The sequence below is a fragment of the Oncorhynchus gorbuscha genome, linkage group LG01 (assembly GCF_021184085.1).
Source record: "Oncorhynchus gorbuscha isolate QuinsamMale2020 ecotype Even-year linkage group LG01, OgorEven_v1.0, whole genome shotgun sequence".
Lineage (NCBI taxonomy): Eukaryota > Metazoa > Chordata > Actinopteri > Salmoniformes > Salmonidae > Oncorhynchus > Oncorhynchus gorbuscha.
The window spans coordinates 78,822,484-78,878,852 of NC_060173.1; the positions used below are offsets into that span (position 1 = coordinate 78,822,484).

Below are 56,369 nucleotides of genomic sequence, written 5' to 3' on the forward strand. Positions count from 1 at the left end.
CCTTTGGTGCTATAATAGCCTCCACTCTTCTGGGAAGGCTTTCCACTAGATGTTGGTACATTGCTGTGGGCACTTGCTTAAATTCAGTCACAAAAGCATTAGTGAGGTTGGGCACTGATGTTGGGGGATTAGGCCTGGCCCGCAGTCGGCGTTCCAATTCATCCCAAAGGTGTTCAATGGGGTTGAGGTTGGTGCTCTGTGCAGGCCAGTCAAGTTCTTCCTTGACAAACCATTTCTATATGGACTTCGCTTTGTGCACGGGGGCATTGTCATGCTGAAACAGGGAAGGTCCTTCTCCAAACTGTTGGAAGCACAGCATCTCAGTGTATGCTGTAGAGTTAAGATTTCCCTTCACTGGAACTAAGAAAAACAGCTCCAAACCATTATTCCTCCATCAAACTTTACACTTGGCACTGCATTGGGGCAGGCAAAGCGTTTTCCTGGCATCCACCAAACCAAGATTAGACCGAGGATGGACTATTTTTACGGGCTACAGGTTTCAGCAACCGGCAGTCCAGTTCTGTGAGCTTGTATGATCTACCACTTCGCGGCTGAGCCGTTGTTGCTCCTAGACATATCCACTTCACAAAAGCAGCACTTACAGTTGACCAGGGCAGGAATTTGACAAACTGACTTGTTGGAAAGGTGACATCCTATGACGGTGCCACATTGTAAGACCCTGAGCTCTTGAGTAAAGCCATTCTACTGCCAATGTTTGCTATGGAGATTGCATGGCTGTGTGCTCGATTTTATACACTTGTCAGCAACGGGTGTGGCTGATATAGCCGAATCAACAAATGTTTTGAAGGGGTGTCCACATACTTTTGTATATATAGTGTTTGCATTGTGTTGACTATTAAAGTGTCCATTTGTTGAACTTAGCAGTCTGCCATCTCTTGAATGCAAAAACCATTAGACCTAGTAAAGCACAAAATACACCCACAACAGAATCTGGTGTGAGAATGTGTTTATTTTATGTTGCTTTTACAATATGTACCAAGAATAGAATAATAAGATCTAGCTCTTTGTATTAGAACAAGTGGAGGGAATTAAACTAGTGTTTTTACATCCAAAATATAAATGAATCATTCTTGAATTTAAAATGTACATTGAAAACAATGCTTGGGTATGGACAAGCTCAACATGCACCCAACAGACACAGCCAACCATTCAATGGATTTATTGTCACAGGCACACACACTTCCATGGACCCCACACCCTGTCAGAAAGCAGTGCATGCAGTGTACAATAATATTGCATGTCTTGGTACCATCTCAGCAACACGTAAACCTATTCGGTACAATAAGACCACAGAGTAGTACATCCTCCATTCTCGAAACAGGCACAGATGGGGAGGGGATCAGCAGCATTGTTCGTTGTCATTACTTGATTCCTTTCATTTAGCAAAACAATTCTCTCATCCTAGTGGCTATTCTACTTAGTAGAAAAAGTATATATAAAATTATGAACCTTAATTATTAAAAAAAAAAGTTATGCAGTTAATAAAATAACGTATACGCTTTGAAGCTTAAAAGACAATATAGTGCTTTTATCTCAATAACTGTACAAAGTTCCTGCAAGAAAAGATCTGTACATGGTTACAGGAAAGTTATGCTAGCAAAAATACAATCTAAAAAAACCACAAAGCCGTACTAAATTCATTCCAATTGTTGTATGGGTAGATGTGCACAAATGCTGCAACTACATATTTGGAAACATTTAAAAATGGATAAAAGTACTTTATAGCTTTATAGTGGTAAAAAAAAAACCTGTTGGGTTTTGTTCTTGGTCATATCCCCACCAACACTTGTCAATATTACAGTATCACTTTCAGAAATCTCCGTTTCCCCCTAATCTATCACAACGATGACGTGATACAGATACTGCTGGAAACAGGACCGGCAGTGTGTTTGATTTGATTAAAAAGCAGAACCGGCTTGTGTGTTCTTGTGAATAACCCAATGACAAATAGGGCTATTTTCAGATGATTCTTCCAATTGGCACATTAAATCAACACTGTTATGCTAGCATTAATCATTACTGGCCATTATAGTCTCAGTACTGTGTGTGACTGTGCTTGTGCTCTCTTAGTAACTACTGTGAAGTGGATGGCACTTACGTAGGCCTATAGGTGAAACAGAACAGATACAGGGGGTTGTTGAATGTCCAGCCTCGCCCGAGGGACATTGGGTTATGTTACAACAGAGAGTGGGGGTCACCTCTAGGGCAGCTCAGCAGACAGAGTCAGTGTTGGGAGGCAGCCTCCCACTGCGTCGTGCCTCCTTCTCCCTTTTCTCCCTCTGTTTCTCCAGTTTCTCCTGGGCCTTCCTCATGTCCTTCAGCTTCTTCTTGATGGTGGCCCGGTCACTCTGGCTGGACACACCCAGGGCCTGAGGGGACAAACATCACAGGTCACATTCTAGAACACTACTTTCTGAAATGCATATAAACATCAGACAATTTCCTCTAGTTTCTTATGTGTAATTGTCCTTATGCACCGTGTTAGTGTAAATCATTGTGCAATTCACCCTGCTTATGTTTGGCCATTAGGTGGCAGTCAAAGATTAGAAACCTGACTGATATCGAGATGATGCAAGATGCAAGACTTCGCTATCGCACAGTATCTGCGCATGTGCAGCGGTTCCCACGCCGTCCACAGTGTGGTAGCCAGGGCACTAAAACACTGGAGAAGTGAAGCCTCGCGCTTCTACGCTCTTAGTTGTCGCAGAAATTGACCCACTATGCTTTGTACATCTTTGTCCTATCGCTGAGTCTACCTTTACATTTTCTTTGGCCTTGTTGCTTGTGATGCCCTCTCACCTTCAACTTGTCACTGTCCAGGTGCATGAGCTGATGTCCATCCACACCTTTGGCAGTGAACTCAGGCGTGTATTGGTCCATGTTCATGCCCATCAACCAGTGACAGATTTGCTGATTGGTCCACTCGGAGACGGGGCGGTTCTGCCATTGGTACTCCTTCCCCGTGGGCACTGGCTCGTCATCCAGGGTCTACGGAACACCAAGAAACACATGCCATCCCAAGAAAACAAACAAAAAAAACAGTAGCAATAATGTATTAAATAGCGAATCAATGTCAGTTACATGACAATACGTAAGCACAATATCAAAATATCATGGGACGGTGCAAAGTGACAAATCCCATACATTTGTTTTTTTAAAGAAGCTGTGTGTGCACTGGTCAATTCAGTTTGTCACAGCGCTGTTAAGTGGAAGCAGCCACGACATGCAGACGGAGCATGTTTGTTTTGTTCTACCTGGCTTGTTTGAGTATAGTAGGCAGGGCTTTGGTCTTAACGTTTATCTGAGTATAAATAAAAATCACTTATCGACTGAAACACCTACAAGATAAGCCGTACAGCCACAAAACACAGCCATACTGTACACACAATCCGAACACCATATACACAAAACACAGCAATACACACAATCCCAACACCATTTACACAAAACACAGCCATACACACAATCCGAACACCATATACACAAAACACAGCCATACTGTACACACAATCCGAACACCATATACACAAAACACAGCAATACACACAATCCGAACACCATTTACACAAAACACAGCCATACACACAATCTGAACACCATATACACAAAACACAGCCATACATACAATCTGAACACCATATACACAAAACACAGCCATACTGTACACACAATCCGAACACCATATACACAAAACACAGCCATACACACAATCCGAACACCATATACACAAAACACAGCCATACACACAATCTGAACACCATATACACAAAACACAGCCATACTGTACACACAATCCGAACACCGTATACACAAAACACAGCCATACACACAATCCGAACACCATATACACAAAACACAGCCATACACACAATCCGAACACCATATACACAAAACACAGCCATACACACAATCCGAACACCATATACACAAAACACAGCCATACACACAATCCGAACACCATTTACACAAAACACAGCCATACACACAATCCGAACACCATATACACAAAACACAGCCATACACACAATCCGAATACCATATACACAAAACACAGCCATACACACAATCCGAACACCATATACACAAAACACAGCCATACACACAATCCGAACACCATATACACAAAACACAGCCATACACACAATCCGAACACCATATACACAAAACACAGCCATACACACAATCCGAACACCATATACACAAAACACAGCCATACACACAATCTGAACACCATATACACAAAACACAGCCATACACACAATCTGAACACCATATACACAAAACACAGCCATACACACAATCCGAACACCATATACACAAAACACAGCCATACACACAATCTGAACACCATATACACAAAACACAGCCATACACACAATCCGAACACCATATACACTAAACACAGCCATACACACAATCCGAACACCATATACACAAAACACAGCCATACACACAATCTGAACACCATATACACTAAACACAGCCATACACACAATCCGAACACCATATACAAAGGGATGTTCCTTTCCACTAGACAGACACAGGAGCAGCACAGATCATTCTACGGTCTAACCAAGGAGCCTCTTCTGCTAGTTTGGCAAGCTGACTTGCACATCAAGGTCCCGAAGCTAAAGACAGAAACGTGTTTTAACACCACACAGACAACTTCATCACACACATGCAACTTCACTCTCCGGCGGCCATTCACAATTCCATCATCACAGCCACACGGGGGCAAAGAGCATGCAGAGACATCTGAGCAGCACCATCCCACACGGGCTTTTGTGGACGTGGAACAAAGAGAGAGAGAGAGAGAGAGAGAGAGCACTCACCTCACTGGACGAGAAGACTAAAGTATGTGAGCGCCCAGGCAGATTGGGCTCTGCAACTAAGCCTGCGATGTCTGAACTGGGGCTGCCAGGGTTTGAATCGTCTATGACTGACAAACTCTGGAACAAGTGGAAACAAGGTGGAACGCATTAACTAGACAAACACATGGGTGGGTAAACAACAGGTCTTTACTCTGGGGAGTAAAAGCTCTAGGGAGGAAGGGGATCCACAGTAGTACCGGTAAAACATGGAACCTTAGGTTGAGAACTAGAACAGTGCATTTTCTGAAGAGAAAGTGGCGCGCTTGCAAGCTTGTGAAGGATCGATTGATTCCTAAGACAAACAAACTACTTCTACTACGACACTTAATTCTAATCATCAAATCGTGTGTGTGATACGAGTGTGAAAGGTTAGATTTAGAATGCTCGACACACTACCACAAACCCAAGTCCACTACGATGACACAAATCAATTTGGGGGTATAATTAGTATGATCTAGATGCGAAATTAACAATCACAACACTAGATGAAGGGTTAGTTCTAGTCTACCAGCTCCTCTAAGATTTGGGGGGGGGGATAAAAAGGAAATCATACTGTACCAAATCTAACGAGCGACTGAACAAAGAGGACCAGGAGAGATTTGTCTGTTTTGAAAGAAGGACTGTTTGTGAGCGAGCGTTTCAGGTCGTTCTCCCTACTTTACACTGTGGATCACACTGCTCTGGCTGGCACAGGACCATGGGGCACAGACTCCGAGAAGTAGAATCCCAGCCAGCAGAACCAGGGGAGACCCTGTGTGTGGCCAACACTCCCCACACACTGCCCACTATCTCCCCATAGCCCTGGTGCTGTTGGCCTCCATCTACACCCCAGGCAGCCTGGTTGTGAATTAGTCAGGCCTGTTGTGAGTAGATGCATTTAAAAATGGGGATAATTCTGTGGTTACTAAGCCATTGAAATGCCAGTGAATCCTACTCCTCTCTCTCTCTCTCTGATTAATAACGAATCAGTGTCTCAAAAAGCACCCTATATAGGGCACTACTTTTGAACTGCAATGTCATCATCCCTCGCTGGGAAACAGGACGCCGGCCGGCCAGCCGCTGCACATCTCTTGACTGGATTCTCTATTTATTTCCATGCAGAGCAGAAACCTTGAACTGTGGACTACTGATCAAAGAATCACTGACTTATTACTGGCATGAATTGGTCCAGAAATGGGGGTCAGTTCAGTGACACAGTGAAGGCATTTCATTTCACTTTGTAGTAGCCAGAGCCATTTATTTCGAGAGTTAGGCCAACTTTTAGAATTTTGAATACTCAGTTGCATAGCATTGTTTAATCATCCCCCATGCAATGTTAATGACTGGCTAACATGGATGCCAATAGAATGTGGAGGTGTCATGCAAATGCATCATAACGCAGAAACCCTTACTGGCCCAACTCTTTAAATACATGGCTTTAGTAGTAGCTAATGAAATGTCATTTTGAGTCCCGGCTGGATTTGGCATACTAATTAAAAATGGCTTCATACAATCTCTCCTCAATGCAAATGTCTTCTGCTTCTGTTTGTTACTGGCGATCCTGAAATTACTAAACATCTGTGTCTAGATTACGAGGGCTTTTTCTTTCCGTCTTTTGCACGGGGTCAGCTGAAGGGCGCGTGCGCGTGCTTACCTTGTTTTTGCGGTCCTGGCTCTGCTCGCTGCTGGTCTCAGTGGCTGCGTATGGTAGGCTGCTGCTGGAGGACGAAGGATCCTTGTCCCTGTCTCGGTCTCTGTCCCCAAACCAGGAGAAGGGCATACAGGTGGGTATTGAGGTCATGGACTCAGAGGGGGACAGGTTCCCTCCAGGTTCCTCCAGGAGCTCGGCAGAACCCCTGGGCATTAGGAAAATTAAGAAAAATAAGCTTAAGTTTCCAAATGACATATTGTCTCTTCAATAGCAGAGCTGTGAGTGTACGGTGATGACATAGCCAGGATGTGGTGACACGGTAGGCATAGTGACATGACATACCTGCTGTCCAGAGATGCTCGCATCGCCTCCTTGTCATGTTTCTTCCCTTTTCCACCAGACTTCCGAAGGCCACTGTTGGTTTTCAAAAGCATTAGATAACACATGACTGACAAATTGAAAACAAAATTATTCTCTCAGGCACTTACCCAAAAATCGTCTTTTTGGGTTTTCCTGCTGAAGAACTCTCATTTGTCTCATCTGTAACAGAGTCACATTTTCAAAATAACATAATTACATCAACTGCTGCAAGCAGAGAGCCAGTAAGAGACACATCAATATGGTGACAGTCAGTGGCGATAGTAGCAACATCTTGTTTTGTAAATGTACAGCTTGAGGAGAATGCTGTGGTCAGCAGACTGATCTCTGGATATGGGACAGTACCTTTGAGCCCCCTGGACTCCCGTTTCTTCACATTGCGCTGGAGCCCTGAGGGGGAGTGTGGCGAGAGTAAAGCGGTATCTTTAGGCGGCGACAGAGAAGGACTGCTCCCACTCTCGGCGCTGTTTCTCTGAGACGGGGGCAGGGAGGAGCTGCTGGAGAGCTCCAGCTTGCTCCTGGGTCTCTCCCCAGCCTCGGGGATCTCGTCCTTCTGGCCGTTCCCAGGGTAACAGATGGGCACCGGCAGGGACAGGCTCTCCTGGATGGACCTCCTCCTCCTGACATAGTCCTCCTCTGCATCCTCCTCCTCTTCCTTGTTCTCCTGGAGGGAAAGACACCGTCAGCAGTGTTGACTAAAGAGACAAAACAGTGTCTCCATGACAGGACTGACCCATGTGAGCTTTGGTATTGAACACGCAGTCAACAGAAGGAGATGAGGAAGGATGTGTCTTTGAATTAGCTGGTACTATTCACACTGATATTACTTCCCAAAATGAACGAGAGAACAGTCTGAGCTGACCTGCGACTGGCAAGGGGACGCGCCAAGGCTCTCCTTCAGTTTGTTGCGAGACGGACGATTCCTCCTTGGGGCCAGTAAGCCCTTGGCCTTGTGTGCACTGGTGTCCAAGCGGTCAGTCTCAGGGACCAGCTCGCTCCAGTCTGTATCTGTGGGGGAGGGACAAAAACACAGCTCGGTACAGTAGACAGTAAGGCCTGGGAATTGTCAGGGACCTTATGATACGATATTGCCTTACTGCTGATACGATTCAATACGATTTGATGTGCCAACCATATTGCTGACTATGAGTCTGCTGCAGAGAGACAAGAGCAGGAGAAGACAAGTTTCGATCAGTCGGGGAAATAAAAGTGGTGAAAACATGTTGGCTCACGATCCCAAAATAATACTGCGATAATACTGCGATAATACTGCGATAATACTGCGATAATACTGCGATAAGTGACTGTATCACCTTTTTTCTCGATCACTACTACATGAGGTACACACGCTGCTTCTCTATTCCCTATTTAGTGAGCTACTTCTGGTCAGGGCCCACTGGTTCACTGAGTGTACAAAACATTAGGAACACATCTAATATTGAGTTGTACCCCCTTTTGCCCTCAGAACTGCCTCAATTCGTCGTTGCATGGACTCCACAAGGTGTCGAAAGCCGTTCCACAGGGATGCTGGCCTATGCTGACTCCAATGCTTCCCACAGTTGGTGTCAAGTTGGTGACATCAACAAGGGATCGTAGCTTTCACCTGAATTTCCCCTGGTCATCCTGTCGTGTTCCTAATGTTTTGTGCACTCAGTGTATAGTTAAAAATGGTGTCATTTGAGACATATCCACACACTCACCCTCCTTTAGTGGTAAATGGAGGATGGCTCCTAGACTCCTACTTACCTAACAGTAGAGAGTCCACAGACTGTGTGTTGGTGGCGGGGCCTTCACTCCCCTGGCTGCTCCATCGTCTTTCCTCTGCAAAGTCCTGACCTGACTGGGTCTCCACGCGGTCAGCAGATGGGCCGCTGCCCTCCAGGACCGCTATCTGAGGAGAGAACCACAGAACGGACCATCAACCCTCTCTCCTTTCCACGAGGTCTGAACCCTCTCTTCTTCTCCACGAGGTCTGAACCCTCTCTCCTTCTCCACTAGGTCTGAACCCTCTCTCCTTCTCCACGAGGTCTGAACCCTCTCTCCTTCTCCACTAGGTCTAAAACATCGGTCCTTCTCCACTAGGTCTGAACCCTCTCTCCTTCTCCACGAGATCTGAACCCTCTCTCCTTCTCCACGAGGTCTGAACCCTCTCTCCTTCTCCACGAGGTCTGAACCCTCGGTCCTTCTCCACTAGGTCTGAACCCTCTCTCCTTCTCCACTAGGTCTGAACCCTCTCTCCTTCTCCACGAGGTCTGAACCCTCGGTCCTTCTCCACTAGGTCTGAACCCTCTCTCCTTCTCCACGAGGTCTGAACCCTCGGTCCTTATCAACGAGGTCTGAACCCTCTCTCCTTCTCCACTAGGTCTGAACCCTCTCTCCTCCACTAGGTCTGAACCCTCTTTCCGTCTCCACTAGGTCTGAACCCTCTCTCCTTCTCCACTAGGTCTGAACCCTCGGTCCTTCTCCACTAGGTCTGAACCCTCTCTCCTTCTCCACGAGGTCTGAACCCTCGGTCCTTCTCCACTAGGTCTGAACCCTCTCTCCTTCTCCACTAGGTCTGAACCCTCTCTCCTTCTCCACGAGGTCTGAACCCTCTCTCCTTCTCCACGAGGTCTGAACCCTCGGTCCTTCTCCACGAGGTCTGAACCCTCTCTCCTTCTCCACTAGGTCTGAACCCTCTCTCCTTCTCCACTAGGTCTGAACCCTCTCTCCTTCTCCACGAGGTCTGAACCGTCTCTCCTTCTCCACGAGGTCTGAACCCTCGGTCCTTCTCCACGAGGTCTGAATCCTCTCTCCTTCTCCACGAGGTCTGAACCCTCTCTCCTTCTCCACGAGGGCTGAACCCTCTCTCCTTCTTCACTAGGTCTGAACCCCCTCTCCTTCTCCACGAGGTCTGAATCCTCTCTCCTTCTCCACGAGGTCTGAACCCTCTCTCCTTCTCCACGAGGTCTGAACCCTCTCTCCTTCTTCACTAGGTCTGAACCCTCTCTCCTTCTCCACGAGGTCTGAACCCTCTCTCCTCCACGAGGTCTGAACCCTCGGTCCTTATCCACGAGGTCTGAACCCTCTCTCCTTCTCCACTAGGTCTGAACCCTCTCTCCTTCTCCACGAGGTCTGAACCCTCTCTCCTTCTCCACTAGGTCTGAACCCTCTCTCCTTCTCCACGAGGTCTAAACCCTCTCTCCTTCTCCATGAGGTCTGAACCCTCTCCTTCTCCACTAGGTCTGAACCCTCTCTCCTTCTCCGCGAGGTCTGAACCCTCTCTCCTTCTCCACTAGGTCTGAACCCTCTCTCCTTCTCCACGAGGTCTGAACCCTCTCTCCTTCTCCACGAGGTCTGAACCCTCTCTCCTTCTCCACGAGGTCTGAACCCTCTCTCCTTCTCCACTAGGTCTGAACCCTCTCTCCTTCTCCACAAGGTCTGAACCCTCTCTCCTTCTCCACTAGGTCTGAACCCTCTCTCCTTCTCCACCAGGTCTGAACCCTCTCTCCTTCTCCACGAGGTCTGAACCCTCGGTCCTTCTCCACTAGGTCTGAACCCTCTCTCCTTCTCCACGAGGTCTGAACCCTCTATCCTTCTCCACTAGGTCTGAACCCTCTCTCCTTCTCCACTAGGTCTGAACCCTCTCCTTCTCCACGAGGTCTGAACCCTCTCTCCTTCTCCACTAGGTCTGAACCCTCTCTCCTTCTCCACTAGGTCTGAACCCTCTCCTTCTCCACTAGGTCTGAACCCTCTCTCCTTCTCCACTAGGTCTGAACCCTCTCTCCTTCTCCACTAGGTCTGAACCCTCTCTCCTTCTCCACTAGGTCTGAACCCTCTCTCCTTCTCCACGAGGTCTGAACCCTCTCTCCTTCTCCACGAGGTCTGAACCCTCTCTCCATCTCCACTAGGTCTGAACCCTCTCTCCTTCTCCACTAGGTCTGAACCCTCTCCTTCTCCACTAGGTCTGAACCCTCGGTCCTTCTCCACGAGGTCTGAACCCTCGGTCCTTCTCCACGAGGTCTGAACCCTCTCTCCTTCTCCACTAGGTCTGAACCCTCTCTCCTTCTCCACTAGGTCTGAACCCTCTCCTTCTCCACGAGGTCTGAATCCTCTCTCCTTCTCCACGAGGTCTGAACCCTCTCCTTCTCCACGAGGTCTGAACCCTCTCTCCTTCTCCACTAGGTCTGAACCCTCTCCTTCTCCACTAGGTCTGAACCCTCTCTCCTTCTCCACTAGGTCTGAACCCTCTCTCCTTCTCCACTAGGTCTGAACCCTCGGTCCTTCTCCACGAGGTCTGAACTCTCTCTCCTTCTCCACGAGGTCTGAACCCTCTCTCCTTCTCCACTAGGTCTGAACCCTCGGTCCTTCTCCACGAGGTCTGAACCCTCGGTCCTTCTCCATGAGGTCTGAACCCTCTCTCCTTCTCCACTAGGTCTGAACCCTCTCCGTCTCCACTACATCTGTTAGAATATTCCAGTCTCTTTCTCATAATTTGTAAATGAGAACTTGTTCTTAACTAGCCTACCTGGCTAAATAAAGGTGAAATAAATAATAATATGTTCCTCTCACCCGGTCCTGCAGGCTTTCAAGCTGCTCCTTGTACCATCTATCCTTCTCATCTAGAACTTTCTTCAGCTCCTCCTCCTTCTTCACAAAGTCAATCTCCCTGGAAAGGAATCAGACCATTAGACTTCAAAATCATTCCACTGACGTGTGGACATACAGTGCATTCGATTGAACCCAATCGAAACATCTCTGGAGAGACCTGAAAATAGCTGTGCAGCAACGCTCTCCATCCAACCTGACAGAGCTTGAGAGGATCTGCAGAGAAGGATGGGAGAAACTCTCCAAATACAGGTGCGCCAAGCTTGTAGCATCATACCCAAGAAGACTCAAGTCTGTAATCCCTGCCAAAGGTGCTTCAACAAAGTATTGAGTAAAGGGTCTGAATACTTATGCACATGTGATATCTTATTTTATGCAAAAATGTCTACAAACCTGTTTTTGCTTTGTCATTATGGGTTTTGTGTGTAGATTGATGAGGGGGAAAAAACGATTTAATCCATTTGAGAATCAGGCTGTAACGTGACAAAATGTGGAAAAAGTCAAGGGATCTGAATACTTTCCAAATGCACTGTACTGTACTTTTTACACAACATGACTCAGCATAGAGGAAGAATGCCTTCAGCTTGTTCAGAATGAGGGAAGCACAGGTCAACACAAGTCGAGACTTCGAAATAATGCACTTCGAAATAACTTGACCCCAAGTGAACTCAACTCACTTCTGCTGGTAGTCTTTGAGAAGTTTCTTGGCCTTGTTGTATTTCTTGTCCAGCGTCTCATACTGGCTCTGGCTCTCAGACAGGTGCTCGTTGACAGTTTTACACAGAGCCTGGGCTTCTAGCCAGTACCCTTCCAGAGTCAACATTTTCTCATTGCTGCTCTCAATCTTCTGCTCCAACTCAGCCACTCTCGTCTCCCTGGATGCTTTGTCCTCCTCGGACGCCCTTAACTGTAGAGGAAGAGTGAAATGTATTTTTTTTAGTACCTAAATCTAAGGGCTTCTCATCTACTAGTACAATCGACGTATTCAAAAAATCATTACGGTCAGTCAGATGAGACAGACAAGACGACAATTACGGGTTGGTCACCGGCCGGGGCGACAGATTGCGCTCCATGCATTGACCCATATGTACTCATGTTTATGAAACAGTAGCTTGCCCTTCAGATGTACATACCTTTTCCTTCAGTTGGCTTATTGCCGCTGTTCCTAAGCTGTGTTTCAGTTGGAGCTTGGGTAAAGAGAGAAACCATTTCAGTAACAAAAACAAGCACACTTCACACAAGCATTTACACATCCGTCATAATATAAAGCGGTGGTAATTCAGGTGAAATACCTCCTGGAATTTGAAGCCCATCTGCGTGGAGTCCATGTTGAAGGGCATGAACATGGCCTCTGTCTCCGGTGGGTCAAACACCTCCACCGTCCTTCCGCCAGAGAAACTAGACCTTAGCATATCTTCCTCCTCGCCGTCTTCCTCCTCGTAGTGCTCCTCCTGAAACATAACCAACCACAACCACATCACACGGCCAGTCGCCTAGCCACGCCCACGTGGCGCCCTGCGGGGAGGTATGGGTAATCACTACATCATATCCCGGTGTTACCGTGACAGCCTGCAGGAGAAGCCAAGCGGGAGCCCTGTGTCAGAAGGAAACTCATCTCTGCGTCAACATGTTCCATCACACAACCAACCCCAAACATGAGGCAACACAGGGAAAAACACTGCATAAATCCCCACAAAGCTCATTGACTTGCATACCTACACAGAAATAATTAAATATCTGCCCATTTTGTCACCCACCACCAACCACACAGCTCCTTGTACACGAGTAGCCCAGTATTGAAGTAGATGCACGCGTATGAAATATGTTCCAAAACGGGACATGTTTTATCACCTTTTAAGAGATTCAATAGACTTAAGCTTTTTCTTGCTTTTCCAGGAGCCCTACCTCTCTGTGCTCAATTCCTCTATAAATAAAGGCTTGTGGTTGCTTGTACTTTTGAAAAGCAAACATTGCACAATTCCACCAGGCTCCTGCAGCCAGACCCCCCCCCCCCACCCCACACATCCCCAGGGTGACAACACACCATGCTTATTCACTGCTACCTTCCCTGCTGGAGTGGCGACTGGACTGGGCTAACCACAGGGCCAGGGTTGGGTGAGGCCGCCCAGGTGACTCACCTCCTCGGTGGACTGTTCGTAGGGGTCGTCCCGGTGCTGCTGCTCCTGCTGGCTCTTCTCCTGCTCCAGAGTCTCGCTGATCAGACGCGCCACCTCGCTCTGTGTCCCCGGCTTCTCCCGGCCAATCAGAAAGCTGTTTGTGTGAGAGCGTGGTGGGTCAGCGTGAAGAGGGGTAGTACCAGCAGATGCCTGGCTGGTCGATGACATTCCCTTTGCTCTAAGCCTTGGCATACCAGTTTAGTTCCAATCATAATAGCTGACTCATGCTGATAAGAGTCTGTGTAAATGTCAGGCAAAATGGATTAAACCTGTTTATTGAACTTTTCCTAGAGTGTGAGCGTGTCGTTTTCCTACGGTGAATCATTCACCTGCGCCCTATGTGGGCCTGTTCTCTTTGCGTAGGCTTGAGGCACACTTGGTATACAATAATAAAAACAAACACATTTACTCTTTCAATATCTCTCAAGGATATTTATTTTCCTCCAGTCATACCCGAACAACTTTAAAACGATAGCTATGAGGTCATTCACTGGTAGGCTACCGGACGGCCACACGTTTAATCTCAGAACACAAGGGGGGGGGGGGGGGGTACTACTGAAGCTGGACTGAGCTCACCTGACCGTTCCTTTCGTGTTCTTCAGGACTGTAGCAGCAAACAGCTGAGTCACTCCCACCAGACTGATCCTGTCCACCTCCACTATCTGGTCATTCACCTGGATCCTAGGGGAAAGGACAACAGGTCATCGTAAGGCAACGCGTAGATGTCAGAAAGAGGGGGTGTAATCGACAAGGGGTGCCCTGGAACCACGTCGTAGTAATAAAGCCTTTCCTTTTACTTTTTTCAGCGAACAAATTCTTCCAGCTGGCAGCGCAACATAAGGCCAGATTCCCTGGGAAGCGTAAGGAGCTATTTTCTTTCGCTGCCTTACAGGGTTATAAATACAGCCAGTTGCTTAGAAATGGTGTCTGAAGACCATTGGGGAAATGAAGCATTTGTACCCTTTCACATCCCCACAGTGTTGTGGACCGTCGAGATGGCTCTGTAATGCATCCAGAGACAGTTCCAGGTGTCTACGGTACCACGCATTTGAACTGCCAAGGTTAAAACACGGTGCAAATGTGAATGCTTCTGTTAAGCACGGTCGAGTGCAACGCATTCCCCCAGGGGGTGGGGCATCACCTGCCATCCCGTTCAGCCGCTCCCCGCTCTGTTATGGTCTTCACAAAGATTCCCAGTTTCTCCAGGCCCTGGTCAGCTCCCACTCCCATCCCTATGATACTGATGCCCAGGCCGTTATCTCCTGTGGGACAAGACAAGGATGGGGAGTTAGAATGGATGGGTGGGACTGCATTCTCTGGACAGCTGTGATGAGGATGCTGCTCTTTGCCAGGGCGGCCTTGTAAAAAATAATATCTCAAATGGTACTCAGAGACACTTGGGTTAATAAAGGAAAGATGAAATGCAGAGAACACGGACCCTTTTCAATTTCCACGGGGAACACGTCCATCTTCTCCACCCTCTTCTCCAGCTCGTACTCAGCCGACGCCGCCACGGGGTCCACCTCATCGTTGCGCCGGTCATATTCCTCGTTAGAATAGGTGCTGAACACCTGCAGTGTGGAAGCAAGCACAAGAGGTCTTACAACTAGGCTCACCACAGTGTCCCCACACAACAAGCAATGGACTTAAAAAGGTTAACTCTCAACCCAAATTTCAGCCTTTGCCCGACCCCTTTAAAAAATAAAAATAAATGCATTCAGGTGAGAGTTGGTCTTAAATATTCATTTTGGCGGTGGGCAAACATAGTTGTACCTGATCCCAATACTTTCTCACTCCGATAATACAATTATGTGCATCACGAACAAATATGGCTCGGCTCTGGACAGCTAGTTAGCTCACAGCGGTAAAGCGCAGAGTTCCTGACATCTATTGCCGCTTGCGGTGTAAGTTTGAATCCTCCATTGGATGCCAAATAAATCTGAAATGTGGACTCATATTTACTGCAGTATTGTGGTGGGAAGAAAAGTGCAATCGTCACCTTGAATATTAAGATTAGTGGCTCAATTCGATCCAACCCTCATTGCAGTATTTACGCAGTAGCTCTTTTTCCCCGATGGGAAAAACGGTACCCAAGACCACAGAATGGTCTTGGGTACTGTATAAAACCCTAGAACTACTACCAGGACGACCCCTCTCACAGGTATGCTTTCGCTTTTCAGAATTAGAAGTGTGTGGGCATGGGATGAATATTGTATATAAAGGATAAAAACAATTATTTAAAAAATCATCTGCCACATGTGGGATTAGAACTTACAACCATTGAACTATTTTGCAAAAAAATCATATATATATATTAGCTGAAATATCACATTTACATAAGTATTCAGACCCTTTACTCTGTACTTTGTTGAAGCACCTTTGGCAGAGGTTACAGCCTCAAGTCTTCTTGGGCATGACACTACAAGCTTGGCACACCTGTATTTGGGGAGTTCCTCCCATTCATCTCTGCTCTCTCAAGCTCTGTCAGGTTGGATGGGGAGCGTCGCTGCACAGCAATTTTCAGGTTTCTCTGAAGATGTTCGATCGGGTTCAAGCCCGAGCTCTGGCTAGACCACTCAAGGACATTCAGAGACTTGTCCCACTCCTGCGTTGTCTTGGCTGTGTGCTTAGGGTGGTTGTCCTGCTGGAAGGTGAACCTTCTCCCCAGTCGGAGGTCCTGAGCACTCTGGAGAAGGTTTACATCAAGGATATCTGTACTTTGCTCCGTTCATCTTTGTCTCGATCCTGACTAGTCTCCCAGTTCCTGTCGCTTAAAAACACCCCCACAGCATGATGCTGCTACCACCATGAAGCACCGTAGGGACGGTGGAAGGTTTCATCCAGATGTGACACTTGGCATTCAGGACAAATAGTTCAATCTTGGTTTCATCAGACGAGAGAATATTGTTTCTCATGGTCTGAGAGAGTCTTTAGGTGACTTTTGGCAAACTCCAAGCGGGCTGTCATTTTACTGTGGAGTGGCTTCCGTCTGGCCACTCTACCATAAGTCCTGATTGGTGGAGTGCTGCAGAGATGGTTGTCCTTCTGAATGGTTCTCCCATCTCCACAGAGGAACTCTGGAGCTCTGTCAGAGTGACCATCGGGTTCTTGGTCACCTCCCTGACAAAGGCCTTTCTCCCCGATTGCTCAGTTTGGCCGGGTGGCCAGCTCTAGGAAGAGTCTTGGTGGTTCCAAACTTCCATTTAAGAATGATGGAGGCCAATTCCTTCAACCTCATTGTTTGTTTTTTTGCTCTGACATGCACTGTCAAGTGTGGGATGTTATATAGACAGGTGTGTGCCTTTCCAAATCATGTCCAATCAACTGAATTTACCACAGCTGGACTCCAATCAAGTTATAAAAACAGTTCACGGATGATCAATGGAAACAGGATGCACCGGATCTCAGTGACGATTCTCATAGCAAAGGGTCTGAATACTTATGTAAATAAGGTATGTCCATTTTAGAATACGGCTGTAAAGTAACAAAATGTGGAAAAGGGAAAAGGTCAGAATACTTTCCCAGAATGCACTGTAAGAAATGGTAAGCAAAAACATTTCAATGTGCCCTACTGCCTTTTGAATTGTGTGTAACGTCAGTTGTCTAGTCAAGGAAGTGTCATGCTAAATATATTGGCACACTTTTATAGTAAGCTTTGAGGTGGTACCACCCAGCACATCTAGAAGAGTGTATTTCATGTCGAACCCCTCCCTTGAGATGACGTAGGTGCCTCTACATCACAATTTCAATGGTAGAATTGAACCGCTAGGGGCAAAATAGGCTAGATTTACTACTAAAAGTATATGACTTCTGCAACAAACTTAAAATGAAGACCAGAATTGGCGTTTCATTCTAACTAAGCCAAAAACATTTGGTTTTCAATTATGTTTTATTTACTTCATGAAAGTTTCTCTGTAATAAGGGCCAGACACATTTTCTGTCTGTCTGTACTCATAAAACGAGTGATATTCTCTAAAATAGGCCTGTTCTGCTTAAAACTATTGTATTTATCAGTCTCTACTGTGGTTATGAGTTTCAATAAATATGAAGCAGACTAGGCCTTGAGGTCTGAAACTCTAACCCTTCTTCATTAGTTATCAATAAAAACAAAACAGTGCTCCCAGTACCATCAACAGTTGTTCACCCTTTGTATTACCAGTGAAAGAAGCCTCTGTCTCTGTTATTTTTCAGACAGTGAGGTAGCTCAGTGTCTCACCAGTTTACAGCAAACAGACGCGCTGAGGCATACAAATGCCCGTATGCACAAAGACGCACTGTTCCAGGGATTTCATTAAGGTTTAAAGAACCTATGATTTGGGCAGACATAACAGTCTCAGTTCACCGACGATGTGGCCGATTTCTTGTTAGGACCCTAGTTGCACACACAGTATGGCAGGCAAAGAACGCCCCGCGAGAAAGTAGGCCACAGCTGGGAGGAAAAGAGGAATAGATGTGGCAAAGAGCAATGCTCTGTGGAAACAGGTGGTAATCCTCAGTACTAAAATGAAGAGATAACATGAACAGCGGACAGAAAGCCTGTATTCAGTCCCCAATCTTCTGCTCTCTGCCAGGTTTCATTGCAGGTTGGCCATTTCTATGATTAAATCAAACATAGCATACTATGGTATAAATACTAAAGTATTTACTGTAGAGTTTTTGTAGACTTTACTGTAGTATTTACAGTTAACCATAGTGTAGTAAACTATTGTAAAGTGGCTGCTCCACTGGATGTCATAAGGTGAACGCACCAATTTGTAAGTCGCTCTGGATAAGAGCATCTGCTAAATGACTTAAATGTAAATGTATATATATATATACACACTATAGTAATCAGTGTAGTGTTTTTGCAGATTGTAGTATACTGCAGTGTTTCTGCAGATATTACTGTAGTATTTACTATAGTTTTTTTGTTGCATTATCTTTGACATAGAAGTGAAACCTCCCGGAGAAACACTAAAATAGCAAAGTTTCCATAAACTGTAGGTCGGTAGGTAGGTAGGTAGGACTGGGGTCTGAACAGATAGAGCAGAGATTCTGCTCTATAACCTGTACTGAACAAAATATGGTCTATACTTGGCATGTAGGTTTCTTACTTATGGCACAAATGGGATATGGGGAGGGAAATGGGCAGGGTATATGCAAATTAAATACTCTAGTATTTACTATAGTTTTAAAAAAGTGTCATGTTTTGCAGACCTTCCCGTAGTATTTGCTAGTGTTTTTTCCCAGACGGATAATACTGTACAACATTCTATAGTAAGTACTACACATGATCGATGGATACTAGAGTGTGTAGTATAGTATTCTACAGTATACTACAGTTTACTGCAGAATTATAGTATATAGTATGTACTGGAATATTCTATATTAAAATGTAAGTATTTTGGGAATCTGGGTTTGGCGGATGTCAGGAAACCCCTACCTGCCCAAATGCATAGTGCCAACTGTAAAGTTTGGTGGAGGAGGGTCTGGGGCTGCCTTTCATGGTTCGGGCTAGGCCCCTTAGTTCCAGTGAAGGGATATTTAATGGTACAGCATACAATTACCTTTCAGACGATTCTGTACTTCCAACATTGTGGCAACAGTTTGGGGAAGGTCTTTTCCTGTTTCAGCATGACAATGCCCCCGTGCACAAAGCGAGGTCCATACAGAAATGGTTTGTGAGATCAGTGTGGAAGAACTTGACTGGCCTGCACAGAGTCCTGACCTCAACCCTATCAAACACACCTTTGGGATGAATTGGAACGCCGACTGCGAGCCAGGCCAAAATCGCCCAAAATCAGTGCGTGACCTCACTAATGCTCGTGGCTGAATGGAAGCAAGTCCCCACAGCATTGTTCCAGAAGAATAGTGGCGGTTATAGCAGCAAAAAGGGGGGACCAACTCCATATTAATGCCCATGATTTTGTAATGAGATGTTCGATGAGCAGGTGTCCACATACTTTTGGTCATGTAGTGTATGTATCCGACCCATCTAAAGCAAGGCCTTTATGGCATGTCGTCTCCTCCTCAGTCACAATGTGATATCCAGCCAGAGAGACAGAGCCAGAGCAAGCAGTGCAGCCAGATGGGAATTCATAGCTGCTTTTTACAGATGAGCACAGGTCTGCTCTGGGACATCACCAGTAACACAGTAAGCTCTACTGATCACAGGGATGGAGCTCTTCGGGCTTTGATTTTGTTTCAGGCATCCTGTGTCAAGAACTCCAGGAAACTGCAGATTTGTTTGGGTTTAAAAAGAAAAAGGAATGCTGACGAGTCTACAACTGTCAAAGCCAAAGGAATGAACTCAGTCTAGTGTGGATTCTGTTCTCCCTCATTTCTAAGGCATGGGGTCAGCTTCAAGTGTGACCTCACTGAAACAGTGCTCTCCATACATGGACAGAGCAGTTGTTACCTCATGCATCCACAGTGTCTGGACCCTACACAATGACCTCACCATGTTATTACAACTCAATGAAGGGCTCAGAAAAGAGGGGCCCACTGTTCCAGTCAGAGCACTTTAAATCGAGTAGAGAATACCAGAGACAAACAAAAACGGGCTCAGTTATTCTCCAGAAGACAGACGTAAAGCCTGGCATCAACTGACCGTCCATGGTTCGGGAATTAGACGTCTAACTGGGAGAGACTTATCCTCTCTCTCTGTCTCTCCATGGCGGTTCATGGCCGTTGTGATCTCTCGAGTGCTCCCCAGATGTTGCGAGCGGTGCGGACGTATGGTCCGGGAGATTAAAGCACGCCGTCCTCACAGAGCAACAGGAGGTTGCCGTCCGCTCGGGGCTGGCAGAGTGCGAGTGAGAGCAAGGCTATAGGATTAGAACCGGGTTTCGTTTGGAAGCTTGGCTGGAGTTGTAGTGAGAAGGCTGCACGGTGTAATCCAGTACACATTTCCACAGCCCCGAGGTCCGGATCCCAGGAGCGTGTCTGGACTTGAGGATCCAGGCAGGCCAGGCGGTCGGTCGTCTCCGACACCCGCCGGTCTCTGTGTAGACTACTATGGGTTTCTCACGTGAACATTCCTAGTGTAAACAGATTGGAAACCAAAAAGGGTGTGTACACACTACTGCAATTTTGTGGTGAATGGAAGAATGCCATATATGAAGCCTCATCCCTCTCCTAGAAGCCCAGCTCTATTCTCCTCGCCATCTTATCAGAGGTAGAGCTAGCTTTCGACCGTGTCTCTGGGTATAATTTAGTTTTAGCTGAACACCATCCTCTCCTCCTCAAAGGCAAGGCCATCTCATGAAGGATTCGGATGAGAGTGCCAAATAATACAGGGCGTACAAATGTTCTCTGGTATTTCAAATGAAAACAGTTCAGTCAAAGCACATCAGTCCTTGGTTTATCTGACACACACACACACACACATTTAAAAAAAGGTTGAGAACAGTGTGCTCTACAAACGTCCGTATTTACATGAACAACCAGGCAGATCAGTTTGGGGATTTAATAGCCAGTTCAAATCCAAACAAATCAATAAAAACGAAAGCAGACAGAAAATGTCATTAAAAGATGAAAAAGGCTTGGTTTTGGGGGTTTACAGTAATTAGGTGGAGAAAACGTAATAGAAAATGTAACTGTGGAGCGGAGGGAACTCACTGATGATTCCCAGGCTTCAGTTGGACTCTGCAGCACTGAAGTGGTTTTGCTTGGCTTCTTCCCTGGCACTTTTTCTGTACCGACTTTCCTGTTGCCATGGAATACTTCCAGCTATTCGGAACAACGTTCCTTTCTCTTGCGGCTGAAACCTAATCACTCAAGCACTGTCTTGTGTGGTAGACACAAGAAAAAGACTCAGAAATCAAATCTCTTTATTAGCCCCGAAGAAAAAAAAAACCCACACAGCTTGCTGTTGTTATCACCGATCTCCAGTTACCATGTAAAACCCCCAGTTACCTTTATCTCTGTGTGCAGGCCTGGTGGTTGGGCAGGTACGGGTCACCATTCTGGAAGCCCAACTTTCAGTGAACATCACTGAGCCTACACCGACCAGGACAAGCAGATTCAAAATCAATTGGTCAAGCTCACTGCATTTCCTTTGACTACTTGGCTGAAAGCTTGGCAATTAATGTAGCATTAGTTTTTTGTTGTTGTGCCTCTAAATCTTTAATGGGGTGGCAGAAGCTGCGAAGTGGCTGTGAAGTGGCTTGGTAAGCCATAGTGCCATCTGCTTCATATGTTCTCTTTCTCCACGTCTTGTGAAAGCCCGTCTCTCAGCACGCCTGGCTTGATTAATGCACGTCATCCACCTTCAACCAGCATAGAGGGCTGCTGTAGACACACACACACACACACACACACAAAACTTTCCCCTCTCCCGTTATCCCCCCCCCCCCAAAAAAAATACCACTGTGGGAAATGAGTCAGCAGCTGAGAGAGAAACTAACCAGAGAATGCAGCACCCCACCAGGGTACCAAAAGCGAGCACAGAGCACTGGATCGGGAGGAGCACATTACGTAAGCAGCTACAAATGAAAACATGCTGTGGGAACGGGAAAGGGGTCTGGTGCGGATCATACAATTAGGAAAGAAAGCATGCCACCAAGTTATTCAGTCCTGAATAAACCGAACACAGAATCGGCCCAATATTTCCTGCTAGCATGCTCTACAAAAAAACATAGGACCAGATAAACATATACATTGGTTGGATAACAAAAACTATGTCACGGTAGGCCTACTTTTGAACTCTATCTTTGAAGAAATAAACAATGAATGAATCACTCTGGAAAAGAAAGATACTGACTGGCTGTTTAGTTGGGACAAAGAGGCCATACCCTAACCCTGTTTTTGGTGATTTGGAGTCTGAGAAAAATAGAATGCAGCGTAATTCCAGTTTGGAATCAGATATGTGACTCGCCCGTCACTACTTCACAGGAGCACAATTTTTATTTTATTTTATCAAACTGCATTTTTTTGTTGCCAGAAATGCCTTCTGGAACATGTGAACTTTCATGTGCCTTATTAACAAATTTGTACAAATAACAAATAAGATTGTTAAAATTGTTAAAATGACTAGCTAAAAAGGACAGCAACCTTCCCGCTAGACATGATTGGCTGAGATAATGCCAAGAGATGAGTTTGGATTGGTCTACCTTCTGACACGCATTACATCTTCAAGCTAAGGGGCAACCATAACGGAGAAGGAGAAGTATCCATCCATATTTATGGGTAAGAGAGTCTAGCTAGCTACATTTTCTGATATCTCACGTTTCTAATTTTGTCAGAAAGTTGTTTTCATTTCAAGTTAAAGTGTACTGTCAGCTAGCTAACATTACATGTATAATCTGTGTAGTAATATTATTTGTATCTCAGAGCCATTTGCTTCGCTAGTTATAGCCTAACGTTAGCTAGCTAATATTGAACCTGGTTGGTTAGCTACCTGCAGATTCATGCAGGATAGTAACGTTATGAGTTCGAATTATGGTTAATTGTTTAGCAAGCTAGCTACATGTCTAAACAAAATACATTATGCAAGTAACTACTTCAACAGAATGTTTATGATGTCACTGCGACAGCTGTTGATAGACGTAGCTGGTAAATTTGCTCTGGCTATCTACTCTGATTTCAGAGCATTTTCGTCTGAATGTGCCAGAGCGCAGAATAACTGACCAATTTACGAACACTCAACAGCCGTTTAATACGGCCGGTGTCAGTAAATGTTGGCAAAAAAGCGTCATTCAGTTGTTGCCAGCAGCACAGTTGCAGTCACCAACGCTCTGAATAACATTAAAACAACCTAACCAGCTCTGCTAGGGCAAGTAAAATGGTCAGTGAGCTGTTCTCTTATTTGTGTCTGGAAGTAGCTAGCAAGCTAGCCAACGTTAGTCAGTTAGCTTGGGTGCTTGACTGCTGTTAGGCCAGTACGTTCAGATCAACCCTACTCCTCAGCCAGAGCATCCAGTGTGCGCTCTGAACCCCCCCCCCCGAGAGCTGCTTACGTTTATGAACGCCCAGAGCACACTCTGGCACTCCAGATTAAATTGACGAACACATCAGTAGTATAAACCAGCTTTTAGTCTTGAAATCTTTGGTTGTTTAGTACATACAGTAGCCTCACATGTGAATCGTTAAAGAGATGGTTGGGGCTAAAGCTTAACATGCTGTAAACAATGCTGAATGGGTGAAGACAAAGACAAGCTCTCCAGTAGGTGTACCAAAACATTCAAAGGGCATTTTCTCAAAAGTGAGGTTACAAGTTCATCAACTTTCAAAGCAGAATTACTTTCCCCACTGTTCCTCAACTGTAGTGCATGATATACCATTTTCTTGTGATTTTATTTGTTTGTCCCACTATCGAGTGAGTTTATGAATAAGCGCTTGTGCACTTTATCTAAATATGTATTTATTATTGCTGTAGTTATCACCTACTTTTATCCCATGTATATAAAAAAACACAATTGAACATAGGACTGAATGTAGCCGATCGGTCACATAAAATCAAAGGACCATGAAGTAGAGATGAGTTGAGCAGGTTTGTTTACACATGGCCCGCAGACTCAGATTAACCTTGTTGTGTCCTGCCGTGCGGCTAAAAAGTATCTGATACCACTTCGTCTTCTGCAGCGCTGAAAACACAAGTTATTGATGTACTTATTTGTAATCGCATAATGAAACACAGTATGAGGCAATCACAATCAGCCCCAGACCAGCCAGTCTCTCACTGTGCCAAAGAGCTTAAAAGGCAGCATTGAGGCAGCTGTATTGGTATTCAGGCCCATCCCTTCAGTCTCCAGCCCAGGTGGCTGGAGAGAGCCCAGATCCTGGCCGGGCCTCACTCTCTTCTCAGGCTATGCTGGTTTGGCTTAAATGCGGAAGACAAATTTCAGTTGAATGCATTCAGTTGTACAACTCTCTGCTGGCTAGATGAGAGGTGGTGTGTGTCAGACACATTCCTTTTGCTGCCAAACAGAGATAGGAAATGGAAAGCATAACACTTTGTGGACGGGACGGAAGGGAGTAGCCAATAGCGAAAGAGGACTTAACTTTGTATCTGTGCCATCGTAGCATCTGTGACAGCATGGGCAGCGCCATTGAGGCTTTCTTCTTCAAGATCGGCTTATCCCTGCCGATGACCTGGTTGGATATGACTCTGACAGGGTCACCAGGAGGGGGTCAGGCAATGAAGTTGGAAGTCCCACCCAGTTGACTACATTAAAATTGTGGAAACACTCAATGGCGCTGCCCATGCTAAAATACCCTTTTGGCCACTAGAGGCCTCTATCATTCTGTATGGAGTAGCCCCTCTTGGAGGTCCCCTGGCCACAGTGGAGGGCCCGGATTATATCTAGCCTCACTCACTTTCCAGGGTTCCCACACAGAAAATAAAGTGGGAAGGAGAGGAGTGGCACAGCCCACTGCTGTGAACAAAGGATCCGTTTCAGATTTTTACAACATACATGAGTAATCACACAGCCTCTGGTACGAGGAATTCCTTTTCAGGGCTTGTGGGTTGTAGCAAACGGAGAGACGCAGGGGGACAGAGGGGAACATACCGTCACCACTGGCAGACGTTTGTCCCTTACACAGTCAGCACGAAGGAACGCTGTTACAGCCTACAACATGACAGAGACGGCTGATGCCTTCCCAATACAGTTGAAGTCGGAAGTTTACATACACTTAGGTTGGAGTCATTAAAACTTGTTTTTCCAACCACTACACAAATTTCTTGTTAACAAACTATAGTTTTGGCATCTACTTTGTGCATGACACAAGTCATTTTTCCAACAATTGTTTACAGACAGATTATTTCACTTAAAATTCACTGTATCACAATTCCAGTGGGTCAGAAGTTTACATACATTAAGTTGACTGTGCCTTTAAACAGCTTGGAAAATTCCAGAAAATTATGTCATAGCTTTAGAAACTTCTGATAGGCTAATTGACACCATTTGATTCAATTGTAGTTGTACCTGTGGATGTATTTCAAGGCCTACCTTCAAACTCAGGGCCACTCATCAAGGAAGCCACTGCTCCAAAACCACCATAAAAAAAAGCCAGACTACGGTTTGTAACTTCACATGGGGACAAAGATTGTACTTTTTGGAGAAATGTCCTCTGGTCTGATGAAACAAAATAGAACTGTTTGGCCATAATGACCATCATTATGTTTGGAGGAAAAAGGGGGAGGCTTGCAAGCTGAAAAACACCATCACAACTGTGAAGCACGGCGATGGCAGCATCATGTTGTGGGGGTGCTTTGCTGCAGGAGGGACTAGTGCACTTCACAAAATAGATGGCATCATGAGGAGGAAAATTATGTGGATATATTAAAGCAACATCTCAAGACATCAGTCAGGATGTCTTGGTCGCAAATGGGATCAATGGACAATGATCCCAAGCATACTTCCAAAGTTGTGGACAAATGGCTTCAGGACAACAAAGTCAAGGTATCACAAAGCACTGACCTCAATCCCAATCTCAATCCCTCAATTTGTGGGCAGAACTGAAAAAGTGTGTGCGAGCAAGGAGGCCTACAAACCTGACTCAGTTACAACAGCTCTGTCAGAAGGAATGGGCCAAAATTCACCCAACTTATTGTGGGAAGCTTATGGAAGGCTACCCGAAACGTTTGACCTAAATTAAACAATTTACAGGCAATGCTACCAAATACTAATTGAGTGTATGTAAACTTCTGACCCACTGGGAATGTGATGAAAGAAATAAAAGCTGAAAGAAATGATTCTCTCTACTATTATTCTGACATTTCACATCCTTAAAATAAAGTGGTGACCCTAACTGACCTAAGACAGGGAATTGTTACTAGGATTAAATGTCAGAAATTGTGAAAAACTGAGTTTAAATATATTTGGCTAAGGTCTATGTAAACTTCCGACTTCAACTTTACATACACCGAACAGTACACTCCTGAAAGTACAGTGTCTAACAGTATAGAAAGTTGAGACTATAGTTAAGCCAGTAAGGAAAAAGTACTCTAGACATAAAATGCTCTGCAACCAATCCATGTTGAATGCAGTTCGCAGTACACACAAAAGTTAGCCAGCAAACGACTAACATATTATTATTTACAATGCCCTATCAAAAGTCTTATCCACCACACCCTGTGTGTGAGGGAAGGGGCAATGTCTGTGTTTACTTGACCAAGTCAGTGCATGGTACTTCCTGTGACAGCGTGGTGGGGGTGGGGCAGAGTGTGAGAGCAGCAGGTGCACATCCTGGTTCCTGCTGCCATTTACTTTTCTCTGATGATTAACTTAATCGTCTACTCCACCCGGGCTGAAACCACGATGTGCAGTGCAGAACAATAGTTACCCCAGCCCCTTTGGACAGTAAATTAACTGCTTCACTACAGTATACATAATACCTCTGTACTACACTGTACCTACAACAGGATAATAACACACCTGGCTCTTGGGAGTGTTACCGCTCTACTATAATTCTCCAACCTGTGGTCATAGCATTGGTGTCAAGGTGAACCTGAATTCCAGCAGACACACATAGCCGGGTGTGCTGTATGTAAAGCCATGTGGTTCAGTTTGAACATAGCTCTGTCACACCACTCCATGATTTCCCTCAGATTAGGACACACCTAGAAAAACTATTCCGAATGTGCAGAGGGGTTAACCCTTTCCTTACTTCTACTGACGGGTGCAACCAAATGTTTCAAAAGCGCTTGGAAGTCCCACTAAAAGCAAAGCTATATTACACTGGGAAAAAAATAGCTCAAATAAAAGATCCTGGACATTTTCCATTAACACAAAAAGCTTATTTCTCTCAAATTTTGTGTACAAATTTGTTTACATCCCTGTTAGTGAGCATTTCTCCCTTGCCAAGATAATCCATCCACCTGACAGATATGGCATATCAAGAAGCTGATTAAACAGCATGATCATTACACAGGTACACCTTGTGCTGGGGACAATAAAAAGGCCACTGTAAAATGTGCAGTTTTGTCACTACACAATGCCACAGATGTCTCAAGTTGAGAGAGTGCGCAATTGGCTTACTGACCTCAGGAATGTCCACCCAAAGTATTGCCAGAGAATGTAATGTTAATGTATGTATCATAAGCCACCTCCAACGTAATTTTAGAGAATTTGACAATAAGTCCAACCAGCCTCACAACCGCAGACCACGTGTATGGCGTTGTGTGGGCGAGCGGTTTGCTGGTGTCAACGTTGTAAACAGAGTGCCACATGGTGGCGGTGGGGTTATGATGTGGGCAGGCATAAGCTACGGACAACGAACACAATTGCATTTTAATTGATGGCAAATTTAATGCAAAGAGATACAGTGACGAGATCCTGAGGCCCATTGTTGTGCCATTCATCCACCGCCATCACCTCATGTTGCAGCATGATAATGCACGGCCCCATGTCGCAAGGATCTGTACACAAATATCCCAGTTCTTCCATACTCAGACATGTCACCCATTGAGCATGTTTGGGATGCTCCGGGTCGTCAACATGTTGCAATACCCGCCATTATCCAGCAACTTCACACAGCCATTCAAGAGGAGTGGGACAACATTCCACAGGCCACAATCAACAGCCCGATCAACTCTATGCGAAGGAGTTATGTTGTACTGCATGAGGCAAATGGTGGTCCCACCAGTTATTGACTGGTTTTCTGATCCACTCCCCTACTTAAAAAAAGGATCTGTGACAAACAGATGCCATATCTGTATTCCCAGTCATGTGAAATCCATAGATTTCAAATGACTGATATCCTTATATGAACGGTAACTTACTAAAATCTTTGAAATTGTTGCATGTTCCGTTTATATTTTTTGAACAGTAACACCTAAAACGATAGATTGTGCAAGAGGCATCTCAGAACGAAAGCAACTGTGCGGGAAAGACTATGTTAAGGCGCAAGCCCCGTGTTTTATGAATATTTACCGCGAGGCCTGCACCGTCGGCCATGGGGCTGCTGCTGCAGTACATTACTACTGACACAGCTGCAATGGGAATGCAGTATATCCAACGCCCCATTAAAGTGGTCCGCTAGACAAACACTACCAAGATATTTCCCCACCACTGTACTAACACACGGACAGACTGAGGAACCTTCGTATACTGTCGGAATATGAATGAGTGTGCACGTGTCAACAAGCCAGTGGGTAGTACAGCAGACTGAGAATACTTGTTTTTTTTTTAAAGGGTCCTTAGTGTCACCTAGTAAGATAGACACGCCTAACCTTTAAATCAATATGGCTCTTCTGCTTGGAATACTCAGCTTCTGACGAGCGCGGGTCAGGAGCCTCATGTAAAGTTGGGATTCCCTAAGTAAAAACACCCGACGACCTCTACCTCTAAGACGGTATCAAACAGAACAAACAGAGTTAATGGAATATACAGTTAATAGAATATGATGATAAATACAGGCTTCTCTCAAATAATTCACCTGAATGAATTTATCTATTTTTTTTTTTAATCAGGGGGAAACAAACAGTCTATCCACATGTGTAACTGCAAAGTGCCTTTTGAATTTGGTTAGGGGACATGTTCCGAATGGAAGTCTCCTGCAGCAGCAGCTTGACAAAGATGACCTTTCTTCTTCAGATGACAACCTCTCTGTACAGGCTCAGGTTACACACAGAGACCTAATCCTGCTGCAGGCTGGAGCACAAAGCACTTTGTCTCTCCTCTGATAGCCGGCCAGGGCTCCAGTGTGGTCCGCCGTGACAGGGCCAGCTCAGACCTGCACACTGTTGGAGGGGAAAGGATGGGCACGACTGGTGGGGGAGAGAGCCATTGTCAATGGAAGCCCCCCAGTCAAGCACTACTAGTAAAAGGGAACTAGGGCGTCATTCGTAATGTGCCGCTGGAGGCGAGGACAGACGTGGAGACGCAAAGGGAAGATGCTTCAGTTTAGGCTAAAGATGAAGATCAAACTGTCAAATGGGCAATTCCACAGGTATCTCCCGATTGTTCAGGCAATTCTCACTTAGGAATTTAACTGGGAGGTAAAATATTTAACATTCCTTTTACATCTATCACAAACAATAGTTTTTTTTCATGTCATGATGAAAGTGGCCACTTTATTCTTCTACATGCCTCCTGTAAGACCCTATGCTCCAGCAGGTATATTTCACTGGTCATCCCCAAAGCCAACTCCTTTGGCCACCTTTCCATCCTGGTCTCTGCTGCCAATGACTGGAACGAATTGCAAAAATCACTGAAGCTGGGGTCTTATACCTCCGTCACTAACTTTAAGCATCAGCTGTCAGTGCAGCTTACCAATCATTGCACCTGTATATAGACCATCTGTCAATAGCTCACCCAACTACCTCATCCACATGTTGTTATTATTATTATTTTTGCTCCTTTGCACCCCAGTATCTCTACTTGCACATTCATCTTCTGCACATCTATCACTCCAGTGTTAATAGTCAATTGTAATTACTTTGCCACTATGGCCTATTTATTGCCTTACCTCCCTAATCTTACTACATTTGCACACACTGTATATAGATTTTTCTACTGGGTTTTTGACTGTATGTTTGTGTTGTTTGTGTCGCACTGCTTTGCTTTATCTTGGCCAGGTCGCAGTTGTAAATGAGAACTTGTTCTCAACTGGCCTACTTTGTTAAATAAAGGTGAAATAAATCAATATTTGTTTTTAAATTAACCGTACATAATGCAGATAACATCTTGGTGTCATTATACTCCACACAGTGTGCTCTCACATAGGGAGCATGTCTAGATTCAGAAAAACACATTTTCACTGACTTTATACATTATTTCATATCTCAACTATTCTTTTAGATTTTGTTCCATTTTAAAAGACAAGATTGTTTGGAACAATATAGTCTACAAGTACGTGACATTTCCAGAGTGGTCTCTCTGCCAATTCTGCAGTTTTGATTCACTTTATGAGCACAACCAACACAGTGAATGGTAAACTCAAAGGGAATCACTCCCGCTGATTTGCTGAATGTGCAATCCTACAGGAGGGTTGCCCATCACCTTGTCCTAGAGAGATTTAAATGGTTACTAAACCACCACAACAGGGTATGCTTACACGAAGCACAGCCCTTATTTTATGTGTTTCTAAAAAATCCCCTATGGGGAAACAAATGAATGGTGGAAAAACGATTGGAACCATTTCCTTGTTTGACCGCCAGGTCTTATGGGTATTATGACTCATGCTGTGGTACTCAATTTGAGAGGGAACGAATACAGCACACATAACTTGACTTTCTAACCTTGTAAGGCTACACTTTGGAAACAAAATGGTAAGTATTGTAAGAGAAACCCATTGCTACTTGCAATCTAATCGTTGAAGGTGTTTTTCCATTTTGTGCGTTCCCTTTTCGGTGTCAACACATAGCAGGAGAAATCTCATCCTTGTGTTGGTAAGAAATACTCCCTCATCACACTGAGGGCTTAGTCCTAACACGGAGACACCCTCTGATCTTTGTGTTATCGGGACAAAAACACTGGTGATCATACATTTAAGAAATGCATTCATTCGTTATTTACTGAAACGGTGTTTGATGGTGGAGTTTGCAGTGGTTTGAATTGCCGAACAAGTTGGTGAATTTGTCTTCACGCACACTGTTGCGATTCTCACTGTTCTATATGGATTGCAAGTCGATACTGTGATTTTATTGCCATTTCAGGTACCATATTGCTCACTACACACAGTGTACAAAACCTACTGACCAGGTGAAAGCTATGACCCCTTATTGACATCCGTTGTTAAATCCACTTCAAATCAGTGGAGAGGAATGGGAGGACACAGATTAAAGAAGGATTTTTAAGCCTTGAGACAACTGAACTATGGATTGTGTAAGTGTGCCATTAAGAGGGTGAATGGGGAGGCAGGGAGCCTAGTGGTCGGAGCGTTGTGCCAGTAACCGAAAGGTTGATAGATCGGATCCCCGAGCTGACAAGGTAAAAATGTGTCATTCTGCCCCTGAACAAGGCAGTTAACCCCATGTTCCCCGATAGGTCATCAATGTAAATAAGAATTTGTTCTTAACTGAGTTGCCTAGTTAAATAAAGGTTCAAGAAAAATAAAATAAAAAAGACAAAGGATTTAAGCGCCTTTGAATGGAGTACGGTAGTAGGTGCCAGGCGCACCGGTTTGAGTGTGTCAAGAACTGCAACGCTGCTGGGTTTTTCACACTCAACAGTTTCCTGTGTGTATCAAGAATGGTCCACCATCCAAATGACATCCAGCCAACTTGACACAAATTTGGGAAGCATTGGAGTCAACATGGGCCAGCATCCCTGTGGAACGCTTTCGACTCCTTGTAGAGTCCATTCCCCGACGAATTGAGGCTGTTCTGAGAGCAAAAGGAGGTGCAACGCAATATGTTTTGTTTTGTACTCTCAGTGTTTGTCTGCTGCAGAGAGACAGGAAAAATAGTTTTGATCAGTCATAGAAATAAAAAATGCTGAAAACATGTTGGCTCACTATTTAAAACGGACCTGGAGAACAAGCTCTAGGTTGAAAAATACTGGAGCTTTGGGGCAGGTACAGTTGATGTCGGACGTTTACATACACTTAGTTTGGAGTCATTAAAACTCTTTTTTCAACCACTCCACAAATGTCTTAACTACAGTTTTGGCAAGTCAACTAGGACATCTACATTGTGCATGACACAAGTAATTTTTCCAACAATTGTTTACAGACAGATTATTTCACTTATGATTCACTGTATCACAATTCCAGTGGGTCGGAAGTCTACATACACTAAGTTGACTGTGCCTTTAAACAGCTTGGAAAATTCAAGTAAATGTCATGGCTTTAGAAGTTTATGATAGGATAATGGACATCATATGAGTCAATTGGAGGTGTGCCTGTGGAAGTATTTCAAGGTCTACCTTCAAACTCAGTGCCTCTTGCTTGACATCATGGGAAAAATCCAAATAAAAATCGGCCAAGACCTCAAAAATGAACTGTAGACCTCCACAAGTCTGGTTCACCTAAGGAGCAATTTCCAAACACCTGAAGGTACAACGTTCATCTGTACAAACAATAGTACGCAAGTATAAACACCATGGGATCTCCACCCGGCACAGCCAGAACAGGACTGGCCACCCCACATAGCCTGGTTCCTCTCTAGGTTTCTTCCTAGGTTTTGGCCATTCTAGGGAGTTTTTCCTAGCCACCGTGCTTCTACACCTGCATTGCTTGCTGTTTGGGGTTTTAGGCTGGGTTTCTGTACAGCACTTTGAGATGTCAGCTGATGTACGAAGGGCTATATAAATACATTTGATTGGTTTTTATTTTATTTTTTGATCACAAAGCTGTCATACCGCTCAGGAACGAGACGCGTTCTGTCTCCTAGAGATCAACGTACTTTGGTGCGAAAAGTGTAAATCAATCCCAGAACAGCAAAGGACCTTGAAGTTGCTGGAGGAAACAGGGACAAAAGTATCTTTTCCACAGTAAAATGAGTTCTATATCAACATAACTGGAAAGGCCGCTCAGCTCCACAACCGCCATAAAAAAGCCAGGCTACGGGTCTTCCAGCATGACAACGACCCGAAACACACAGCCAGGGCAACTAAGGAGTGACTCCGTAAGAAGCATCTCAAGGTCCTGGTGTGGTATAGCCAGTCTCCAGACCTGAACCCAATAGGGAGCTGAAAGTCCGTATTGCCCAGCGACAGCCCCGAAACCTGAAGGATCTGGAGAAGGTCTGTATGGAGGAGTGGGCCATAATCCCTGCTGCAATGTGTGCAAACCTGGTCAAGAACTACAGGAAACGTATGATCTCTGTAATTGCAAACAAAGGTTTCTGTACCAAATATTAGGTTCTGCTTTTCCGATGTATCAAATACTTATTGCATGCAATAAAATGCAAATTAATTACTTAAAAATCATACAGTGTGATTTTATGGATTTTTGTTTTGGATTCAGTCTCTCACAGTTGAAGTGTACCTATAATAAAAATTACAGACCTCTACATGCTTTGTAAGTAGGAAAACCTGCAAAATCGGCAGTGTATCAAATACTTGTTTTCCCCACTGTGTGTGTGTGTGTGTGTGTGTGTGTGTGTGTGTGTGTGTGTGTGTGTGTGTGTGTGTGTGTGTGTGTGTGTGTGTGTGTGTGTGTGTGTGTGTGTGTGTGTGTGTGTGTGTGTGTGTGTGTGTGTGTATATATATTAGTTGAGGTTATAATTATATATATATATATATATATATAGACAGTACCAGTCAAAAGTTTGGACACCTAGTCATTCAAGTTTTTATTTAATTTTTTACAGTTGTCTACATTGTAGAATAATAGTGAAGACATCAAAACTATGAAATAACACAAGTGTCAGACAAATCAAAATACATTCTATATTTGAGATTCTTCAAAGTAACCACCTTTTGTCTTAATGACAGCTTTTCAGACTCTTGGCATCCTCTCAACCAGCTTAATGAGGTAGTCGCTTGGAATGCTTTTCAATTAACAGGTGTGCCTTGTTAAAAGTTCATTTGCGGAATTTCTTTCATTCTTAATGCGTTTGAGCCAATCAGTTTTGTTGTGACGTGACAAGAACAGCTCAAATAAGCAAAAAGAAATGACAGTCCATCATTACTTTAAGACATGAAGGTCAGTGAATGCAGAACATTTCAAGAACATTGAAAGTTTCTTCAAGTGCAGTTGCAAAAACCATCAAGCGCTATGATGAAACTGGCTCTCATAAGGACCGCCACAGGAAAGGAAGACTCTGAGTTACGTCTGCTGTAGAGGAGAAGTTCATTTGAGTTAACTGCACCTCAGATTGCAGCCCAAATAAATGATTCACAGAGTTTAAGTTACAGACACATCTCAACATTAACAGTTCAGAGGAGACTGCATGAATCAGGGCCTTCATGCGGAGAAACCACTACTAAAGGACACCAATAATAAGAGACTTGCTTGGGCCAAGAAACACAAGCATTTTTTAAAAACCTTTATTTAACTAGGCAAGTCAGTTAAGAACAAATTCTTATTTTCATGACGGTCTAGGAACAGTGGGTTAACTGCCTTGTCAGCAGAACGACAGATTTGTACCTTGTCAGCTCGGGGGTTTGAACTTGCAACCTTCCGGTTACTAGTCCAACGCTCTAACCACTAGGCTACCCTGCCGCCCCTTAAACCGGTGGAAATCCGCCCTTTGGTCTGATGAGTCCAAATTTGAGATTTTTGGTCCCAACCGCCGTGTCTTTGTGAGACGTAGAGTAGGTGAACAGATGATCTATGCATGTGTGGTTCCCACCGTGAAGCATGGAGGAGGTGTGATGGTGCTTCGCTGGTGACACTGTCAGTGATTTATTTAGAATCCAAGGTACACTTAACCACAGCATTCTGCAGCGATATGCCATCCCATCTGGTTTGCGCTTAGTGGGAACTATTTGTTGTTTTTCAACAGGACAATGACCCAACACACCTCCAGGCTTATTTAAAAAATAAAAAATAAAAAATAAAAATTGAATGAGTAGATGTGTCCAAACTTTTGACTGGTACTGTATGCATGTTTATTTTATTTTAATTTTTACTAATTTATATTGGAGTCAAAGTATCGATATATAATGCAAAATAATAGTGTGATATATAACTATACCAATATTTTTCCCCCGTCAGTACTAAAGCCGATTTATGATCATTCCGTGTCCGTATTGGGAGTACAGCATTATACTGCGATGCAGCCTCTGCAGAAGTTAGTACAGGACGTACCGCCCCCACCTACCGTCAACCAATCATGTCAATGTGGAGCCATATGGAGCTCTCCACATTGTTATAACATTTGGGAGGTGCACAGCGATGTGCTCCGGAGCTTGGTTTGGCATCCGCAAGCCTCTGGAGGCTTCACAATTGTGTCTCACTCTCTGTATGGAGCCTCTTGATCGTATGCCAGATAAAGCATAAATGAGCTTTAACTCAGTTCTTCCAGGATTTTGTGCCGTTTAAACATTTTTTTTTAAAGAGTTGGAGGCAAAATGCTTGATTTAGCTCAAATTTATCATGAAAATGCGCTGACGAGGGGACGTTTTGCTTGATTAAACCATTTTATGCAGTGATTGGTTAAAATTGCGAGCTCTTGCAGAATTGCAAAATCCTGGAGGGACTGGTTATTGAGTTCTGTCAATATGTGAACTGTTACTAAGCAGGAGGAAGACAATGCAACACATTGTTGTAAAGAGTAAAGCTCGGGCCAATCTCTGCCATGTCATCCCTGGGCCAGATGCAGCGCACTGTTGTTCGTGTCGTCCTCCAGGTCAGCTACCGGCCCCTTTTTCCAGGACCTCCTCCCTCAGAACCCCTACCAGGCCAATTGGGGCCATACACACCCTCAGATAACACATTCGAGGCTCTGGATAAACATTGACCAGATCACAGGCTGTGGAAAGCCCTGAAGTGATTTGTTTTCCCCTGTTCTACCAAAATGTTGATTAGATGTGGTGATAATAGGAGATAGCACCCAACCCAGCCCTCTCCATGTTAATGTTGTTTACATGATTGCCAGTGGTAATGGGGGGAAGAAATGAAATAAATGACATCATTTGTTTGGTAATGCCAGGCACAGGCCCAGATAATAATACCCACTAGTTTACCATCTCTAAATCACTCACCGGCAACCAACTGAGCATATAGACCTGGCGGATCATTAACACAATAGATGGGTGGGATTTCTGGAGTGTGTCGTTTGTTCCCAAAAGGGATTTACGTTCTGCTCGTAAAAGGTAGAGATTAAATAGTAAAACCAAGAATTACACACACACACACACACACACACACACACACACACACACACACACACACACACACACACACACACACACACACACACACACACACACACACACACACACACACACACACACACACACACACACACACACACACACACACACACACACACACATACCACTGTCATGAAATGACTTGGCACCGGTCTGTAAATCAGATCGTACGAGTGAATGAACATCTACACGTTGGCAACAAACAAAAAAAGTCCCTTACATGTTCACAAGTATGAATGGCTGATTAACAGTGAGTGGAAAGAATCCTTCTCAAGGAGGAGGCCTATAACCAACCACCCTACAAGTCACTGGAGGAGCCACGACGAGGTTGTTTACACTGTACAGTAAAAGTCAGGTTCCACCACACGTCACTCCAGTTCCCTCCCGCTGTCCTCATTCATAGCCCTTATGTAATGTCAACAATGTTTCCAAAAATACCCCTAGGAGCATTCCGGACTGACATCCGCAAATATGTCTCCACTATTACTAGCCTAGATCCTATGCAGTTTTAATAGGAGAAATGTGTGACTCTCAGACACATCAGCTTTAGGCAATGTCTCAGTATTTACAGAAGCTTAAAACGCGCCATGGTTTGGGTTTTCATCCATTACACGGTTTGCCTGATACTATACTGCTACAGCAGCCATAACACCATCAGCATGTGGGACAAAGATACTCATTTGGTGTGTGATCTGTCAGTCAACGCAACAAAGAATGCCCTCCACAAATATTTCAACACCGAGCGAAGTTAATGCTTAATAAGTTAGATTCAAAAAGGGCACCAGCGGTGACATTGTCCAGTATATTACCACATATACAACCGACCTCTCTCAGACCACTAAAAAGGTCAGACAAGAGTTAGCCAGCTATGAAACCCTATTGTAAGGTTTGCATTCTGGAAGAGTTGAATAATCAAAGCAATTATCATGAACTTCAGTTTAGATTAACAAGGTGACATTTCACTTTTAATTCTTTTTAAAAATTAAATAATACATTCTTACCCGTATTGGAGAAGTTGAGAACTTGATCTTCCTCCGTGGTTCTGGTTCCTCCTCATCCGAGAGTCCAGGGGCATCCTCAAAGTCCTCTTCATACTTCTCCTCACCGGGCTGCTCCTCCTGCTCTTGTTCCTCCTCCTCCTCCTCCTCCTCGTCCTCCTCCTTGAGGATCTGGTCAGTATCCCTATCGTCCACAAATGCTGCGTTCTCTATGCCGTACACCACTGGGGGAACCTTGCCCCTGATTCTTTGTTCCACCTGTTCACTCTCCTCCTCAGCTACCTCCTCATCCACCTCTTCCTCATTGCAAGCCCCAGTTTGATTTGCAGGACTTGTGTCGTCCCTCCTCTCCTCTTTCAGTTCATACTGCCGCAACTCCTCAACTCGGCTTCCTCCTTCCTTCTCCAGTGTCCTCGCAGTCTCCTTGCCCTCGTCTTTCTCTAAGATCTGCCGATGGGGGTCGTCATCCTGACCGATCACCTTGGGTGGTGATTCTTTCCGCTCAACTTTGAGCTCTTTTGGGGGTTGTACGTTCGTCTCCTCAAAAACATTGTCTTCGACATTCTCATTTTCATTCTCCTCGCTCTCGGATGACTCATTTTGGACCACTACGAGCTCAGCCCGGACCATACCAGGCAGAGATGAGGCCTGGGCAGGTGAGTTTTCCATGGTGAGACTCTGTGCCACATGCCCATCACTCTTGGCACTGTCTGAGGTTTTGGCCCTGTTGCTACTGTAAACACTACTGGCAATCACGGTAGTCTGTTTTTGATTCCCGGGGGATGGGCTGGAGAGTTTTACTCCATCGCTACTCACAGATGGCCTGCTAAAACCGTCACTGGTTGAGGGGGAGCGCTTGTAAAAGCTTTGGCCACCTGGGGATATGGACTCTGGGGAGATGGGTTTTTGGGTGGCATTGGCTGTTGGGGAAATATGTTTTCGGGTGGCGTTGGTGACTGGGGAGGTTGGTTTGAGAATGACACCGGTAACGATGGAGGTGGGTTTGTTAGTGGCGTCACTAGTTGGAGTGGTGGATTTATACACGCCTTCCCTTGTCAGAGACGTAGGCAGTGAGCGATCAGTGGGACCGCATACTTTAGATGACATCTCTGTGGCTTTTGCCGCGTCGTCACTGTCCACAATGAAGTTGTCTAGCCGCTTGGACATGGGTCCGGCATTCAGCGACAACCTGGACACGTGTTTTGTCTCCTCAGTATCGCTCCTCTCATCCAGCCGGTTTTTCACCAATGGTGTAGGAACAGGCTCTGTTTTGATGTTGCTCGTCTCAGTAGACCCCGACAATCTCCTGGTACTTTTCCCCCCATCAGACACACTGCCCAGGGACACCCGGCTTACAACTCTGTTGGGAGACTTCTCCGCTGCGGGTTGTTCTTTGATGCTCCTCTCAAAGAGTTTTCTGGTCGAGCAAAACTTCTCTGCCAAAGCTGCTTTGTCAATTTCGACATCTTCTCCCTTGGGGTTTTTGTCTAAACTTTGAGATTCTGGGCTAGTGGCACTGCTCAAGCTTGTTTTGTGTGCGATGACTGCAAATGGTACCTTTGGTGGGGAGACCAGCAACACATCAGATTTCACCTCTTGACTCTCTTGCTGCTGACCATCCATTTGCAGGAAAATATTCTTTATCTTGTTCACCCGATTGCCAAAAGGCCTCCCCCTTGTGTCCTCCCGGGTGTCGCCAGAGCCATTTGCATAGGTCTTTGCAGCGCCTTCGGATTTCGTCCCATCAAATGAGCACTTGATAGCATGGAAGTCCGACTTGTATGCATTTCTATGCGGCGACGCACTCCTCAGAGTCCTTTCCCCTTTGCTCTCGGCTTTTATCATTTTCAAAGATTTACAGGGAGTGTCTTGGGAAGAGATATAACTAAGTATTTCCTTGTTTCTTGTTCCACTATTGTTGTTCTCTCTCGGCCAGTGCCAAGGGCCCCGCTGAGATTCTCCGGCGCCCTTACCTCAAATCATGCGTAATGTGGTGGCCATCTACAAAGAAAATAGCAAAAAAACACGTTCAAAACCAAGCGGTTAGAATAATCCGAGCCTATCCAGCCAGGACCAGTGTCATATTAACTTTATGTAGCCCTCGTATGCTTCGGGCAACTTCACAGTAAAGGACCCCCCCCCCCCACCGCTACTGTACATCGTTGTAGACCAACTTCTTTCATTTAATAAAAGGATATCAATCAATTTAGCCACACTGAATTTCAAAACATGTATCTTTTTATCTAACACTAGTAACCATTTAAAACACACCATGCTGCAACGTTATGAGTTTACTAGCTTATTGTAGGCTATTGCGTAAAGATATGCTATAAATTACAACAGGCTACAGTCGATTTTATTCTTTAAACTGAATGGGCTTTCAAGTATCCAATTCTTAACCGGTCAAATGTATAATAAAGTCAGTTGAAGAGTTTCCACTGCGCCTGTGAGGAACACGTTGGATACAAAGTGTCTCTAGCGGTGATCAGTTTCATTGTAACAATTCAAAGTAAATCGAGAGCAAAACATCGGAGCTTTCCCGCACACAGATGAACTAACGTTACATTTTTACCTCCGATGGTCACTTGTTTCATCGTCCTATGCGCGGAAGACTCCTCGGTAGACAACTCTTGTGAAATGTATACTCCCAAACTTGTCATTTCTTCACCGCCATCGTTCCCCGTTCCATAGTTTCCCTCCCTCCTTGTACTCCAGACACAGACCTGTCGCGCTACCGCGCAAACCCTCGCCCTCGAGCGCGCCACACGATCAGACAAGATCGGGGGCGCGCACACGGACACATTCCAGGACTAGAAACCCCCACCCTCTTCTTGAGTGCATGCAGGTTGCGCAGACACATGAGAGCTTTGGGGAATGTCGTGGAAAGAGAAGTACGGTATACTTCATGGAGAAACTCACCTACCGCACTGGTGCATATGAAAGAAGAACTTGGTCCTGGAAAAACGATTAAAAAAATTCCTCAAACCAACATCTGACCGATATATGGTTAGAGCATTGGGCCAGTAACAGAAAGGTCGCTGGTTCGAATCCTGGAGCTGACAAAGGCACTTAACCCCAATTGCTCCAGTGGTGCTGGACAATTGTGACCCCACTCCCAGCAGGTGTTTTAGGGGGAGTTGGGATATGTAAGAAACTCATTTAAAAAAAATAAGCCTCCCCCAAAATTATTATTATTATAGGTGGCTATGTCTCTTCAACTGCTCTATCTGATAGTGGTAGTATTGTTTAGGGAGTGATAGTATTGTTTGGAGGGTAAATGTCTCTCAAGAGCAGTATGTATATTTGATATTTCAGTGGCTGCGATTTTGGTGAATAATCTGAGTGAGATCTTGTGTGAAATAGGCTTGGCATTATGACACTTACGATATCTGGCCCCTTGGTCAGACTTCACCTCCCTAAATGGTCACCTGCATGACTCTCTAACTGACAGATAAGTGACACTCAACCAAAATATCACACAACCTAATTCTGACTGTGTATGTGTCATAACTCTGTTCATAGTGTAATAACATTGTTCCAGAATAGATGACCTGTAAAGAAACTCAAAAAAGCTTAATAAAAGGCATGATTTCCTGACTGAGGAACTGTGCTGCCTTGCAGAGAAGCCAAACTAGTCTCCCTCATACAAAGCAAATAGGTCACCATCACAGAGCTCTCTCTCTCTCTCTCTCTCTCTCTCTCTCTCTCTCTCTCTCTCTCTCTCTCTCTCTCTCTCTCTCTCTCTCTCTCTCTCTCTCTCTCTCTCTCTCTCTCTCTCTCTCTCTCTCTCTCTTTCTCTCTCTCTCTCTCTCTCTCTCTGCCTCAAAGAAAACATGACTGGTTTTAATTTTAGATGCACTGTCTAGTGCTTCGGTGCTTGCTTAATGAGGATGGAAAAGTACAGTGAAAAGGATGTGTGCAGTGTGACAGGAGAACGAGAACATAAACACGGGTGGTGTTTGCACAGGTACGGTAAAGAGAGCTCATCTTCTCTGTGGAGAACACACCATAACACTTTAGTAAATGGAGAAGATGACTTCACACTCAACAGAGTTAACTATTCATGGAAATATTTACTGTGGGAAATGAAGTTGGTAAATTAGGCTATACCTGCCAAATGTTTCCACACAATCCATACAATGGCAGTCATATTGTTTTTTAGACTTAACAGAACAACACATTGTAATGCAATGGCTGGATTATTATATAGGCAGAAGGGTAAACACACTACTTCATTCATGTGGAAAATTGAGCAACTACTTACCATGCAGCACTTAAAAACCGGTTCCCTCCTTGGGGACAGTAGTCGTCTACGAAGTAGCACCAAAATGTACTTTCATTTCTTCACTGTAAATACAGACAAATATTTTACATTTATGTAAATTCTAATGTGAAAATACGAAGATAGCCTTATCAGAATTTGCTGATGTTCTTGAGCTCAGCCACAGACTCACGGAAAGAGAGTTTAGTGACATTTCCCAAGTGGCCCGAGGACCTAGTTTTCAAAAATACCAACCAATCAAATAGAAAGGGGGAAAGAACAGTTGAAGAAAAAAAGGGCTTTGAACGTACAAGACTAACTAGATATGTTAAAAACGTTGATAAGTGGAAGTTTTAATGACATCTGAATCATCTTTGAAACGTTTGAGTGAAAGTAAACAGGCCTCTGCTGTACTGAGCCAAGATTTGTTTAACAGTAGCTATTTTGTAGAGCATTAACTCCTGCCCAATGCCCGTCTTGGTGCTGTAGGCCAGGGATTCCCAAACTTTTTTCCTTTGTGACCAGCTAATTGACGTGCCTTTTTAAGTCGTGACCTACCATGAGGGTTGAAAGGTTAAAAAACAATCTCCTGCAATTCCACACATCCTGCCATGGAGCTGAGAGAAAATGTTGCAATTTTTAAGCACATTTTCTCTAATTCTACATGGCCATCCTGTGTTTTTATGCTCAAACATTATAACAAAGTCAATGGGGGACTAATTGTCTAGAATGTTTTTTTTTTTTGTAAGTTTTCAAAGATATAGGTAATTTTTTTAGAAATATATAGGTCCAATTATCTTTTCTAAATACTTTCGATTTGGTTTTAGTCGTTTATGTTTACACTGAAAGCATTTTTTCCATCCTGAAAATGTATTCCATTTTTTTTTGTTGCTTTGCACTAATAATGTCATCCCACAGTTTGGTAACCATTGCGAGTAGACCATAGTCTACCCAAGCTAATCATAGATAACAAAATGCAGTTAGAATATGTTGATGCTTCATTGGGTGCTCATTCCAAAACGATTCTGTATTGCAAAATTAACACAGATAAACTCATCTGGGTACAAGTGATTTGTTTTGAATGAAATATGAAATACACTTGGCACCTAATGCATAAACAGATGGTGATCTATTTAGCAGGCCAAAGTTTTGAGCTTTGTAATTTTTTCAATCGCCCCGGGAGTGAACCCATACATATTTAACTGTGTGAAACATGAAAAATTAACCTTTGTTGACACCAAGAAAGACATCAAACATGTTTCTCCACAAACATAATCTTTTACCCAATTATTCACTCACTGCAGTGCAAAGTAGGCCTACCCAATGCATTTCCTGACAAGTTCAGTAAAGCTTATCAAAGCTGCAAAACACTGTTTTGCGACATGTTAGCGTAGCAGTAGCTACATTTAGGGAAGGGATCTGTGCTGTCTGACTGGAGAAATGCTGTTCTCCAGGCATTTCCTGGGGAGTTATCTGCTCTCACATTCCATTTTAGACAGTTATCTGATGTAGGAGGTTTTTTATAAAGCTTCTCACAGAAACCCACATGTGCTTCTGGTTTAATTGTAATTTATTTTCTATAGATAGATTTCAAATTTGGTCACCCATAGGAATCGGTTGCGGGTTCAACAAGGTGACGGTTGAAAGGTCTCGATGATCTAAATTATGAAGCAGATTGATGATGGCGCTGACTTGATTTCCCTTGACGTTTAGCACTTAGCGTTCAGTCATAAATCATGTCTAGATCCACGGTGTGTGGAACCTTGAAAGAAAGGTAAAATATTATTTATTCTGTGTGAAAATGACTAAAGTATTGCCTTTTTCAGTAGTGGGTAACATGGACACTTATCTACTACCAGCTGCGACAAACAGCTTCCTGAATGCTTGTCAGCATCTGAAATGATGCTGTGTGTGCACATGAGGTCTGCATGTGTGTGTTTACTATTACGACCTCGCTGGATTATCTCCTAGCAACGGTGGGCCATTGGGCCCTGAAAGCTTCCCTCCCAGGGGTAAAATCGCAGCAGGCCATTGTCAAGCCCATGGTCCCCATGACAACTTCTCAAACCATGTCTGAACGCACCAGTATCTTCAAATCAAGGGAAAACAGGACATTGTACAGGCAACAAAGCACTCTAAAATCATACTACAAGGTAGACAGCTCACATGATATCATGAAGATGTTCAGCCCTCTGAAGGGCCAGAAATCACATGTTTTAATAATAGCCCAGTTGTAAGCCATTTTACATTAGGCCTATATACAGTTAAAGTCGGAAGTTTACAAACAATTCATTAAAGTCATTCAAACTCGTTTTTCAACCACTCCACAAATTTCTTGTTAATAAACTATAGTTCTGGATAGTCGGTTAGGACATCTAGTTTGTGCATGACACAAGTCATTGTTCCAACAGTTGTTTATTTCACTCATAATTAACTGTATCACAATTCCAGTGGGTCAGAAGTTTACATACACAAAGTTGACTGCGCCTTTAAACAGCTTGGAATATTCAAGAAAATGACATCATTTCTTTAGAAGCAACTGATTGACATTGATTCAATCTGAATCAATTGGAGGTGTACCTGTGGATGTATTTCAAGGCCTACCTTCAAACTCAGTGCCTCTTTGCTTGACAATCAAAAGAAATCAGCCAAGACCTCAGAAAAAATATTGTAAACCTCCACAAGTCTGATTCATTCCTGGTAGCAATTTCCAAATGCCTGCAGGTACCACTTTCATCTGTACAAACAATAGTACGCAAGTATAAACACCATGGGACCACGCAGCCGTCATACCGCTTAGGAAGGAGACGCGTTCTGTCTCCTAGAGATGAACATACTTTGTTGTGAAAAATGTAAATCAATCCCAGAAAAATAGCAAAGCATCTTGTGAAGATGCTGGAGGAAACAGGTACAAAAGTATCTATATCCACAGTAAAATGAGTCCTATATCGACATAACCTGAAAGGCCGCTCAACAAGGAAGAAGCCACTGCTCCAAAACCGCCATAAAAAAGCCAGGCTACGGTTTGCAACTGCACACGGGGACAAAGATGGTACTTTTTTGGGAAAAAATAGAATTGTTTGGCCATAATGACCATCGTTATGTTTGGAGGAAAAAGGGGGAGGCTTGCAAGCCAAAGAACACCATCCCAACCATGAAGCACGGGGCTAGCAGCATCATGTTGTGGGGGTGCTTTTCTGCAGGAGGGACTGGTGCACATCACAAAATAGATGGCACCATGAGGAGGAAAATTCTGTGGATATATTGAAGCAACATCTCAAGACATCAGTCAGGAAGTTAAAGCTTGGTCGCATATGGGTCTTTCAAATGGACAATGACCCCAAGCATACTTCCAAAGTTGTGTCAAAATGGCTGAAGGACAACAAAGTCAAGGTATTGGAGTGACCATCACAAAGCCCTGACGTCAATCCCATAGAAAATTTGTGAGCAGAACTAAAAAAGCCTACAAACCTGACTCAGTTACACCAGCTCTGTCAGGAGGAATGGGCCAAAATTCACCCAACTTATTGTGGGAAGCTTGTGGAAGGCTTCCCAAAACTTCTGACCCAAGTTAAACAATTTAAAGGCAATGCTACCAAATTCTAATTGAGTGTATGTTAACTTCTGACCCACAGGGAATGTGATGATAGAAATACAAGCTAAAAATAAATCATTCTCTCTACTATTATTCTGACATTTAACATTCTTAAAATAAATTGGTGATCCTAACTGACCTAAAACAAGGATTTAAAAAAAACCAGGATTAAATGTCAGGAATTGTGAAAAACTGAGTTTAAATGTATTTGGCTAAGGTGCATGTACACTTCCGACTTCAACTGTATGTAGATCCTTCTTTTACCCATTTGCTGGCAGAGAACTCATGAAATACAGCCATGAATCCGGAAACAAAGGTTAAGTTGTGTTTCTTCTCAGAACACCTTTTCACTCTCTGTTGTAAATCTCAGGTGTTCTATTAGCTGCATTAGTCCATTGACGTCTTCTCCGAGATACAGTGGATTCGACATATGAAGGTTTTATCAGCACATCTTTTATGAATTCAAGAGAATAGTTTCACCAAGGTACCATGAAGTGGGCCGAGTTGGTATTCAGCAAGCGAGAAGTTACAGTAAAATGTCAAGTGACTAGATCCTAAAGTGATTAAATAAATTCAGATACACAAATCAGATAATGAATGTACTCTTTTGGAGAAATAAAAACCCGACATGCATCAATCCTCCACACGTGGACAAAGGCCCTCTGGAGCGAACAACTTTCCATTCTAGCACCACAGATTTGTTTTTTTGTTCTGTTGGGAACTTCTTAGTCATGTCATACAAATCTACGAGTTCTTCACAGATCAAATCTCTGAAGTATTTACTGATTCTTTTTTTAGATCTCTGCCAGAAGTTACACGACTAAAATTGCGTAAGTAAAACTTCACAGACGACCTTCAGATTTCCACCCTTGGCTTCTTGACTGGAAATATGTAGTATGTGTTGTACGATCCTTTTAATGTTCAATTACATGAAGCAAATCATACTCCATTCTAAACATACAACGTTCTCAACAGTTCACCTGTGGTTAACCTTTTCACTGTGTTATCCACGGGTGGTTGGTGAGCCTTGGAAGATGATGATCCACTTCATAAAGCCATTTTACACGATGTAGTCTATATCTTAAACATATGATATATTATGTAACAACGTAGTTGACTGTTTAATTGAAAATATAAACTTGGCGACAGTGATCACTAATTCTAGCCTATATAGGCAGTGTGGCGTAGCGTTAATTGGCAGGGTGAATGTCATGCGGTTGCATGGTGCAGCTGCCATGCACTGTATGCCCAAGCCTGCGCAGAAACTGCTCACATGACTCCATCCTCCTGACCAACTCACAAATTCCACCTCAGATGAGAAGGAGTAACTATGGGGATGGCAGCAAACTTTCCCTTCAGTTGATGGCAATTACCGTTCTGAAACACAACTTGTGGTTGGTTTGTCGCCATCACACAACAGTTAGACCGAATCTACAACAGTAGATCAGACTTGACAGTCGTATGTGGGTATGTGAGTTGTGGTCTGTGCCCAGTTGGATAAGTAAGCAGTATTCAAAAGTTAGAAAATAAAGGATATCATGATGTTACTGGACAGAATGAACCCTGATAGGTTTCCCTTCGAGAAGAAACGGTCAATGCTGCCATCTTCTGAGAGAAAATACAATTGCTGGGAACAAATCAAATCAAATGTTATTTGTCACACGTGCTAAAGAAAACAGCAGTATACCTTACCATGAAATGCTTGCTTACAAGCTCTTTATGAACCAACAATTCAGTTTTAAGAAAATAGAGTCAAGACAATATTGACTAAATAAACTAAAGTAAAAAATAAAATGAAAAAGTAACACAATTAAATAACAATAACAAGTCTATTACAGGGGATACCGGTTCCGAGTTAATGTGCGGGGGTACAGATTAGTCTAGGTCATTTGTGTGTGTGTGGGGGGGTGTCAATACAAATAGTCCAGGTGGCCATTTGATGATTTGTTCAGCAGTCTTATGGCTTGGGGGTAGAAGCTTTTAAGGAGCCTTTTGGACCTAGACTTGGTGCTCCAGTACCGCTTGCTGTGCAGTAGCAGAGAGAACAGTCTATGTCTTGGGTCACTGGATTCTTTGACCATTTTTTGGGGCCTTACTCTGACACCTCCTAGTATATAGGCCATGGATGGCAGGAAGCTTGACCCCAGTGATGTACTAGGCTGTACGCACTACCCTCTGTGGCGCCGTACGGTTGGATGCCGAGCAGTTGCCATGCCAGGCGGTGATGGTCAGGATGCTCTCAGTGGTGCAGCTGTATACCTTTTTGAGGATCTGGGGAACCATGCCAAATCTTTTCAATCTCCTGAGGGGGAAAAGGTGTCGTGACCTCTTCAAGACTGTCTTGGTGTGTTTGGACCATGATAGTTTGTTGGTGATGTGGACGACAAGGAACTTGAAACTCTTGACCCGCTGCACTACAGCGCCGTCGATGTGAATGAGGGCATGTCCTTTGTCTTGCTCATGTTGAGGGAGAGGTTGTTGTCCTGGCAGCACACTGCCAGGTCTCTGACCTCCTCCAAATCATATCAGTAGTGTGATTATGGCAATGATGATGATGACAATGATAATCTCATGTCAAAATAATAACTTAAAAAATAATCTATATCAAATCAAATCAAAAGTATTTATATAGCCCTTCGTACATCAGCTGATATCTCAAAGTGCTGTACAGAGACCCAGCCTAAAACCCCAAACAGCAAGCAATGCAGGTGTAGAAGCACGGTGGCTAGGAAAAACTCCCTAGAAAGGCCAAAACCTAGGAAGAAACCTAGAGAGGAACCAGGCTATGTGGGGTGGCCAGTCCTCTTCTGGCTGTGCCGGGTGGAGATTATAACAGAACATGGCCAAGATGTTCAAATATTCATAAATGACCAGCATGGTCAAATAATAATAATCACAGGCAGAACCGTTGAAACTGGAGGTGGACTGGGGACAGCAAGGAGTCATCATGTCAGGTAGTCCTGAGGCATGGTCCTAGGGCTCAGGTCCTCCGAGAGAGAGAAAGAAAGAGAGAAAGAGAGAATTAGAGAGAGCATACTTAAATTCACACAGGACACCGGATAGGACAGGAGAAGTACTCCAGATATAACAAACTGACCATAGCCCCCTGACACATAAACTACTGCAGCATAAATACTGGTGGCTGAGACAGGAGGGGTCAGGAGACACTGTGGCCCCATCCGATGACACCCCCGGACAGGGCCAAACAGGAAGGATATAACCCCACCCACTTTGCCATCTATACTGTGTAAGTGCCCTGGTTAATTAATATAATACCGCACATAGTTTTTATTCCCAGTTCAGTGAGGTCATTTTGGACTAAAAACTGCAGTCAGATGGAACTTTCAAACACAAATTACAGTCTAGCTAACAAACACAAAGTGGATTTAAAACAAAATACTGCCACATCTAATGAGGCAAGATAACAACATAGCCATTACTTTCAAGTTTCCAAGTCAACTGTTAAAGGGAAGGACAAGAAACAACTTAACATTGTGATAAATGTGATACTGTTTATGAATTCTATCTTTCTCTCCTCCGTAGTCACAGGCACAGCTCCAACGGTGCATAAATGAGATTAGATACTGTTTTCGGGAGAAGAAATGGTGTGCAATGTGAATAAAAATGGATTCTGCCATCATTATAGCAGCCAAAGTATACTATAGAGCAGACAGAATCAAATGTTATTCCCTGCCTGTACTAGCTTCCTGTTACTTGACTTGACCAGACCCTTCCTGTACGATCCTCCAAATATCACACTATACGTCCGCCTCCCTGCATGGCATACTAATACCCTTTAGCACTGAATTCCCCTTCCCCTGGCCATTTAAATCATGCTGTTTGGCACATCTGTCTTCAGCAGCTGCTGCCACTTGATTCCCTGGGTATAGCACACACACCGTCTGGACATCGGATATTGTATATGGGATACATCTGCAGGATGTGGAACCGTCCCCTCCTGCCAATCCAAAGAGCCCATTGGGCTTGAGTTGCTTTTTTGGTGTTGTTGTAGTCAGTGTGTGTTGCAGTGGAATGAGAGTGGCAGAGACTGCGTCTAGCTACCTTAGGACTCCTATGGTTCCTATTCATCTGAATGCCTGAGCACAGAGTGCAAGAAGTTCTCCGAATCAATCAGAGAGACGGTTGGAAGCCAGAGTGATTTGAGTGAACCAGTTTGATGTTAATTACATATTTTTGCAAAAACACAAAACACAGGAATCTCTCTCAGGTTGCCAAATGTAAAGCAGGCATTAGCCTACATGAATGTGAAATTTACACTTTTATTGTCCCGTTATCCACAGCGTACCAGTGTGTCATTCCAATATTGACTATTCATGACCTACCATGGGCTGACTGCAGGTTCTTCCTTACCGTGGAAATAAAAGCATTTAACTGTTTCCCTCTATATCCTCCCACTCGTTTTGCTGCAGTGCTGTCACCGTGGTGACTGGCCTTCACAGCTATTGTGGTTTTTATTGCTTGTCTGCTTTGCTTTGTCATCCCATCAACTCAGTGGCATCTCTCTGGTGGCCGTGCATTTACAGTGTTTGTATAATCTACTGCAATCGAACCACCATAGTCATAATGGCTTTGTATCCACAAAATCTGAACATAATTATTCCAAGCCACAGTAGCTTCCTTTCCGGAGGAAATAGCTGGCTTCTTTTATTCATCACCACTAAGGTGACAACCCAGCACATTACCTCGGTTACGTTCACCCCTACATTCAAGCTCATTTGACCACCTCCTCCTCTCGGCAGCAACCCCAGCAGTTGACCGATATCAGCTCTCTGGAGATACGAGTCACGGCACCACTGTAACCGATTTCCATCAAACCTTGGCTGTCAACGCTGCCACTGTTTTAGGACCCAGGCAAGGTTGTAAACACTGAGCTATTGCAAACACTGTCTTTAAAAGGGGCAATCTGCAATGCAAACAACAAAAAAGCAGCCACCCACCACTGCTTTGGTAAACAGCTGAGGGATGGGGCTGTAGACATGTAAACACTCTCAAATGCATATACAGAGGTTCGGATTGAAGGACTGACCATCCATCATCCGAATTGTAGTTTGAACCTGTCACGCCCTGATCTGTTTCACCAGTCCTTGTGCTTGTCTCCACCCCCCAGGGGTCGCTCATCATCCCCGGTGTAAATAGCTATGGTTTTCTGTCTCTCTTTGCCAGTTCGTCTTGTTTTTCAAGTCAACCCGAGTTTATCTCCTAGCTTCTATTTTACCCAGTCTCTGTTTTTCCTAGTATTCCTGGTTTTGACCCTTGCCTTGACACTGACCCCGCCTGCCTGACAATTCTTCCTGCCCTGACCTTGAGCCTGCCTAATGCCTTGTACTGTTTGGACTCTGACCTGGTTTATAAACTCTCGCCTGTATCCGACCTGCCTTTTTGCCCACCCATTGTGTTATTATAAATATCGGAGCTCAACCATCTGCCTTCTGTGTCTGCATATGGGTCTCGCCTTGTGCCCTTATAGAATCATGTTTTGATGCTATACAATGTAAGTTTACAATTACATTGCTTACAAACAATGAAATAAAACAAGCTCATATTTTGGGTTTTAATGGGGTATGTATGGGGTATGTAAGCTTATGTATAAGTTATATGCTTCAAGAATCAATGGATGTATATCATTTAAAAGTCCAACATTGGGTGTACCAATCGCAGATTTCCTCTCAAATGACTTTGAACCTTGCGTCACATGTTGTCGCACAGTCTATTGTTTTTGTATTGTAGTAGGTATTTTTTCCAAAAAGTGTAAACTGGTCTGGAGAGCTGAAGTCTGGCAAAAGCTCCCATGTCAGTATTGTTTTTTGGAAACTTGCCATCTTTACAGTTGTAACTCGTAGGCTAAAAATGATCCTATAAATTATTTTCAGAATATAATCCCCCGTCTCCCAACCATCATTAACGTTCCACTCAAGTAACGTATTGCGTGAAAAGGGATCACAAAAAGGCGTCAAATTCAACGATGCATTTGAAGAGCAGGAGGAATAAGGGAATAGACCAATAAAAAGAGCTGCTGATGCAAGTCTTCCTTTCACCGGGTCTATGATCTCTCCGAAAATGGTAGCAGCGCACACCTCTGGCCATTCCTCTGCCTCTGCAGATTGGATTATTTGCCTCGATAAAAGGTAATTCCACATTTCTTTAAAATATCTTTTGAAAGCAACTTCGTACTTTTCACACTACGCTGTGTTTTCGTCTGAATTTGGAGATGACTACTACGTTTTAGGCATTTCCTTCCAATGGGACCAGTGTAGCCTGTTTGCTTGCCTCACAGAAGCAGGTTATCCTCCGCAATGCACTCTTTTTAGGCTACCATATGTTGTCTATCGGGCGAATTTGATACAGTGAATATCGCTAGGTTTATGCCTTTATAATATGTCTTCATAAATATGCCATATGAAACACTGCTCTAGCCTACGTATGTTTATATTCTAGATACAACCCATTTCTAAACACGATATGAACTGATTCAGAGCGTGGATATGCCATCATTCCCAATTAACATATAATACTACTCACTGATGATTCTGAAAGTAATAGTAGGTTACGCTCTTTAATTACGAGATCGTTTACATAAAATGTCACGAGAAGATGGACAAGAACCAGTGATGTATTTACAAACACACTGCTATGCTATGGTCCCCCACTGTGGGTGCACCCCATGCGGTCTATTGAGTGACTATGGTGTACCACTGTGTAAATTATTAGATGGAAATATCAGTCATTGAGAGTTGAATGCTCATCCTCTATTTATGACTGACAGATACAGAACTCCCCATGATGGTCACGAGTTGGAAACCAAGGGATGATCCTTCTAGAAAATCAATGTTGCTATTTTCCTACTTCTACTGCACTACTCTTCATGCAAAATGTAACCTTAGGTCAGAAATACTCTACACGGACTTATTTGATTCTTATTGTCCAGTGACAATTTGTAAACACAAGCGAATACTTCTTGGATTATATGTGCTTTCTAACAGCATTTTAAATAGAAAGGGCATGTGTTGAATCACCAAAGACATCTATTAGGTGATACAGGTGGGAGGTTGTGGTCGTTTCACTGTTGATTGCTCTAGTCTAGAGCTTTAAACGTGCCATTCTAGCTTTGCCCCCCCCCCCCCCCAGGAGCATGATGCAACTTTACCTGTCTGGAAAATGACTTGTAACACAGGGAGGAGATGATGCGGGGGCTGACATGGTTTATTCCTGGGGGTTCTCTGGGCCCACTGCTCTAAATACAGAGCTGTGGATAAGACTGCAGGAGAAAGGAAAGAAAGAGGCCCCAATGCTCCAGGAGAGAGAGAGAGAGAGAGAGAGAGAGAGAGAGAGAGAGAGAGAGAGAGAGAGAGAGAGAGAGAGAGAGAGATACACAACCGTTCTAAGGGCAGGTTCAAAGTGCATTAGCCACACGGCCATCACAGCTTGTCAGATATGTTTACACAATACATGTCCCTTTGTCACTGTAGAGAGTACTAGGCACTTTATGCAGTGCAGCTTAAATGAGTTGCTGTTGGTGTGGCTCATTATCCCCCGCCGGCAAACATGACTCGCCATATGATGTAGACATTTGACATTTACAGTACAGACTTTTGATTTGACTTTGGTTGGTTGTGTCACTTTCCCCACCAAATGTAAGTGCAAATACAATGTGAATGGCTAAATATAGAATTTCATATGTGCATTGTTATACTCAGTCGTGCATTAAACACAACAGGTATCAAAGGGCCTATACCAGCTACCAAGACAGTTGGTAGTCTCTCAAATATGTATGATCCCATAGTCAGCTAGTAAGGTACAGAACAAGCAGCTATAATATGCCACGAGGAAAATGTTTAACTCACATGATGCAATTTGGGGCTTAAAATATTGCCGGTGTGTAGGAAGGGAACGACAGGAAATAGGAATAGCTGAATATGCAGCTGTGTCCCTCACATTTAGGAAGTATCTTCCCAAATCTGCGCCCAGTCATGTTGTTGCACTTTATCAGTACTGGGAAGTTATCGCACCACTACGGAGTTGAAAGTGTGCCAGAAAAATGATATATTTTCCCCACACTTTACCCCCAGGCTATAGGTCAGTGAAATATGTTGTATTTTATATATATACATTACATGTGGCAAGTAATTCAACACTGTAATGTGAAAGCAAGATAGTGGATCCAACACGGTCTTGTGAGGGGGCTAAATGGTGGTATTTATTTACAGGGGCAGAAGGAGAGCTGGATCCATTAATATTTACAAGACGTTGACAAACGTTGACAAACACCGACAAATAGACAGATCATTTAAAAATAACAGATAATTTACTGGCTTCTAAGGCAGAGTGCCTATAATTTTGACAGTCAATAATTTCTTACACCACTGAGGCTGAGAGCCCTGGGACAACATGTCACTCCAGCCCAAGCTCCTGAAATAAGCACGGTGTCTCTTCCACGAGATGGTTGAGCTAACGTAGGGTAATGCGATGAGCATTTTGATAAGAGATGAAAATGCAATGAATTGAAGGTTATTTGTTAATGTAAAAATCTAAATTTACCAATTTTAAGGTTGTTAAATTTAGAGTGGGATCGCAAGACATTCTGGGGGGGAAAAATAGGGTCCTCAGAAATTATGTCAGGAAGAAAATAGGGTCCCCAGAAATGATGTCGGGAGAAATGGGATCCCTGCTGAAAAAGTTTGAATGCCACTGACATAGAACATTCTTTCTGGATAACTATGTGGTCTGGGTCGGCATGTGCAAATCAGTACACAAACAATCCGCTGTGGTGAGTAAGATACAAGTCGTCGATTTGATTTAACTTTAAAGTTTAAAATCGAATAAACAACGTTAACAACTTTTGTATAAAATAGTTTGTCATAAACAGCCATTTTGCAAACATTTTCAATCTGTTTTTGACTCTAATCGGGGGGATATGAATGGAGCTGAATGTCTGACCGGTGGGTGCTCTCCAGGGAGAATTGTCACAAACAATTATTTTCCTAATTCTAAAACGTTGTGCAGAATAACTGACCAATAAGGATATGTCCTCTCCATCTATCTAGACCTGCTGAACGCTCCGGGGAAGATGTGGACATCATCCTGGCCAGGCTGAAATGTGTGAAGGCCTTTGAGCGGTTCCACCCTAGCCTTCTACAGCAGATATGCCTGTGTGGATTCTACGAATGTCTAGAGAAGGGTATCACATGTAAGTCTTGGCTTCATGTTCAAAAGACCTGCATGCTAAAACAAGACTCTAGAATACGGGAATCTGTTCTCACCTGGTGTATTTTCTTTTACAGTATACCGTCAAGGAGATATTGGTACCAGCTGGTATGCTGTCATCTCTGGCTCACTTGATGTCAAAGTGTCAGAGACAGCAAATCATCAGGTATATTGGGGGGGGGGGGGGGGGGGGGGGGTTATGGTGGAGTTCAAACCAGATGGTGCATTACCTCCACCTGCTAGATTGGGGTATGGTGGAGACTGGGAACTAGGTTCTTGTTGTTTATATTCTAGACTTGCAACCACAGGTGGTTAGGAATAATATTAAAGATGCACTACGCAGAAATCCCTTTGCCATTTCCTTGCAAAATAATTGAATAGTTCACCCCATTTCTGTTTATTTGACAAAACGAGCATGTATAGCGTAGATAATCATTGTATCTAAACCGCTGTGACAAACAATATATTTTACATAACCCCAAATATGATATTTTCAGCTGTTTTAAGCTGGTGTACAAAACCAAAAATTAAAGACTCAAAAACAAAACTTATGAATGGGACCCATAGAAAAAGTGCACATAGAACAGATCCACCGCACCTTAGACTTTCTTTCAATGAGCATGACAGATCGAGAACTCACATTTTTATGTGCATTTGGTCGGGTCGCCCAAAAAGTTACATATTACTGCTTTAAAGCTTTGAGGATATCCTCATCAGACTGTTGGGAGGAGGGGTTGATAGAGTAGCACAGTATTGGTCATAACACCCTAGCGGTCAAACAGGGAAATTGTTCCAATTGTTTTTCCATCATACATTTTTCCCATTTCCCTCCCAAAATGAAATGCGAATTGGCTATCATAAAGAACTACAAATACCATGATTTTCTGGATGAGACTGCCGAATCAAGGCAAAGGCTCGAATCTTGGATTAACTGTCTAATGTTAGCTAAATGTAGTAACAAATAAATTGGCTACATTTATTTGTGAACTGTCTGGTGCAAGTTTTAAATTGACACAATACCGTTTAGCAAAGGGGTTAGCTAGCGATGACGTGCAGGAGCTTGCAGGGATTTGTAGTCTTGTATGATGTCTAAATTCATGCTAATTAGCATTTTCGAATCGGAGAGTAAATAGGGCCAAATATATTGATAAAAGTCAACTTGTCTGAGAGAGATTTACATAGTTATCAAATCTTTACGCCAGGGTTAGCCTACACGAAACACAGCCCTTATTGTTTAACCTGCATGTTTTATGGGTATTTTGACACTTCCAATATGGGGCTCTATTGCTCTTTGCCGAGGGGGTGACCACCGGGAGATTTTTTTTGTAGAACTACTGAGGTCACTTCTGGTCACTTTTAAAAAGACATTCTCCTCCAAAATGCACGAAACTGTAATTATGTTGACACCATCGGAAATATAACTGATGTGCGCCACAGCATATAGGTGGCTGTGCACTTGTGTCTCTTATTCGTGCCACTTCTCGCTCTGTTTGCTACAAATATAAGTTGTGATCTTCACTCTGATCTTAAAGGGACAGTGGGAGATTTTGACTTACCCAGAGTCAGTGTAGTTTGAAGTTTAAGGAAGTTTAAGGTAGTTTCGCAAGCCATCGACTGGAATTCTACAGGAACAGCTTGCATGCTGCTGCTAAATTAATATAGGGGAAACACTGCCTTTAATGAAAAGTGATATACTTTATTGAGTAGATGCTATAAACAGTAGATGGCATGAAAAATAGCAAATGAACAACATTGCAAAATGAAACGGCAGATTGAAATGACCTCCCTTACTGTGAGTTACTTTTCTGTGTAATATAAATCACTACATTCAATCCATTCCTTGGTTCCAAAATAAATTGTACAACAGAAACAGTTAATATTTATGTATACAATCATTAAATACCAAATGAGATATATCAGAGGTGTGTCCACTTTCCT

At 43.9% G+C, this 56,369-nt stretch overlaps 2 protein-coding genes across 6 annotated transcripts in view; one reads left to right on the forward strand and one right to left on the reverse strand.

The window, feature by feature from the left end:
* Positions 1-950: 950 nt before the first annotated feature.
* LOC124043154 (neurabin-1-like) lies at positions 951-40,101 on the reverse strand. 3 transcript variants are annotated; one of them, XM_046361403.1, is made up of 20 exons: positions 39,926-40,101; positions 37,357-39,354; positions 15,103-15,235; positions 14,806-14,926; positions 14,241-14,345; positions 13,626-13,758; positions 12,780-12,938; positions 12,621-12,674; positions 12,165-12,394; positions 11,452-11,548; positions 8,647-8,791; positions 7,763-7,908; positions 7,246-7,564; positions 7,011-7,062; positions 6,865-6,936; positions 6,526-6,727; positions 5,451-5,495; positions 4,854-4,970; positions 2,821-3,009; positions 951-2,390 (listed from the first exon to the last, which is right to left on the reverse strand). In XM_046361403.1, the coding sequence occupies exons 2-20, from the start codon at positions 39,196-39,198 to the stop codon at positions 2,232-2,234; spliced, it is 4,320 nt and encodes a 1,439-aa protein (XP_046217359.1). In that variant the 5' UTR covers positions 39,199-39,354; positions 39,926-40,101; the 3' UTR covers positions 951-2,231. The 3 variants fall into 3 exon arrangements, with proteins under 3 accessions (XP_046217359.1, XP_046217367.1, XP_046217376.1); XM_046361411.1 differs by lacking the exon at positions 5,451-5,495 and having other exon boundaries at positions 39,926-40,100; XM_046361420.1 differs by lacking the exons at positions 4,854-4,970; positions 5,451-5,495 and having other exon boundaries at positions 39,926-40,100.
* An 11,155-nt stretch (positions 40,102-51,256) lies between these two features.
* The window catches only part of rapgef4a (Rap guanine nucleotide exchange factor 4a), a 53,220-nt gene continuing 48,107 nt past the window's right edge, over positions 51,257-56,369 (forward strand). For all 3 annotated transcript variants that reach the window (XR_006840280.1, XM_046361433.1, XM_046361448.1), the window contains exons 1-3: positions 51,257-51,355; positions 54,272-54,414; positions 54,509-54,597. Coding sequence is in view for 2 of the 3 variants with exons in the window: in XM_046361433.1 (XP_046217389.1) it covers positions 51,273-51,355; positions 54,272-54,414; positions 54,509-54,597 (315 nt within the window). In the remaining variant the exon portion in view is untranslated. The remainder of the gene's footprint in view (positions 51,356-54,271; positions 54,415-54,508; positions 54,598-56,369) is intronic.

Coding starts and splice junctions, on each gene's coding strand:
- LOC124043154 (XM_046361403.1), bottom strand. CDS start 39,198: ATGATAAAAGCCGAGAGCAAAGGGGAAAGGACTCTGAGGAGTGCGTCG. Junction 14,927..15,102: donor CCCCGTGGAAATTGAAAAGG/GTCCGTGTTCTC, acceptor CTTGTCCCACAG/GAGATAACGGCCTGGGCATC. Junction 7,063..7,245: donor GGAGTCCAGGGGGCTCAAAG/GTACTGTCCCAT, acceptor ACTCTGTTACAG/ATGAGACAAATGAGAGTTCT.